The sequence below is a fragment of the Cariama cristata genome, unplaced genomic scaffold (genome assembly GCF_000690535.1).
Source record: "Cariama cristata isolate BGI_N322 unplaced genomic scaffold, ASM69053v1 scaffold7310, whole genome shotgun sequence".
In the NCBI taxonomy this organism is placed as follows: domain Eukaryota; kingdom Metazoa; phylum Chordata; class Aves; order Cariamiformes; family Cariamidae; genus Cariama; species Cariama cristata.
The window spans coordinates 1-60,744 of NW_009596311.1; the positions used below are offsets into that span (position 1 = coordinate 1).

At 37.0% G+C, this 60,744-nt stretch overlaps 1 protein-coding gene across 1 annotated transcript; it reads left to right on the forward strand.

Moving 5' to 3' along the window:
- Nucleotides 1–1,017: 1,017 nt before the first annotated feature.
- NHLRC2 (NHL repeat containing 2) lies at nt 1,018–28,646 on the forward strand (the record flags this gene model as incomplete). The annotated part of the gene is made up of 10 exons (XM_009705378.1): nt 1,018–1,170; nt 8,469–8,924; nt 11,315–11,436; nt 13,185–13,314; nt 23,247–23,346; nt 23,812–24,043; nt 24,498–24,620; nt 25,372–25,581; nt 26,672–26,897; nt 28,381–28,646. Coding segments are annotated over 10 exons (2,018 nt in total), but the record flags the coding sequence as incomplete, so codon positions are not given.
- Between the last annotated feature and the right edge of the window lie 32,098 nt (nt 28,647–60,744).

The following is a 60,744-nucleotide window of genomic DNA, read 5'->3' on the forward strand; positions in this document are numbered from 1 at the left end:
GACATATAAAAATATATATACACATCTATAGTTATGTATATAAATATATGGAGATAGAGATCGATCCTCCTCTTAGTGAAACAGCAAACAAACTTCCTGGTGACTTCAGCAGCAATAACTTCTCCTGAGGCAGTAAGAACTTAGTTTGCTGAAACTGTCCGAGTGGAAGTTTTGAGGATTTTTAGATTAGTCAACATACATTTTTAAAAAATAGGCCTTCAGAAATTTTTTTCAGCTTTGCATTGTATCACATCTAGCTTTTTCCCACCATTATTTTCAGAAATGTTAAGTGACGGCAGACCATATTCTAGGATATTTATTTCTTATCTTGATACCAGTTCCTAATGGGATCAGAGGAATATCAGTTACCAGTGAGAAAAGAATGCTTTCATGTCTCATATCATAGTGGTTAAAATAAATGACTAGGCGTACTACCAGGTCTATCTGAAAAGGTTGTATTTCTTCCCATGTAACAGGATTAATTTATACCTATCGTTTCAAATTTTGAAAATCAAGATCAAAGCTATAAACACAAAAATATTTCAGTCGTCTCTGAAATCAGTTCTTTACAAAACTGTTAGAAAAATCATTATGAGTTTAATAGTTTTTTTTAGTTTACTAGCATTTATGTGAGTTTTAAATAATTGTTACCTGTATGATATTGTTAGGAGTTCAATAATGTAGATCAAGTTTTAAAATGTATGAATATTGTTCTGATGCTTGCATGTTCTTTCAATTAAAAGGTGTCTATTTAAATATATGAACCACACTTTCAGTATTACATTAAATCTTGTTAATAATGTTTCTTTACTAATTATGGACAATTGTGGAATATAAGGATGAGTTGGATAAATTCAAGATTTTTGGTTTGCTTTTCTGCCTGTATACAAAGGGACATTGAACTTTTTTTTTTTTTTAAGTGAAATGTATGTTGTGTGGTGGTGTGCAAATTAGGTGTCGGTGTCTGCCTTTCCCCACCCTTCTCCTAACTGGCTATCACTGTTCTCTGAATTCCAGATCTACAATGGTTAAACACTGAAGGTCCTATTTCTCTTTACAAAGACCTTTGTGGAAAAGTTGTGGTGTTGGATTTCTTTACCTACTGCTGCATCAATTGCTTGCACCTGCTGCCTGATCTCCACGCGTTAGAGCACCAGTACTCTGATAAAGGTAAAAGTCCTTTGGCTTGCTTGGAATAGAATTTCCTGGCAGTGTTGCAGGCGGAGTAGCTGAGTCATTTTGTTGCTGGTTACTAAACAGCTGGCAAAATTTCAGGGGTGCCTAAAAATGTCTTCTAATCTTCTAAGTAGCCTAAAAAAGGTGACTGTGTATACTCCAATCGCATTTTTAAGTGGGGTTAAATAAGGTATCTGTTGTGTCTGTATAATTAAAGAAACAGGATATGTGCTTAAAGCCCAAATCTGGTATCCTCATAAATAAGGCTATTGGCAAAAAGCTACGCAAGGATGTAAGATATGGGCTTAAAGTTAATATAAGTATGTAATCCTCTATACTTGACTTGGGAAACAACTCTGAGAATAATATAGTAAAAGTGGTACAGTGGATATAGTTAAGATTACTTATTTTTTCCATTCTAACTGAAATAACAAAATATGTAAGCTTGATTTAGAATTTTTTTGGTATTGACATCACATCATTACATACCATTAGTAGTCCTGTATTCTGAAGAGGGACTTAAGCTCTTTAAAGTCACATCTGAGATGAAATATCTCTGTCTGTCCGAGTGAATAAAAACGCAGGGTAATTACTCTTTAGAATGCAGTCTCTTGTCATCATCATGACTTGTCAGAGAGAAGCTGTGGTCTTACACAGAATGGATCAGCTTCTCACTTATCTTGGATATTTTAATAGACTGAATAGTGAGATGAAGAACAGTGTTACTTTCAGCCCTAAAAATACTGTATTAAATATAATATATATGTAGTAAATAACATTATCTTATAATGTTTAGGTCTCTGATTCTCCATTGGCATTTCTGATTATTTTTAATTTTGGCAGCATTTATTTTCATGTGTTACCTTCTTTCACTAGAAAAATAAATTACAATGTCTTTGAAATTTCAACTTCTTTAAGTAGTTCATTTATTTATGATCTTCTACCTTGGAAAGCTTAGCTGTTTGCTTTGGAGAATTTTGAGATCTGGTATACTGTTTCAGATATGAGGAACTTTAATAATGAAAAATAGTCATGGCATTTTTTGGGAGGGAGGCAGTTTTAAGTGGAAAGTGATTAGCAAATGATAAATGGACTGCTGTTGTTATCAGATGTGCTGGGAAGAAGGTCTAGATTGAGAATCCAGAAGATTACATTGATCATATAATGAATAATATCTTTAAATGATAAATATTTTGTAGTGTAGTATTATTATGTTAATATAGCTGTCTTATCCTTAATCTGTTTTTTGAGACCAAGCTGTTAAATCAGTTGATAACAAAATACTTATTTTAACAACCTCTCCCCACAAGCTTTCTCTTTAAAGTATTTGAACATCTCTATACTGGTGCAGAAGAGGCTGCAGCACTCTGAACTGAACTGGAGGTCCACTTGGAGACATACTTTTTTGTTTGGCTTGTATTAAACTTCCTGTCATAGAAGTTATTACTTGAGAAGAGTAGTTTGCTGATAGGTGATAAATTCTTTCTGTAATTGAGCTATCCTAATAAGTTCTTTTTGGATTTGAGCTATCCTCTTCCTATCGGAACCAGAGTGAGAAAAAAAATACTTGGGATGAAAGTGGAGGTAAAAGGAAAGAAGAGCAGGTGTGTGTAACATTAATCTTAAATTTAATCCATTAGGAAACAGAGGATAGCAGTTGGATTCAGGAAGAGATTAAGGTGCTTGATGGTTCAAACAAAAAGAAAAATACATTGTTTCTTTTTTCACTATAGATCTCCCTTTTGGTTGTTTTCTGCTGTTTTCACATTTTGATTGTCAGCCTTTTCAGGATTATTTAATCTTTCTTTGCTGTGCTAAGTGTGTAAATTTTAGCATTACCGTAATATGTATATATACCAAGGCAGTAAGGATTGTGGTTTTTTAAGCCATAGAAAAATACTTCAGTAGATGGTCTTATATCAATGTGCATCTTCTTCACAAAAAGCAAACATGGTTTACTAATCACTAGGAGAAAGAGGAGGGGAGAGTTGTTGACTTGAGAAACTTGAGAAGGATTAAAGTTGGAAGAATAAAACTAAAGTAGAAAGGATGTTGGCCATACCAGTGTTTTAGAATGTCTAGATATATTAATGCAGGTATATTGGTATTCAGCCTTATTCTGGAGTTTCATTCTATTTTAGTCTGCTCTTTTCTTTAGTTAATGGAAGTCCCTTCACTTTCGATTGGGTTAGTTCTGAAATCTTGTGATTGCAAAAAAACTGATTTTGGTGCAAAAGATGAGCAACACGTTTTCTTTTGACAGCAGCGAGTCAGATTAAATATATAATGAAACTGCAGCCTTACTAAACTTTAGATTTGCAAACAGAGCATTTATTTACACACTTTATGTATGCATTTACTATGCTATAGAAGTCACAGAGGGTGCTGACCTAGCAGACAATATTAGTCAGAATGAAAACAAGCATCTTACTCTGACAAAGCATCTATCTCGTAATATATTTGGATCTTTAATCTGTTGTTTGAATATTTGAAGGAATGTTGCGTATATTTTTCTACATAACTAAGAACAAACCTCAATATTGATAGAATGTCTTTTTTTGATTGTACATTGTGTACGTACATTTTTGATACTCATTACTTTTTTTTTAAGTGGTTCAAATACCCTCTTTCGTGGACTGTGTTGAAACTTTAGCAGTGTGATCATCAGACATGAGAAATCTGAACACAAGAAACTGTAGCTTTAGGGTGATCCTAAACCATTATATATATCATTGTACATATGCACATATTTCCGTTGTATGGAACTTCAGGAGATCTGTTTCAAAATGAAGACTACTTTCCATAGGATTAAATGTTGCCTAGCATCTTTATCTGATATGTTCTCGCTGATATCTTCAGTGGTGCTATTTCTGTGTTTCAAGTGGCAATCAGAAAGTTATTTTAAACTCCAGTGCATATTCAGTTCATGTTATCAGCAGTCCAGAAATGACTTCTATAAGAGGGAGTACTTTTTAATACTTCGAAATAGCTTGGCATAAGTCCAGTGTTGTGCTTTATTATAATCCTTCAAATAAAGTGTTTTAAATGGTGTGCATATTCTTTTATCTCAGCATAGCATCCATCAGTTTCCACAAGAGTTTTATTCATGACAGGATGTTATAACTTACTTGTGCTGTTCAGAAGTTCAGTATAGAATTGTCTTTCTAGCTTTAGTGATATTTTTGAAGGACAAATAGAAGTGCTGCTGCTGATCCTATTACAGTTAAAATATTTGATCTGCTCTTTGAAGTTCAGCAGTTGATAATACTACAGTTTCAGCTGTCTGATATTGCAACATGCTGTGCCTATAGGATTGATAAAGACTGTGTTAGTTGTATCAGTTGTAGTAATTTTTTTAATTCTGTATCTGTGAAATTGTTATATTCAACTAAGTCTTTTATTGTGCAGCACTTTACCCTTTCCTGTTGTCACATTGAAGACGATGTTCTTCTCCATTCACTGTTCTATGGTTGAGGAGAGGGCTGAAAAATAGTTTTCCATTTCTCTGTAACTGAATAAAAAGCCAACTTGAGATTAAATTTGGTTTTTTAGAAGGAAGCAAACTTGGGTAAGCTCAAATAATACAACTATTTAAGACCTGAAATGATTGCCTTTCTTACATTTCTACCTCAAAACCAGAGGTGACAGTAGAATGAAGATGTCCAGCTAGCCAGATTGTACCTCTGGCATAAAGATCGGAGGAAAACATAAAAGTAAATACTACATTCCATTCCAAACCATGTCTTTGGATGCAGTTGTTTACAGTTGTTTCTTTTTGGGACCTCGTTCAGGCCCTTTCTGATTAGAGAGCTGGTTTTACTGTTGTTGCAACGGCAAACTCCACTGACTGTAACTCCAGGACTTTTGGAGGACTGTTTTACTAAAGCATTTGATTTTCACATATTTACTTGAAGATTTACAAATAATGAAGCCCTTTAATGGATTAGGTGCCAAATACCAGTAATCATCCAATATATAAATTTCCAGTTTAAAATTAATTGTTATGTGACACATAATGGTTGATGCTAAATGAAATAAAATGTCTAAGATAGGTGAGTTATTGTGGAAAAAAGTACACTTCTTGTGGATTAAAAATTAAAATGCTAGAATGCTAAATAAATGAAATTATTTTCTTTGTTAAGGAGAAAGGTGCATTATGCAAGCTGCAACAAGTTGTTTTGTCTGTGGCTTGCTTTCTCAGAGCTAATTCTGGATTTTGATAACTGCAATTGCAACGGGAGGAGTGAAGAGAAAAACTGGGAGAAAGGGCTACTGTTCTAGCAACTATGAGAATCTAGAAAATAAGAAATAAATTTGTTAGCAGGATGATTGAAAATATTTAGGTTATGTTCTGATTAGATTTGTGATAATCAAGTCTTTTCCTGTTGTAACAAATTGTTATATTTGAAGGAGAAAAAAATTGCCTTCTAGAAATTCAGTATAGAATCATAGAATCATTATGGTTGGAAGAGACCTCAAAGATCATCATGTCCAACTGTATACCTGATGCCACCATGCCCGCTAAACCATGTCTTGAAGCGCCACATCTAAATGTTTTTTGAACACCTCCAGGGATGGTGACTCCACCACCTCCCTGGGGAGCCCATTCCAATGCTTAACAACTCTAACAGTGAAGAAGTTCTTTCTAATGTCGAACCTGAACCTCCCCTGGCGCAACTTGAGACCGTTTCCTCTTGTCCTATCGCTAGTTACCAGGGAGAAGAGACCAACCCCTGCCTCGCTACAACCTCCTTTCAGGTAGTTGTAGAGGGCGATCAGGTCTCCCCTCAGCCTTCTCTTCTCCAGACTAAACAACCCCAGCTCCCTCAGCCACTCCTTGTAAGACTTTTTCTCCAGGCCCTTTACCAGCTTTGTCACTCTTCTCTGGACACACTCCATCAGTTCTGTGTCCTTGTCCAATGTTCCTGCTAAACAGCTCATACTCTCAAATCTTCTTAAAACTTTGCTGAGAAAACATTTATTTAAAAAATTGTCTTTTCCAGATGAGCACTTTACCCAGAGGAGCTTTTCCTCCTTTTTCAGGAGGGCCATTTCCATTGGCTGTTTAAGATAAAGCATAACAATATTAGAGTAAGCACCAAATAACAGAACTTGCTTACTTAGAGATTCACATTGCACATCTGCCTTTAGCCTTTATAACTAAATTGTATCCTGCTTATCTAAATTTAGTAACTGTTCAACCAAACCTATTTTGTCTATAGTAGCACAATACAACATTTTTGATTGCAGTATTTGTACAAGCACAAATTACTCTGATTTAAGAACCTTATTAAGTTCTTCAAGGATCTACACTCATCGTATTTCACAGTATAAGCATCATCAGAATTGGATTAGATTGGATAATGGCTGTTCTTCCTCTATGCCACTGTGTACAGACCCCAAGTCTTCTTTGCTTTTTTGTGTTACTTCTATTACCGAAAAAATACAGTACTATAAGGAATCCACCTATAGACATTGGTGACTGTGGGAAGGAAGGAAACATCACAGATATTTGAATGCTACTGATGAAAGGGTTTATAAATGCTAAATGTTTTTGTAGACCTGACTGGGAAAAAAAAAAGTAAGTACTTTTTTTGTTGTCAAAATAATTTCTAATACTGCGCTAGAATTAACTCAGGTTGGGTCACCTCTAAGGATATTTTTCTTTCCCATTTAATTTCACTCCTCTCCTCAAAATAACCCAAAAGATCACATGAAAATTTAAAACTTTTACTTGGACAAAGAAGTAGAGAGATCCCAATTGTTATTTGTGGTTACAAAATGCTTGCACTGTCCAGAAACAGGAGTGATTTTTTTAATAAGTAGTAAGGTTAATGTCTAAGGATTTCCATTAGATTAACAGTTCTGGTTTAAAATTATAGTATTGCAGCTTTCTACAACTGCATGGTAAATGTTGTTTTCTTCCTTACTTATGTTAGAATCGTCAAGTTACTTTGACTAGAACAAGATTATGCTTATGGCTAATAGTATTCTTTAAGTACAAAGCAAGACGAGGTATGGTATTGATGTCATGCACAGTTTACTTCATTTGATGGAGATGATGCTAGTAAAACATGATTTAAAACCCTGAAAAAGGATGTAGTGCTTCTTTTTGTTTCCTCCACACTTTGTTTTTTTTGCTCCTAGAAAAGCAGCTTGACTGAAGGAAGGCTCTTCATTCTTTTTCTGTTGGGCAGGAAAGGGGAGTGGAAAATTTGGGGTTGCTTACATAATTGTCTACCTGGGGTGGAAGTAGATTTATTTCTTATCACAAGGGAAAAGCAACTGAAGTCTGAGCCATAGATTTTTATTTCTGTGTTTGAATTTTGTAAAACTAAGAAAAAAGGCAAAAAATTGAAGGAAGCTCATAATTGTGTGCTTTTGATCAATTTTAGGATTGTTACTGTGTATGCAGTGTATATAAGCACAATTATGTTACTTTATGCTTATGCAACACCTTCATACTAGGATTTCAAGTGCAGTTATCCCTACTATGGGAAAATGTAAACTCTTCGTTGTCATTATTAACCAAATAAAGAAACTAAGGTAAACATTCTAAGGGGAGGGGCAAAAATCAATGATTTAATCCTCTTATCCACCTTTTTTTTTTCCTTTTTTTTCCCACCTTTTTTTTTTTTAAGGAAAAGGGTTCAAGCTTGCCTGGTTTGTAACAAGTGCTATTTGTCATTTTGTCATAGTTGTCAGTGCTGCCATTTTTATTTGAAATATAGAATACTGTATTGATTTCAGAAGCCTACACATTTATTTTTTTACTGTTTATCTAGGGTTAGATATGCCAAGGTAAGTCTGGACTTCCAGAGTTCAGTGTTACATTTGTGATTCCTAGTTAACTGTGGAAAATAATTCCTTTTCTAAAACACATAGTTATGCTTAGGGATCGAAAGACAAGGGGTATCATAAACATCTGGAAAAAAACAAAGTATCAGTTGAACTGCTGCAACTTACCCATAATTATTTTGAAAGTACTTTCTGTCTTAGTATGTAAAGGTTCAGGAGCGGGGAACAATTTATGACGTATTAAATGTCAACCAGCTGGGGAAGTAATGGTCCTAAAGTTCAGTAATTTTACCGAAATGTTATTTCTGAGTTTCAGTATTTTGTATACATAGCTATCTGTATTCCGACTGAGATGTAATTGCTTTTTGTTTGTTCAAATCCTCTTATTCTGAAAAGCAGTCAGTCACGTAGTGAGATAACTGTGCTTCATTTTTACTTTTTTTTTAATTCAGATACAAATATGTTTCAGTGCATGACTTTATTTTTCCTTTCAGATGGTCTTGTTATTGTTGGTGTCCACTCAGCGAAATTCCCAAATGAAAAAGTTCTGGATAGCATTAAAAGTGCTGTTCTGAGGTACAATATTGTCCACCCCGTAGTAAATGATGCAGATGCAACGCTGTGGCATGAACTGGAAGTGTCCTGCTGGCCAACTCTGGTCATTCTCGGGCCTCGTGGAAATATGCTGTTTTCACTTGTTGGAGAGGGACACAGAGAGAAGTTGTTTTTATTTACTTCTATAACACTGAAATTCTACAAGGAGAGAGGGCAAATCAAAGATAACAACATTGGCATAAAGCTATACAGAGACTCCCTCCCACCTTCTCCGCTGCTGTTTCCTGGCAAAGTGACCGTAGATAATTCAGGAGAAAGGCTGGTAATAGCAGACACTGGACATCATAGGATTTTGGTTACTCGAAAAAATGGACAAATTCTACACACTATTGGAGGTAAGGGTATATAAGTTTGTTATAGTCATTTTAGTTTAGGAATAGAGTATGTTTGCTAAGCCTACTAGGCTGATTCTTTTCTTAGAGGACCTAGCAGTTTATAAACATTGATAGAATTTTTTTTTCTAGTAAAATCACTTTTACTGGATATGGAGGGATATAGTACCGTCAGTGGGAGACTGTTAATGCAATTGGTTGAGACGTCTAATTTTTTTTCTTTGTTCAGTTGACTGAAGTTTGTATTTTCATGTGATGTCAAATATGAATTATAAAAAATACATTTTGTATTCTTCTGAAAGAGTTGCAAACGGGTTTAGATTTAAGTGACATACATCCACATCCAGCAGCAACGTAGGGAGGCAGTAATGCCTCCCTTTCCAATAGAAGAAATGGATGTTGAATTGTGGTGGTGGTGGTGTGTGGGGAGGTTTTTTGGGTTTGGGGGTTTTTTTTGTTTGGGTTTTGGTTTTGTTTTTTTTTTAATGAAGAACATTGCTGTATTGGATCCCCTTCTGGTTTTTAGAGGAGGGGAGAATTATTAAGAACAGTGGCATTGCACTAGTGCATAGGCACCTGAAAGTGAAGTTGCCTTAGTATATATGAAAAGGCCTGTGTTCTCACCAAAACTGGGGTGTAACATATAAACAAGTTCTGAAAACAGTGAAAGTTAAGTATTTTAAATTTATTTACATTTGTTAGAAAGTTTATGTTTAGTAACATTTCAGCTTAAAAAAACTAATCTCTTTGGCTATTTTTTTTATTTTAATTACTGGCTGCTTTACAGTGGAAATCCAAAAAATTTGCACACTCTTTGTATGCCTTACTCTTTCATAAATTAAACATTCAGACTTGTTAGTTTTTTTAGTCTATTACAGTGGTCAAAGTTAGATCTCAGTGCACCAGGTACATAGCTGTTAGGACAGTCCGTCTATGAGCAACCATAAGAGGCAGGTTTAGGAAGAGGTAGAATCCTTAAATCATTGAAAACAATGATTCATTTATGTCTTGGAATCAGGACCTGTGTGCTGATGTGTCCTGTATTATTTAGTCTGGTATTGACTAATGCCTGTCCCATGGCAGGATCCTACAAACCACCTAAAATTGCTAGTGGCACTGCTGTTTAAAGACAGGTAGAAAATCTCTTGCTATTTGAAGTAACAGTGCGTTGGATAGACAGACTAATTATCCAAGTTACCCTGATAAAGGTGTTAGTCTTAATACCCTTCTCCTATGGGAAGTAAAAACAGGTTTTCTTATGACAAAAGTGAGAGAATTTGGTTTCTGTTTGAGATGTGAGGTAAAGCCTCTGCCAACAAGCTACCCTTTACTGTTCTGGGATAGTCATTAAAGAGCAATTCAGAGGGAAGTGTCCTAACCTCTGAACGGGTACCCCTCCTTCCTCTGGCACTCTGTGCTATTCCCTTCCTTGGGTATGTGCGCCCTGACGCTTACAGGTGGAACTACTGGAATCTGACACACCAGCACCTCCGTCCTTTGTATCTTTTAAGGTCTAAATTGTCTTCTGACAGTAGGTTGTAAAAGTTTGTGTGTTTCAGTGACTCAGTTAAATGATTCAGTGGGCAGAAAATAATGTCATGAAGTTGATAATACAGTAATAAATGTGGGCATGCACAGAGGTTGAAATTACTATGTCTACATGATAAATCATGATGCACACATAACTCATATCTAAATGTCTTCTGCTGACACATACTGCTAATGCACTTTAAATGTTACTCCCTTTGAAATACGATGCTTACCTTCATACTGTTATATTCAGGTCATGTTCCTTTCTATTTCTTGATTGTTCTGTGCAGAAAACTGTCGCTCTATCATTCTCACTGTTCTTTTGTGTAATTAGTTCCATGTCATCTTTTCCCTGATTATTATTATTAATGAGAAAATGCTGCTAATCAAATACTAATTTCATTTGTGATTACACCAAAATCTAAACCACTCAAATGGAGTTGAGTTTTGGAAATGAAAGTTTTTCCTACTGGCTTACTTTGATGTAATCGGGAATAAAAAAAGATGCAGTTTTTTATTTCTATCTTCCATTGTTGCTATTGTGCTTTAGTGCAAGGGAATGGGAACAATTTAGACCCCTATTTAGTATTCTCTTTGGAAGATGAGCTTATAGAAGCAGAGAACTTGTGGAGAATGAGTTCAAAACTTAATAGCCCCAGGCTATTGTAATTACATGGCACAGTGACTAAAATGAGACTACACAAAATATGAATAATATAAACTATACAAGGTGCTGTGAAAGCATCTCTTAGAAGATGTAATTCTCTTACAGGTTTAAATGTATGCACTTTATTTTTAAGTTTGTGGGGTTTGTTTTTTTTTTTTCTAAAATTACTTTTGAATTTGCTTTGTTTCATTTATAGGTCCAAACAGTGGAAGGAGAGATGGAAGCTTTTCAGAGGCAGCTTTCAACTCACCACAAGGGATCGCTATAAAAAATAATGTTATTTACGTAGCTGATACAGAAAATCACCTAATTAGAAAGGTACATTTTCCGTAAGGAAATTCAAAATTTAATCTCTTTTACCTTATTCTACTTACACAGGTGAAAAATTACATCAAATTAATTACTCTCCGAATACCCTCAACATCAGGAAGGAAATTTGGCCCAATATCTTATAAATAAATGCTGTGTGCAATTTGTTTTTTAAAGGGCTACATATACTTTTGTCCTTCCTTTCAAATGAAGATGAAATGTGCTACTCATTCTAGCATAACTGATTTTTTAATTTTTTTTTCCTACTGACTCTTACTTTCCTGTTATGAGAAACATCTATTCTTAGTACTGGAAGTGAAAATTGTTTTTGTTTCACTTCCAGTAGTATCAGATTCTAATCAAAAGTTATTGTACTACTGTGGTTCAGTGAATATCTAAATTTCTGTTAGCTATCTGGGTCTCTGAAGTACAGGTAACTGCTTTAGTATCAGAATTGTCTACATGTGGATTTTTTTTGATTAAACGCCTGCAGGGTTTTAGCATGTCGGAATGTTATTCTTTATATATATTGTCATTGGATCTTGTATTTAGTTAGGTCAAATTTAGAATATTCAGAAGTTAAGTTTGTTGAAGCAATATAGTATTACCTTATTATTAAAATTATTTTATGCATCTCAGAAGGTCTTGTACTCAGATCCTCACCGGTGTATCTCATTTGTGATCAGAGGAGGTACATCCTCAATCAATTTGGGGTGCCTTTGTACTGTTAAGTAGATTCATTCTGTGTTTCACTTCAAAGCACTAGTCCACAAACTCCCTGCACTGTATTCATTGTAGTTGACTACCAGGTTTTATTCTGGAAAGGACCAAGGGTCCCTGTTAGTAAAGAAGCATTGTTACTAAAAATGAGTAGTTTGCTCCAGGGTTCTTATCTTACCACTGTAGCCTGGTGGCCACAGGAAATGAGGTGTTGCAGGTAGCAAAGACAGCACAGAAACATCTGAAGATCTGGATCATACTGCTTCAGCATTTTTCATTATAATTAGCTGTTCCCATTCACCTAAATATGCCATGAGAGTATCCAAGAATTAAAGTAATACAACAGCTACAGGACATGCTTTCAAATGTTTGTGGACAACATGGCCCTTCCAAAAAGAGTGCATTTCCTGCTACAAAAGTTAGAAGATTATATGTGTGAAAGACTCCCCTTTTACATGATCATCACGATAAATTCATGAGATATATTGGAAGTCACTTAGAAAATAAACAAAAGGGGAAGGAAAAAATAAAGGGATTTAGGTTGCAGAAATGAGATTAAAACATTTTTCACTCTAGGGCAGGAAATAAACTGCAAAAATAATTTGCTTTGTACAGATTATTTTATATAGAGATGGGAGATACTGTACAATATCTGAATTTTTATGTCATATTCCTATAGAAGTTTAAAATAAAACATCCACATGCATTGTCTATCTGAATAATTCTCTAGAAAATTTTGATGCTTGCTTCTACAACTGCAGAGCAAACCTTGTCAGAGCAATGTTAATTTTTGTTGCATGTGGAAGAGAATTCCTGGCACGTGGTTTTCCTGCACTGCTTCCCCTTTCACGCCCCCATCAGCAAGCATTGTGGTAAAATTAATTATTTTCCTACTTAAACAAATACCTGAAATTTGTTAGGATTTGGTTTTTATTTGTCAGCAAAAATGCTCTGGTTTTGACACCTAGCTCATATTATCTGTAACTTCAGTCAAGTTAATTTTGTACATTCAGTGGCTATACTTTTGCTTCTTGCAGGTTGACCTGGAATTAGAGATGGTGACCACTGTGGCAGGCATTGGGATACAAGGTGTTGATAAGGAAGGTGGAGCAAATGGAGAAGAACAGCCTATCAGCTCTCCATGGGATGTGGTCTTCGGAAATTCAAGTATTGTATCAGTTGAGCTTTTAACATCTCATATTTACACATGCATGACTGTTTGCTAAATGTTTTGCTGTTTTGGTAATAATCTGAGATACGAAAAAGTGAAGATTTACTTTACAACTGAGTCTAAAAAACAGTGGTTTTATTTGCAAGTGATAACTGCAGTTCTGCTTTGAATCCTGAGAAAGTGTGAACTGTTACTTGATGGAAGAAAAATTCTTTTGTAGCAAGTTATATAGTTACTGGGTCCAAATACGGAAGGAGATTGTGATTGCTTTTGTTAGGCCAGTGCTTTATGCCAGGATCACTTAAGAAGCAGCTACATTTTACAGGAAGTTAGCATTGTCTAGAAGTTCCTTTCCTTGACTATATAGACATGTCTGACCATTTGTAAATATTTGAGTTTAGGAAATAAAAATAATTTTAGTTGGAGACCTCTGTTTATTCCTGTTTAAGTGACATAAAATCATTAGACTCAAGATCATGATAGAGTCAATCAGGTAGGAGAGGAATACCTCAGAAAAAACCTTGCAAGCATCAGGAGGTAAAAATTAAATCTTTGCATAATAGGATGCAAGAATCAGATTCTGAGGATTTAAGTAGGTTTCTTTCCTGATTCACTTAACACACACCTGAGCCTGACATCGTGTAACTGCCATGTTTTCAACTGTTATTAACTGTGAGTTGATACTTTATTTTCTCATGTTTCCATTTCAATATAATTTTGAAGTTGCAGATGCCAGTTTCTTAACAATGAGAGAACAATGCTTTAATGTGGCATAAACCCCTTAGGTCTGTATTTCAGGCTTAAAGATTGACTTCCAATATTAGGATTTCTTGAATCTGCAGAGGAATGGGGTGGGGAAGTAGCATACTTTAAGTCTAATATCTTTAAATTAGAGGTGCTTTGCAAGATTAGTAAATTAGAACATTTACTGACCTGGAAGCATTTGTTATAATATTGGGTCGGTTATGGAGGAGGAGAACATGCTCAAATTAAGTTTAAGGGAACATGACAACCTTATCTAGTTGGAGATCATAGAATCATTATGGTTGGAAGAGACCTCAAAGATCATCAAGTCCAACCGTATACCTGATGCTCACTGCAGGGGGGTTGGACTGGATGACCTCTGAAGGTCCCTTTCAGCCCAAATGATTCTATGATTCTGTGATTCTGTGAAGCTAGTTCAGAAATTCTGATTTTGTAGAGGTGTTCTGGTACAGAATCACAGAATGGTCGGGTTTGGAAGGGACCTCTGGAGATCACCTAGTCCAGCCCCCCTACCAAAGCAGGTTCACCTACAGCAAGTTGCACAGGAACACGTCCAGGCGGGTTTTGAATATCTCCAGAGAAGGAGACTCCACAGCCAATCTGGGCAGCCTGTCCCAGTGCTCTGCCACTCTCAAAGTATGAAAGTTCTCATAATCAGATGGAACTTCCTGTGTTTCAGTTTGTGCCCGTTGCCCTTTAACCTGTACAAATACATTGTCAGTATAGACAGTATACCACCAGCAACCTTGGCTACTTAAATAAGCAACTGGCATTAGTTTTTAGATTTAATACTTGCATCTTCTACACGCACATACAAAAAAAAAAAAAAAAGAAGACTTTGTCAATGACCCTTACAATCTGTGTTAAGCATGTGGAATCCTACTTGCAAGAGAAAAGAGGAGTCCCTGAAAGAGAATCTCATCGGATGTGGGTTGCTATTAATGAAGGCATGAGATTTGCTGAATTTTATCCAATCCGATTTTCCTTTTGTGAACCAGTAGTCTGTTGTGTGACTAGATGGTATAGTTTTCAAGGTATCTTGAACTAGCAAGCTGATCTCTGTGGGATGTTACTACAGAGCTGTTTCGCAGATCTGCAAAAGAGTAGACTTGTAATTCATCAGCACTTCAGAAACTTAAGCTGTTTAACAGAACTGTTCAAAATATCCTATAATTTTACTTTTCATTTTTGTGATGCTTTCTTCTACTTCTGCTAGTAGTTGAATATCTATTGATATTTTTTATTTTTGAGAGTTCTGCTTGTTAAATGTTAATTGATATGACTGTTTATCAACATGAACATAGTAATAACTGAATTAGTCACCTGTAGAGGATTAGTCATCTGCACAGTTCAACACTGACTGCTGAATTTTTATAAGCATTTACATAAAAATCAGATCTTCTGGATGAACTCTGTTCATACCAGTATACATTTTTTCATATTCAGTTAGAACCTACCAGTCAGTTGTCTATTTAGATCTCTAAAGTGTAATATAACCTGTCAGTTAAGAAGAGATTAAATCAATTTAAATTCCTTCTTTGAGAGGGTAATAGGCCAAATAGATTAAACGAGAGGAGGGAGGGAGGAGGAAGATGTGTTTTAGTTTCTTTTTAAGATTTTTTTAATATGATTTTGTGTGAGTAAAGTGAGCTAGGAAAAATGTAAATTGCTGTAATAGCTATGTAAAAATCTTTAGAAAGCTATAACCAGAGAGAGTTGTCAAAACAGAGGGTTACATTGAGTAGAATGCTAACAGGAGTCTGTCCCAGAGCATGAGGAAGCAGGACTGTGTCTTGTAGTCTGCAGTGCATTTGTCTTACAGTGTAGATACTGTCATGAGCTGCAGTGACTTCTTTGTTTGTTGCCAGACATCATCATAGTTTGTCAACACTGCAGCAGAGTTTGTCAAAGTTGTATTGTTACTGCAGTAGCAGTTGCAATAGCTTGAGCCTTCTGTTGCTATCCAATATATCATAGAATGCATTTGTTATTCAGTAAATGCATGGGAAGCACAGTTTTGTAGGAAATCTTCACTGTCGTGAGCAGAGACCCAGCCTTCTGTTGTTGATTCTCGGTGTGCTCTCCTACACGTAGATACTCTGTTGTCAGTATATTAAAACTGGTATGCTAGTGTCTATTTGTGCATTTGGATAGATGAAGTAATTGATGAGAGTTTCAAAAAATTACTTTTCTTTGTATCCACATAGTAGTGCCCATTTTTTATGTATGCTTATATGTATCTCTCTGCAAGTTGCGGGAGGTAATGTACACTTCAACAACTTAGGTTCATTATTACAAAATTCATAAGTTTTACTTTTGTGATAACTGGCATGACGTATGGGAAATAACATCATACTTTCCCATTTTCCTTAGATCTGTGTAGCTTAAACTGCGTACGAGGCATTTTTTCTTTTCAGAAGGTAGATTTATGGATTTTATAGTTTTTAAACAAGTGATGCTTGTGTGAGTTTCTTTTCAGTGTCCAAAGCCACGCTATCTAGAACATGAAAGGAAAGAAAAAAAGAAGTTTAAATCTTTAAACTGTTTATGTACTACACTAGATAGTATTGACGAGCTCATACTGACCTTTTGCAAAGTCTCAAAAGGGAAGGGTTACCTCTTAAGGGAAATTTTTTTTTCTGTACAATTTATGTTTCTTGAGATTATTGCTACATAGTGTATGTTGAATATATAGGATATATGGATATATATAGTATAGGTTGGATATTAGGAAGAACTTCTTCACTGTAAGAGTCGTTAGGCATTGGAACGGGCTCCCCAGAGAGATGGTGGACTCACCATCCGTGGAGGTGTTCAAAAAAAGTTTAGATGTGGCGCTTCGAGACATGGTATAATGGGTTTAGCAGGCATGGTGGCATTGGGTATATGGTTGGACTTGGTGATCTTTGAGGTCTCTTCCAACCTCTATGATTCTATGTATTGATCAATTAAAAGACTTCATTGTTTGCATTTTAAAATTTTAACAGTTTGTTGTGAAATTAAAAATACTGATAAAAAAGTCTATGACGGCATAGATAATTTAATGTTCAGAACAGATACTACTAAGTAGCTTGCTTTTAGGCATCCTCATAGAATTTCCATGAGATAATAGGCTTTTGTCTCTGCATTCTATATAGATGCAGAAGTCTGAGGCAAAGAGATTAAGTGACTGAAATACCACTTAAAAGAAAGTTGGCACAGATGTCTCTAAGGTAGGGAAGTTAATGGAGACAAAACACATTCAGGCAGACAGTATTCTTCCTTATCATTTTTTTATTTCTTTAGTTGTGGCCACTGAGCTTGTGTTTTACCCTCCCCCTTTAAAATTCTTGAATGAATTTTAGGGATTAAATTCTGGCTTCATTGAAGTTGGTGCTGAAATTTGCATTGACATGGATTGTGCAGGAAGTACAGGGGGAGGGCCAGCAGCTTAAAAATATGTTATAAAATTACTGTGTGCTTTTTAAGCTTTCTCTGTTGTCCCCTTCTATTTTTATTCAGTGGGTGTTGAAAGCAAGTGATACTTAAATGCACAGTTGATCTGAGTGTGAAATGTTTTTGATAGCTGCATTCTTGCTGGAAGGAACAGGACAATGACCTGTGCTTGGTGACATAACTATGTGTTTCGCATTCCAAAATCTGGTCTTAAATTGCATGATTGTAATTTATTTATAGAAACTCCCAAGTACAGTATTGACCATACTTTCAGTAAACTAGTTGGAAATATTTATGTCAATTTAGGGTTTACATAGATATTATTTAAATGAAAGTACAGTACCTTATCATACTGGTACAATTTTATAGCCCTTAAAAGGCAAAAGTATGTAAGATTTTTTTTCTCTTGGTGTTTCTGCTAGAGGGTTATTTAGTACCGCTGCATTCCAGAGGAAACACTTTTTTCTGAATTACTCATGGTGATTCTTCCCTAATTTTACATAAAAATAAAGCAATAATGAGCAATAAGCAATTAGCATTCCTGGGTGAGCTCAGACCATATATGAACTGTTTATGTCTGAACTGCCTTTATCTTGAAAGTATGCTTTCTACGTGTTGCTCTCCTTTGTCCTTCTAGTCTGGTCGCATTCTGGCATTGGGGCTCTAGCCTTCACTGTCCTGTGAAAAGAATTTTCCTTGGTAATAGCTGAAAATAAAAGAGCTGCTTTTGTGATCATCAGGGATTAAGTAGGAATCGTTTTTCTGGACAACTCAAAATTTGAATTACTCTGAACGTATGTTGCATATGTAATATGACTGCATGTTGTAGCAATGTAGATTTACTTGGAATGCAAAAGGCTGCCTCATCTCTGTAGCAGTTTCCTATGCAAAGTACAAACTCAAAGATACTTCATTCAGCTTTGGGCGGCATCTGCCCTCGTATAAGTTCAGTTCCACAGAAAAGCACGTTAGAGACATTGTTGACGCAAAACAGCATTGTCTGTCTTCTCTTCTTGAACTAGATCCTAAATTTACTTGTAGATGGTAATTATTTTTTATTTAGAATATTTGAAATTTCAAAGAAAAAGTAACTCCTTCATTAAAGACAGGGCTGAAGTAAAGTGGAAGACTTGTTATAGGGTTTTATTCCTGTGTAAAAACTGTTTAAGAAGGAAGAGTCCTTTGAGAAACATGACGTTAAGAAGTTACAGTGAAGGACTGCAGTGAAGCAGGACGTTAACCAGTCATGCTTTGGGAAGACTTCTGAAGTACACTATTTTCTTCTGTCTGTTGTCTGAGTGAGTCAACCAGCTTCATACTGTTGGCACAATTAGAGAGACGGACAAATAGATTTAGCTGAAGTTTTCACATGTTCTAACATAATTTATATACAGGTTCTATCACCCCTAAGCAGCTTTCATTCCACTCTTCCGTAACTGGGTTTTTTTTTTTTTTTTTTTTTCTTTAAGCATTTGAGAGAAAATTGAGGAGGGATAAAGTTTCAGAACTAGTAGCTTTTTGTGAGATCAGAGCAACTGACTTTTATCTCTACAGGAACACAGTTAAAGTGTTGACTGAATGCTCTTACTGTGTATTCTAAGCCAAAACTAAGAGATTAAGGAGTTTGTGGTATTGCTGCATATTAATAGCAACAAAAGTTATTAATATTTCACTTTCACTGTAGAAATAGGTCAAGAAATTAGATATTTATGTTATTTAGTATAAACATGCCTTTGATAGAAACATACAAAGAGACTAAAGTCTAAACATAAGGATGTAATGGGAGTTGTGACTGAATATCCAAGAGTAATCCCACACAATTTAGTCTGACAGACTACTTTTCTAGTAAGTTGGACTTCTTTACATCTTGACAAAATGGATGATGATGATGAGTGCATTCTGCAGTAAAAAGAAGCATTTGGAGTAGCAGTTACCTTCTTAACAGATATCATACTTAGTAGCATTTTGAAGTCCATGACTTGAAACTGCCCTGTATAAAAAATTATAGTATTTGTACCTGGAATGATGATTTCTCATTCTCTTTGGTCCACAGTCTGTAGTCTTGTTCTATGAATTAAATGTATGCGCATGATAAAGAAGTTAAAACTACAAATCAAATTTCTAAACACTAGTTCAGGTATCAGGTACTGATTTTAATGCAAAATTCCAGATGCAAAGCTGCTGAAAATAAACATCCTTGACAAGTCTTACAGCAACTTTGTCAGGCCTGCTGGGGTCAGAACGAGACACAGTTTTTAAATGTTCTCATTTGATGCTGAAAGTGCTTTTGAATATGGAATGTGCATGTTGGGGGTCAGGGGAAGTGCTGGGAAGTGTTGTGGTGCTGAAGTGCTCTCAAGTGTATGCGTTTGCTGTGCTTAAATAGGAGTGAATAAAATGCATAACCAGATTTAGCTTTTTTTGTAGTTACAGTGAAGTATCCCAACACTACATAGTCTAAATTAGTTCTTTCATGTTAACAAATGCTATCACTTCTACTTTGGATTTTTTTTGAAGTATTTACTGCCATTACAGTCAAGAAGGCCTGAGTTAGAAAACTTGGGAAAGAAACAGAAAATTCTTAATTATAGTCACCATTTTAGCTACCTATTATCTGCTATTGTATGACATCCTCTTAGTATCTGTGTCCAAGGATTTCCCTTGATGAGAGGGCAGGTATATTAACTAAGGAGGAAAATTCCAGAAGCATTTTGTTTCATAAAGGGTTATGCTGTTTGCATGATGCAATACTATCTGAAAGAGTGCCAGGTAGCACAGGAAAAAAAGAAGAAAATTAATTTTTACTCCTCTGAAAAGGATGATGTGTGCTTGTAACAGTCTTATGGTGCTTAAGCATTCCTTTGAGGTTTTGTGATCTCTGTCTCACTGAAGAGCAGCAATGGTTCTCTAGTTGTTCTGTCAGTCAGATTTTGATTTAATTTGCTAAACTTCCGCTGACTTAAGTGAAGATAAGACTTGCATTCACGTGTGCCCATAGGCAGGGTGCCTGTCTTTAAACCAGAGGGCATATTGTATAGCCCTTTCTGCCTCTTGTGTTTTTGCAAAGGATGAGTGTACCAACAGACATCTTCTTTGTTATTTTTTTTTTAAAGAAAAAATTAGTGGGCAAGAATAATATTTTCAAACTTCAGTCTATTTAGAAAATGTCAGTGGTGCCAGCCACAAAATGTAGCTTTGATTCCCAGGCTTTTATTTCCCAGACTGGAAGTAACCATGTGGTCCCCAGACAGGGAACCTGGAAGTGTGGGTAGCCCTGGGAGTGAAATCTCTTCAAACAGATACTGATGTTGACTGGTACGAAATAAAGTCTTTTCTGTGCATTCAGATTGACTCACAGTTAATGGTCAGCAGTATTACTGAACTGTTTAAAGTTGAGCACGTGTACAAACAGGAGTCTGAATTGTTAAGACACGAATATATAGCAGAGGCAGATTCAGGAACTGAATCATCATGTAATAACTGAAGCATCGTATAATATGAAATGCCAGTGCATTCAGAGCTCTAGTTCATTATTAGTGCATCTTTATAACGTAAGTATATCACATTTGCAAGCCATGCTTTGCTTTGCTACAGGCAGCACTATAGATAAGAAAGCACATACCCTAATAAGGAGAAACTACACTGGTTTTTTAAAGCCACTCAAGATAGGTTGGAATGTGGTGCTTAATTGAATAAATGTAAAAGAATTGCTTTGTTCTTTTATGTTGTTTTATAATAAATTCTTTAAAAATAAATTCTTTCCATTCAAGGATGATAAGGAGTTATGATAATGATGACGTTACCATAATTTTAGCATGCTAGTTCTCTCTGGTCGCCTTCTCGTGCAAGAATAGTACAAGGATGACAATGGTGACATGTCCTCAAACTGTTCCATCCTGAAAGAAAAGGTTTTTCTGTCTTTTGTTTCAGAATGTAAAACATTAAACTCCGTAGTGTCAGAACCACTGTGTGATAAAATACCTTAGCGGTGCAACTATAAGTATTGTTTTTACTTTACCGGTTTTGTATAAGTTTTTTAATTAAAGTTTTGACATATTTTCCACAATTCAGTATGCTTATGCTATTTCCATGCTTGCATCCATCCTTTTTGTTCTAATTACCATCCAGTAGAAAATATTTAAGTTGCGTTAAAATTTATGATGGTTATGGAGCTCTTACTTATTTTTCCTGTCGTCTTCTGTAGTTGAAGAAAGGATCTTCTCTCTATTGATCTTACATATTCAGTAAAATTTGAAATTAATATTGATACTTTTTTCCTGTGTCTCATATTTGATAAACCTTTCAGTGTGCAGTATTAGAGTAAGAAATCTTTTCAAATTTTCAATATATAGCTGTCACAAGGGAGTTCTCCATGGGTGGAATTAGCGAACTGGATAGATGAATGGAACAGATTTTTCTAAAGTGCTCAGTTCAAGTGTTACTCCTTCATTTCTTTGGTGGATGAAATGAATATTCAATAATTAACAAAGCACTTTTTGAGATCCCTCAGAATGAACTGTACAGCATAACAAGATAAAAAGCTCACTTTCTGAATTGACCAGTGATTTCAACATCATTCATTCTGGGGTAGTCAGAACAGTAGCATCTGAAAAGTGCAAGATACGCATCGTGGAAACATAAAATCCTGAAATTAAACATGTACTATACAGGAAGTAGTGACATTATTTCATAGGCCATTTTCTCAACTTATATCTCTTAGAAACAAGCTCTAATCAAAGGTGTTTCATAGAGGGGTTTTGTTTTGTTTTGTTTTTTATTGGGGTGTTTTTGGCATTGTCAGTACTGTGGTAACATATCTGGTGACTCATTAAACGTGTGTTTTCCAACTCCTTTTGAAAATCTTTCTGCTCAGCAAAAAACTTTTCAGGTGCTTTGGAAGTTTGGCTTCTATTCTTGGAGCTCTAGTTTGCGTAAAAATATGGAGCCACGTGGAAGCACAGGAGAGAATCAGCAAGGGTCCTTTGATCACAGTCTTGGAAACTTGTATCTTAATCCAAGAAACACAAAAGGCTGAAGATAAACTGTGTTAAAATCATACCAGGACTACTATGAAGAGGGCTCACAGTATAAGGAAATTGATTCTGGAGATGGATGCTTTTTTTCCCCATCTTGCAGTGTGTAATGTGGGAAAGGTTTGGGATTAGAAGAGAAACAGCAGGATCTCAGTCAGGGGAATGGTGGTAATTTCACTTTAGGGAGACTGATTTGGCCTAACTTCTCAGGTTTAAAATGCTTGCAAGCATTGTACATATAATTGCTTTCATTTTGAAACTCCAAAATAGGGGGTTGGGGAGGAGGTATCCATTAGATTGTTTGCAGGAACAGCCAAGAGATGTGTAAAGTTTTATAAGTTCATTCATGTGAATAAAAAGTTTCTGTGAGCAATTTGAAGGTATTTTTATGTTGAGTGGCTAATAGTAATTGAAGTATTGCCTTTATCAGATAGGGATATTTAAAAGCACAGTTTTTATACCCTTGGGAAGAGAACAGAAGAATAATAGGAGAGTTTTTGGTAAATGAAAGACCTTCTCTTCCTCTCTTTCTCTTGCTCTGTTTTTTGGTCGGGTGTTTTTTTTCTTGCCCTCCATGGCAAAAGGTGAGCTGGAGTAGGGACAACAGCAGGGTTGGTTTATTGATTTCTTTGTTTTATAAAACATTCCCAAAGTGTTTTTTTTCCCATCTGTTTTTATACATCCATTTTTAAAAGTTTCAGGGAACCAGGAAGATGATGTTTTATGGATAGCAATGGCAGGCACTCATCAGGTATGGGCACTGATGTTGGAAGGTGGAAAACTACCAAAGGGAAGGTAAGCAACTGTAATAAGAGACATGTGAAATTGCTGTTTGTCTTGATAAACAGCTTTCAAACCCCAAAGAGAGAGATAATCAAATAAAAGTAAAAAAAATTTTCTCCACTGTATTTAACTTGAAACTTGCTGCTTTTGTTCAGATTTAAAAGGCATATGTTCTTTAAAGTCTGCCTGCTTTTTCCCCAGATCTGTTAGATAAAATGAAAGATGCTATAAAACTATCACTTGGTAAGGTACATTCGTATAATTGAATGTTACTTTTCATTGCATTTGCTGAATTATCTAGTGATGAATGATATACTAAGGTGAAATAAAAGTTAACACAAAGGCACTGAATAATTCCTTGTGCTACTGTACAGTTGGTTTTATAACTCACAAGTGCGTGTCCTGTAACTTCTATTTATGCATAATGTCTGAAGTATTTCAAAGTCATTCTTGAACTTGAGTACTGTTTTCCTTTAGTGATTTAAAGAAAGGAGTCTGCCTTCGATTTGCTGGGAGTGGAAACGAAGAGAACAGAAACAATGCATACCCGCATAAGGCAGGCTTTGCACAGCCTTCGGGTCTATCTCTGGCTTCTGAGGAACCATGGAACTGCCTTTTTGTAGTGGATAGCGAGAGCAGCACTGTGCGAACCATCTCTCTGAAAGACGGAGCAGTGAAGCACCTTGTAGGAGGAGAGAGAGATCCATTGGTAATCACTTCAAACTTCCCCACACTGCCCTACTAATATTCCTCAAGCCTGACCTGGAGGAACCGCTTTTGGGGTGAGAGGGTAAATCTGTTTCCATGGCCATCAATTTCTTAACTTCACTGCTTGGAATGTAAATGTGTGCCAGTTGTGATGCTCAGGTTGTAGTGCAGATTGTTGCTTCTCAGATAACAAATTACTTCACTTATTTTTAAAATAGACAACGTGATTCAGCATTGCGTGGTCGTTGGAGCCACCTGGATTCATATTGATAACTTAAATGTGAGAGTTTCCATTTCCGTGGTTAACATCCACACTTCCCAGTTTTCAGTATCCTTGTTTTGAAGTTGTCTTGACTTTTTTTTCTTTTAAATCAGTGAATTTCCATTTAATTACAATCATTTAAATTCATGTCAACATTGACTAATCAAATATATTTAATAAAATACTTTTTCAGAATTTGTTTGCCTTTGGTGATGTGGATGGAGCAGGCATAAATGCAAAGCTGCAGCATCCCTTAGGAGTAACATGGGACAAGAAAAGAAAACTTCTCTATGTGGCAGATTCCTATAATCATAAGGTAAACATGGAGTAGCTTGTTATATACAGGCTTTGCAAGCCTTACTATTACGAAGGATTGTTTTAGGAACATACAAAGATTGTGCTTGGTTCTGTTAAGCTGAGGAAACAAATGATACGAGTTCCTTTGTGGGTTCTTTTTCTTTTCTTCCTTCCCTTATGGGTCCTTCTCTTTACCATTGTTTTGCTGTCACATGCTGCTGTGTTGATATGATGGTCCTTTGGGGAAGGTGGATTTAAAGTGCCAAATTACAGTTCAGACTAAAGACCTTTTCCTTGTGTCTTCCCAAAGATGCTGAAATAGAGCAAAAGAGCTAGGAGTGCTTGGTCAGGAGTACTGCAGGTTCAATAAAACTGGGAGAAAAAGAGGACTTGCTTTTCCCTTAAAAAAGCCACTCAAGTTTTGAGAAGTATTGTGGATTGCCTCCGTGGAACTCTGAGATAAGAGAGATTGTTTTGCTGATTGTTCTTATGTGATGTTGTATAAGCTTTCATGTCTAGAAGGTGGTTAACTACATTGATTAAAGGCATTGAAAGAAAAGTAATTTGTTTTAATTTGAAGACTAAAGTATGTAACACTAAATGCTTATTGAAATTTATATGGCAAATGAAATCTTGTTTCAGATATTGTGTAAAACATTATAAACTTTTTTGCTGTTACTTTAAGGAAAAAAAACTCATCTAGATATTAGATAGATGATTAGATAGAGATTAGATAGATTATCTAGATATTGTGTCTTTTTTTGTCTTAGATTAAAGTTGTAGATCCCAAGATGAAGAACTGTGCTACCCTGGCAGGCACAGGAGAAGCAAGCAATGTTATTGGTTCCAGCTTTACACAGTCAACTTTTAATGAACCAGGAGGTTTGTGTGTTGAAGAAAGTGGCCGCTTGATGTATGTTGCTGACACAAATAATCATCAAATTAAAGTGCTGGATTTGGAAACAAAAATTCTTTCCATGGCAAGTAATACTTATTAAACAGGCTGATAGTGGTGTTTCTTGATATAAATTACTATTACAGACTTTGGCAAGTGGTACAAAAATCATAAGTTTTTGGGTACAGTAGCTATATTCACAGAATGTGTTGTGATGATCTGGCAAATAAACATTGCCTGTTAGTACAGTTGTTGAAAGCCTTAGTGTTTGGAAGGCAACTTTTGCATGAAAACGGAAAGTGATGATCCTCTAGAAAAGAATACAGAAACATGAGTTATTAAAAAATCTAGCCCAGTTTTTCAGTATGAAGAGCATTTCATAAGCACTTTCTAACAAGTGGAAGTTGAAATCGATTACCAAGTCCTGTAATTAAGCTGTAAGAGGTGACTTAAAGTGTGGATACGTAGTGGGTTTCCAAGTTGTCAAATCAAAACCACTGTCATAATTGAGCACTGCTGTATTTGCATATAAACATGAAGGCAAAACAAATTCATGCTCCTGTCTGTCTTACAATGGCAGTATGTCTTAATGTTTTCATATATATGTACACACATATATGTATGACATAATGGTCCAATTGTCTTCTTGTATGTTTCTTGCATTTAATAGCACACGGTCTTAATGTGTGTTTAAATTTTCATACCATATAAGATGTTGGTGGCTTTTCTGGGAAGTTACCCTTTACTGTGCAGTCTGCATGGTTAAAATCTTGGATGTTTTTATCAAAGCATGTGGTTTACCACCAGATTAGAAGAAAATACCTACAAATTTTATTTAAAGTAAAAATACAGTGCTACTGTTAAAAATTTAAATTAAAGGATACTCTAAGTAGTGAATACTCCAAAGTAGTCGTGGATTTTATGATTTTAATAGTAAATATTATTTGGATTAATCAGTTTTATCTTTTTCATTTTAAAAAATAATTTTGTCTCTCCCTTTTTATTTGTCATTGTAGTATTGTTGCATTCTGTCAGAAAGTTTTAGTCCAATAGCTGTAGTATCATGTGTTAGTTTTCCTAGTCCACGTCAGCTTTGAAACTGTAATTGTATTGTGAAAGGCTATTTGCTTTCAGTACAAATAAACATAAACATTTTGTTTGATTTCTACTGGTAGTTGCCTATCCTGAATCCAGAAGCATGCGATGTTCCAGATAACCTGCCTGCGCAAAGAGAGAAAATAATGAGCCTTCCAAAACTGCCTAAATCTGCACCAAACATTCAGCTTCCTTCACTAACTGTAGCTCCTGGGCAGACGATTCAGTTTTTATTAAAGTTGACTCTTCCTCCGGATTCAAAACTGAATGAAGAAGCACCCAATTCCTGGTTTATCACAGCAGAAGGTAAAGTGCCTCTGTTTTATCAGTTAAACAGGAGTAGGTAAGAAACAAAGTGGGTTATATCATGACTTGCCTGCAATACAAGGGATCTCAGTCTGATGAATCAAAATGTTTCTCGCAGTGCTGTGTTCCCGTTTGACCTTGTGGTGCAATACATGTTATTTAGGGTTAATGCATTTAACAGCTGGAGTGCAAAGATTAAAAAAAAAAAAACAACCAAACAAAAACACCTAATAGGCTGCTTTTTACTTGAATTAATACATGCTGGATTTTTTTTTTTTTCCCCACACTTTCTCAGAACAAGCTGCCAGTGAGGGCTTGCAAAGATACTACTGATCCCCCCCTTAGGTGCTTGCCCTCTCCATTCTGTCTCTATGAACAGCTTATCCCAGCCCTACCATCTGTTTCTGGGAGAAAGCTCACCATGAAGCTGAAGCATATTCCTGAAAGAGATTCCTTTTTTTTTTATTATTTTGTCTCTTCCAGAAAGCATTCGAGGTACATTTATACCTCAGCGCTTTGAACCTACTTTGTTATAATTCATATTTGCATATTTCTGCTTTTAAAAAATACTGTACAGGTACTGCAATTTGTTTATATGGCTCCTGATTTTAAGTAGTTTCTCATCCCAGTTTGTGCTTTTGGAGTACAGATAGATTATTTTCAGGAGAGTCGGCCCACTTTTTGGCCTACAGAATCTCCAAATATTGTTGAAGTAAAGATACATGTGGTAGCTTCAGGGTTTAGTATAATTGGAGAATGTAAGCAACCTAAGCTCAATAACTCATTTCAAGCTCCTAAGTTCTAGAGCCAACTTTTAGGTATTTTCTGAAAAATGCCAAAAAGAGCACTTCATTCATCTCGCTTACAGTAAAATACAGAATACAATGCAGTGAGCTAGGTACGTATTATTGTCCAGTTCATTTTTCAGTTCACATACTCTTAAATATTTAAATAAATGTGAAACTCAAGTTCTGTTGTAACAGTCAGCCTGAACATTGTTAAATAGCAGCAACCCACTTGTAAAACCAACACTTCTGTTCGGAAATGCCATAATTTACCTGCAGTTTTATGCATTTATTAGTATTAGATTTCTGATAAAAATGTATAGCAGCCCATTAATTTAAGGAGTTTTGCTTGCGTATCTCAGAATAAATTTTAATATCCTCCTAAGTGTGTATAGGACAAATTGCAGATCCATTGCATTTGAATAAGATGTACTGTATATATACGTATGGTTCTGAAGCAAAGCTATGGATCTCTCCATCTTTAAATGACTCCTAAAGAAGCGTTTGTAAATTACTTTTCCTTTTTTTTTGTTTTTTTTTTTTTTTGTCGACAACTGGAAAAATCAGGAAGGAAATTTCCCCTAATGTGATGTATGGAAAGAAAGTTCATGTTGTCCTATAGGTAAAATTAGTGTTTTCTGTAGGTTTCAGACATGGTGTTAAATATCCTAATGATAAAATTTGTTCTTCTTTTACAGATAATACCTGGTTGCTTCAAGGACAGTGTCTGTCTGGAGAAATAAGGGATGTTTCCTGTCAAACTATCATTCCCTTTCAGTTACCCAGGAGCTGCCTGTCAGCTGAAGCTATTCTGGCTATCAAAGTGTGCCTCTACTATTGCAGCAAAGGTAGCAGTGCCTGTATGATGAAAGGAATCTCATTCAGTCAACCTTTACAGATAGCTAGTACAAACCAAGGCAGCTTGACTCAAGTTGAACTGATACACACATTTTTGACCAACTAACCCGAAGCCAGCTAATTTCATACTATATTTTACTATGCACCATTTCTGTAGGAGAAAATATGAATAAATAACTTTTCTCTGTTTTTTGTTTTCCTAGAGCTTATGACAAAGCTAAGAAATAATATACTTGGTAGAATGAAGTAGTGTTCCCTACAGCTTAACATGAAAATTTATCATCGCAACCTCATTTCTTTTCATTACAGTAGCAGCAATGATATTGTAATACTCTAGACTCTGTTGCCAATTGTGAATATATTGGATGTATGCCATTCTAAGCAATGAGCAACAATTTTTAGAGTGCTTTTGAAAGAGCTGGTGTTACTTTGCGATGTTACTGTAAGAAGTTCTTTGCACTGTACATACTGTTAGAACAGCTAGATCATTGTGGGCTAACAGTTACAAATTCCTTTTGTACCCTTATTAAATTTTAATAGAATGTCAAAACGAATAGTTTCTTTCTCTAGGCTGTAAAAGAATTATCTTGCTTATTTTTCTGTAACAGGATTTATGACACATGTATTTTGAAAATACATCTTAAGCGAGGTGCAGCTCTAAGTTTATGCAAATTGATTGTTTTGCTCAACTACATATGACCGCCTTATATGAAGAGCATAGTTTCATGGAAAAATTTCTCTGAAAGGAAGTGTTCAAGTTACTACAGAAGAATTTCATGCTGATTTCTAACAGAGAATGTGCCTCTCTCTAATGTGTGTATATATATAAAGAAAAAAACCACAAAACCATGATGGAGTTTTTTCTGATACATACCAATTTACATTTTATAGTAAGTGGTAGATAATGGTTGAATATCTAAACTGCAAAAATTAAATGTGAACCATTTCAAGCAGAGAGAATCACTTTCCTATTTTTATGATTTCTCTGTAAAGACTTGTCTGAAGACTTATGGCTTGCAAATATATAATATTAAGAAGAATATTATACTCTTGAAGTCTGATTCAGAGTATTTTGAAGTCACTGTTAGTCCCCTGATTTGTAATAGTGGCCGCTAAACCAGAAATGTGTATTTAATAATGGATTATTTGCATTCATGTTTAGAGATTCTGAGCTTTTGCTGCAAAACTGGTAACCTAATCTTTAAGTAATGTGCTTTAAAACTGTATTACAAAACTCTGTCTTTGGTGGTGTTATGCAAGTAAAATTCCTTCAAATTACCATAGTAAGTAGCAGGAATACAGGAGGGATGCAAATTTTTTTACTTGAACTGGAAGAGTTTTCCCAGTGCTTAAGTGGTAATCAGATTAGGCTCTGTGCTCTGGTCATAAGGATCAGTTCTGAGAAGATGATTTTGTTTTAAGTTTGAAGATAGTATTTTTACATATATTATAAAGTACAGTAGTGAAAGAATTTTTATATAGTCTTTTCTAAAACAATCACCATTGTTCCTGACACTTGTCAGTAAATCCCCAGTATGATTTGTTGTTGCTCTTTCTTACTTAAAGGCTGACTGAAATGTTGGTCATGACCCCAACAGGCTTTTGTTTTTAGGGAACCATATGGAATGGTGTGGTTTTTCCTTCCATTGAATTGCCAGTCTATCTGCAATTTCTCTGTAGAACCAGAAATGGTTATTATCTCACCTGTCAGCAAGGCAAGGGCTGAACTATTATTTTTCTTGTGTTTGTTTTTTAAGCAACTTTTCTAATTCAGTGTTTCGGTTCCTTTGAGTAAGCCTCTCAATTCTCACATGCCATTTTGAAGAAGGAGAAAGCTTTGCTACTGTGTTCACAGAATGCAAATGCTAATGGAATGATGAAGTTAAAGAAACAATTTGGGCTTTTATAATTTTTTTACACTTTAGTACAACTCTTTCAGAATTTTTTGTTTGTTTGTTTAACTTTGGATGGTAGCCAGGATAAGCTTCCAGATAGCCCACGAATTTTCTTTTGCTTGCTGAAAATAACAAGTTTCAGAAGTTCAGAATAAGGAACCAAACTGTTAGGGTTATCTTGAAGATATAATTCAGCAGATGGATTTTTTTTCTCTCATTTTCAACAAGAATGACATTATATTTCTCTATTTGGATGAAATCGTTGAATTCTGCCTGTATTCCAACATTTAAAAAAAAAAAAAGTCAAGAAATCTGTTTTCTTGTTGACACTTTTTAATTAAAGTATTGCTGTAGGGGCAAGACTCTGTATTCCTAACTTTATTGAACTATAGTGTGTAATGTTTAAATATAGTGTTGTAGATATGTTTTCTATCTAAGTGTACCTATATAAGTGCGTGTTTAAGTGTCACATCCTTTTTGTTTTCAAGTTTCAACTTTTAGTCACTCTATGTAGACACATTCAGAACCACTGTAAGCTTAATGAGAAAGGGTGATGGTAGGTAGTAGGAAAAGTGTTGTATAAGCATGAAGCAGAAATCCAGGATCAAGCTGTAAAGGACCTTTAAATATTTAGTTGTAGCCAAATTTTAAGCAATTGTATTTCAGGGAAAACACTTTAGCTTTAGTAATGGAGAGCAGGAATATATCTGTTTAAACCAGATTTTTCTTCATCTTAAGTGCATGTCTTGCGACAGATGACTGAATCTTCTATAAACTAGGGGAGAAGGAGGTGGTATACTATATCTGTGCTACTACTACTCTTTCTACAAAGCCTCAGAGCATTCCTTGCTACTGCACTGTAATGGCTTTATGCTAAAGGAGAGGCAGAAGATGTGATGCCTTCTCAAAAAGACGCACAACCCGCTATTTAGAAAGCAAGCTGTATATCCCAAAGTGCTTTCCCCTTGCATCCGTTAAGTCCTAAACTCTTTTAGGTAATAACCCGTTTGGTTTGCAAGGCAGAGCTGCTTTTCCTGACTCATCTCCTTCACCGTCGTAGGAGCAGCTGATTCTGTGTTCTCCAGTTCTTGCTGATGAGGTTACTGGGCGGGGCGGGGGGGGCAGCAGCGGGGTGCGCTGTCTGCTTCTCACTCAGTCTGTGTGTTCACTGTGATTAGCCTTTAGTCATATAGCCTAGTGCTATGTTTTGGTTATCCAAGGAATAGCATACACAGTCCTGGAGTCACTCCTTCTGTTTCACTTGTGGTGTACAGACATTTGAATGTTCTATAATCACTAAAACATGTTTTTTAAAAGCTTATGATGTTTAGGGAATCTATTTCCATTGCTTCCTCCAGGGTTTACAAGATGCTCTTACAGTAAAGCAACAAGTGCCATAAATGTAACCAGACAGGCAAACAGAATAGCATGTACAAGCTACAGAAATTTATTTCAGTTAAGTACCAGAAAGCATCTTCAAAATATGATTCAGAAAAACAGAAAATGTTACTACTCTGTCTAAATACTGAAAAAACAGATCTATTGATGACTGCTGTCTCTTTGTATGGTAATTTAGTGTTTATTAGTGTTTCCTGATATAAAAATTCTATGCATATTGGTACAGCTTAGCACTCCCAGATTTGTATCTTACAGTACAAGTAAGTAATTTAAGGTCTTTTCAAAACATGTCTTTCCACTAACTTTAATAGGTTTTGGATCAGACCTTAATAAAGTACTGTAGCAACTCAAAATAATATTGGTCATGGTTGTATTGTATAATGCAAGCAAGCTCAGTGGCATTTGCAGTTTCAGTTTTAGTGTTTGCTTTTCTGGAACAGCTTTTGGTTTTGAATGAATATATTAATACTTTCATGAAATGTTTTTAGAAATTTTATTTAATTACTGTACAATATTCTTCATTAGACTAGGAAAAAGATAATGTCGTTTAGAAGAGGGAGCATAGTGTGTTTTAATAGCTTTTTTATGTTGTTTGAATTCAGTAGTATCTTTCTTTAGTTTGTTCCCTTCTGTTGAAGGAGGGGTAGGGATGCTGACTGTGTAAACCTATTGATGGGCACATATTTTATGCATACATTTTTAGTTCATTCCTTTTTGGTTTAGATTCTCACATGTCATTTGGGTCTTTCTACTGGACACACTTCTTCATAGTCATGTTTTGCCTTTCATGTCTTCCACTTGCAGAGCATTATGTTTGTATAATGCTGTGGTAATCTGATACAAAGCAAGTACAGACCACATGAGTAATACATGAGAAAGCAGTTTTATAGCATCGTGTAAATGCCTTATCTGCTTAGACTGAGAAAAGGTGCATATGGCTTCCAGTACATTGTATATATTCTTAATGCACATTTCTTATTCCAATGGGCAAATCTTGTAGCTCAAACCATGGGTGAAACTATTTTTTGTGAGAACATCAAGAAAAATATGTTTCTTGTCTCTTGCTCAGAGGAGGTGAATGCACAATGAAGTGACTTTCTTCCTCGTGTGGGGGCATGTCTTTCTATTCCTTTAATTATTGACTATTTATTTTAGCAAAGAACGTTTGGTTATTGACCACAAATTCTCTGAATTTTTGGTTCCTAACAAGGTTTTCTACATACATGGAAGCTTTAAATGTCTGACTTTGTAGAGTTATGAGTGATATATCTAGTTTAAAATGGCTTATATTTATCAGACAATAGCAGAGATTCATGCACATTCTTGAGATCTGTAATTTTTAAAAATCACTGTTAATCATTAAGACTTACCTCAAAGACACATTGCAGCTAAACTCCCACAGAAGTGTGTTCATAAATGTTGTATTGCAACTCAAAAGTAAGTTTTCTTCCTTGTTTAAGGTGTGAGAGATGCTGTGACACATTGTATATATGTGTCCTCCAGGCTGCAATTGTGCTGAGGAGAATTTACCATGCACAGTGGCCTATCAACCACCCCCCAGTAACTCTCCATTCAAATCTGCCAGCTCAGTTGTTCATATGATCAACTAAAATTACCAATGTATGTTAGTGATGATTTAGTGTTTAGAATTAATCATTATAATTTCCATTGAAATCGGTTTGTGAGGTATTAAGAGGAGCTTCTCTGTCCCAAGCAGAGGAAGTATAAGAACGGTAACAGTTAGTGGGAGACACTTGTTGAAAATGTGAGACCTGGTTGTTTTTTAATTAAACCACCACATCTGTCTTTGTATTCTGCAATAGTTCATGAATTTAGAAATTATATTTCTAATATTTTACATTGCATTATGTTCCTATAACCAAATTTCAATACTGTCTTCCATCCGAAGCAGCTGTTCTATATTTATAGTTTTTGTACTATCATATGTAAAATCACTACTCTTGTTAAGGATTAGGATTCATTCCTGTTCAGGATTCAGCACACCTATGATTGAATTTCCAAGTTTATCTTAGTTTCTTTACCATAATATTATGGGGGATTTTGGTTACGTTTTTGGGTCTATCTTTTCCTCCTGTAGTTTTCCCAAGAATGAAATGCAGCCAGTGTCTTGTTACCATGGAGGGGGTCCAAGTGGGATAATTCCCTCCACCAGCTCCTTGCCCCTCCCCTGCTTTAGGGATGGGGATGTAAACAGCAAATGCAATAGGGCTGTCCCATATAAAGATAACCTGGCAGCTCACTCCAAAAGAGTGCAAAAGAAGTGAGGGTTTCAGGATGAGTTACACCGTGACACTGATTCTCAAAATGGATCGACCTAGTGCATACTGGCTTTCTGGGGTTACCTGCTTTCTAGATCTACTTCTATGTACGGCTTATAAACTCTTGCTCCAGAAAGAAGGCAAGAATTTTGCCCTTATTATTCCTGCAGAAATCTTCAGTTAATTCATTAGTACTCTTAAGATAACTTGGTAATAATTACTGGATTCTAGGGCCTATCTGGACCTTCCTCCCTGCTTCTAGTTAGCATTAGAATAAGATTATGTCCTCTGGTCAACTTCATCAAGCTTTATGCTAATGTAGCTACCATCAGAATTTTTACATTTACCTCTGGCCCTGTCCAGTGAGGTCCTGAAGTTGTTTCGAGATCTCCCAGAGCATTCCATCAAACTTGAGTAGCCTATGCAGGGATTTTGATGCCTTTTAGTTTCAGGAAACTTTGATACTATAAATTGAATACTTGGGCTATTAGGTGATTGGAAAGATACCCTAGTTTGCTATATTGTTGCAGATTGTGCTTAATTATTTTCAGAGGGTAACATATTTTTGTCGCAGCTGCAAAACTAGAAACCTTGGATGTAAGTTGAGGAGTCTTTGTGCAGCTATAATTACTTATGGCTTAGTGTACCTCTTTGTTGGTCCATTGCTTTCAAGTATACCAGACAACTGTTTGTCCAGTTGCAAGCCCTAGGGCTAAGCAAAAGAATTACAAGTATTTTTCAAGTCTTGCCTAGTTCCTTTGAATTATCAACAATTTTCAGCTAAAGAAATCCCACTTGTAAAGATCTGTTTGTAAGTCTACCTTAATTTAATGCTCTGTACTTAACATGCCTCAGAAGAGCAATATTCCACACTGTGTATTTCCCTTTATGACTAAGTATTTAGAAACTCAACCCATCTGTCCATTGGCAGACTTCATAGAGAGTAAGATAATGATTCCCAATTTGATTTTACACTCATGTCTTTTAAAAATAAGAGCTTGTTTTTCAAACTTTTGATTAAATGTAAAGACTTGATTTTGAACCACACATTCAAGGAGTCTTTCCTGAGAGTTGCCTATGTCAGATAACTGGCTTCCAGTTTAGAATATTTAGAATTGGTAGTAGAGGAACAGAATTGCTAAATGTTTTATATTTTGAATATTTAATTTCAGAAATTTCCAGTTTTACTTTTAAAAGAGAATTAGTGGAATGAAAACTTTCTCTTCTGTAAATCATTAACATTAATGTGCTATTAATCATTGTAGCATTAAAACATATGATGGATCTATGTGATTTTATAAAGAAATTAATAAAGAAAAATAAGGTAGTTGTAAAACTGCTACTGGGTGAAATCCAGGTGCTCCTGGATTAGCGGCAAATATCTTTAGAGCCAGTAGTTCAGCCTAGTGTAACAGAAATTCTGTGTTTTCATTACATCATGATGGCTGAAGGAAAGAAACAGTGCCTTGCATAAAAATACTTGAAGGTGTATCTTTACAGAAATGCTGAAGTACTGATTGAAATAAGGTATTTGACCTTCATAGTTTGAAAATTTCAGGGGGTTTTAATTCTACTAATTCTGAAACTGTGAAGAGTTTTCCTTCTCCTTCATGTTTTTGAATTAAGTTGAAATTGAGGTGCTTTTTGTTCAAGCTACTCTTCTTATGAAGTACTTTAAAACGGGGTGTTTTTCTCAATCTTGTGAACTTCTGAAACCTCTTTTGTACACTTCAGAACAAACTTAGCAGGGAGATTTCAAACAGCTTGCTGAAATTGTGATAGGAGTGAGATGGAAGGCAAAACATTCATTGATCTAAAAGGACGAGGGTGATGCTTCTTGGTATTTGAGGGGTGGAGTGTTGGTCTTTGTTTATTTTGTTTTTCCCTGTTGTGTAGATCAGCAAAGATTCTTTAAATGGCAAAAGGCTGCATGTAGAGGCAGCTAGGAAGAGTCACGTTCTCTCACTGTGAAACCATATAACTTCATTTAGGTTATGATCCTGGGATGCCTAAAAATCCCAGCAATATAATACTAATGAAGAAAGTTGCATTTGAGCACTTCACACCTTCATAAATGCCTCCATATGGTTTAAGGGTAAAGATGGGAATTTTTTTTCTTCCTTGAGAACTTCACTGTTGCTTTGTGGATATTGGAATATTTTTGTCTGCTCTTTGAGATACTAAACCTCTGTTTTTCCATTACATGTGATGCGAAGCCTTTCAAATATCTGAACATTTAAAAGATGTGGTTTATATTTGTTGCTGCAAAATATGTGAAGAATTAAAACTGTAGGCACTTAGTCTACAGCTGATGTTGTAGATTGTGTGAATTCTTCACATACAGCATTGCCTAGTAACGTTCTTAACAGTATTCATGGATTATGATCCTTTTTAAATAAAAGGTAAATGTCCTGTAATATTATGAGAACAAATAAATACACTGTAGAAGAAATGTCAGCCTTGGATATCATTTCAACAAATAAACAGTGATTAAAGAATGTATTCTTTCTCCTGTGAAACCTCTTTCTCCTTGTAAAGCTTTTTCATGGAAAAATAAACATTGAAAAATTTGTCTTTTCTTTCAAGGCTGGATTTGTCTGTCAGTCTTTACATCAACATAGATGTGGAAGTTATGAAATGCATCTGATGTAAGGGGTTGCAGCTTGATTAAAATCCTGTAATTAACAAGTACTATTCATTTCACAGGGCTCTGCAGTCATGGGTGTCAGTCAGCCATGCAGTGACCTGAGAGTTGGTAAAACACTCTGCAGTCGTGAGGACTCCCCAGTTTCAGTGTTACGCAGTGGTCTGGAAACGAGATCTGGTTTTTATTCCATTTCTGCACATAAGAGAGATGAGAAATGGTGTACTGCATGAGTCACAGACTGACTGTTTTGTAGCCTTCAGTTTATTGCAGAGATGCCAGAGCAAGCTTAGCTACTGGAACAGATCTTGCTGCATTGAGCTCCACTTTGAAGCACTGTTAGCTGTATAACTGTGGCTAAACTGTGTCACTGTTTGCAGTATGTGGGTGCCTGTTTAATAGTTATGGTTGAATCATAATGTAACAGCAACTTCTAGAAAAAATATAATTGTTTTGTTATAATTGTTTTACTTGGATAACAGTTTTGCAGCTTTGACTAAGAACATATAGATACAGAGTACTAATACAGGTTTCTCATGTGCACTAGAACAACTGAGGACCAAAACCAACATACCTACAAAGATAATCCCTTGTTTATGATGCTCATCATGTTTTTATTGATACAATGATTTATCGTTAATGAAAGCATTGTATGCCAAAAATTCTAGCATATCTACTAAAGGTGAGCCCCAGCAATAGTAGTGTAGCGATGTTGATTTCTGCCCCCTCCCCTTGCTAAAGATTATTCCTCATGTCTATTCATCTATTCAAATATTTAAAACATTTATACATACTACTTACAAAACTCAGCTAACTTTCTTTGATTTCCATCCAGATTAAATATATTCAGTTCAGCCTGATGCAGTAAGACTGAATTTGACAAACATTCAAGCAAATTTATTTGCAATTTTATGTTTTGCTATAAAGTGCATCTAAAGCTTCTGCCAAGCCTAAGTCAGCTAGCTTAGGCAGGGTTGCATCATCTCTCAGCATCTTGGCATTTGCTTCAAATCATGAAGCTGAAAGTTTATTTGCTTTCAGTTGTCATCTCTGAAATGATGCCTTCACCCCCAACTTTTATCTAAGTATTCTTAACACAATAAGCCTGTACGTACACAGACTGGTACATTCTATATGCAAACAAATCATATGATGCTTATGTGTACAATGGCATTTGTGTGACTGAGCTGGATTTGTGCATTTTGCCTGAACCCAGGGAGTCACTGCCCGGTAGAGATTTCTGTGGTCACAAAGTCAATGTTCTAGGAAACAATTAATTAGGTTGTTCCTAAAGGCAAGGGAAAGGAGCCTTTCATGTGAAATTTGCTAACGGGGCCAAGATACTTTCTTGTTATTGCAAGGGATTCTGCAATCCTCTGCCAAGAGGAACTTACTGAGAGATTGGGTAGATGAGGCTTTAAAAGGCTTCTCTCCCTGCCCTGTCCTTCCCATCTGAAGTAGTTTCCTGTGGCTGTTCAAAAGGGTGACCCTGCTGCCTCATGTGAATTTTATCTTTTCTGCTTGTCACCCTGGTATTTCAGTTTCTGGTATGTCCCACCAGAAACTGAAAATGTTACCTGATGGCTATTATATGCGTGGCTGTGTATAGCAAAATTCTACTCTCGCTGTAAGGGCTGTTTGTTTTTTCTTTTGCCCTCTTAAAAACAGAAATCAAAGCAGAGGAGAGGATTTCAGCCTTCAAGTGTAAAAAAAAAAAAAAAAAAAAAAAAAAAAAGTAGTTTTCTAAAGTATTGCTACAGCAGAACATGTTTCTCTTTTTTTGGAAAAGCATAAGCGAGTTGTAACCCTTAGTTAAATCTCTCCATAGTTTTCCTGTCTCAGGCATTCCCTTAAGCAGAGTATGTGGGCTTACCAGTGCTCAGAGCTCCTAACAACAGGCTGTAAATACTGGGTATGTTTTCCAAACACTGAACAAAGCTGCAATATTAAGGAGTAGTTAGATATTAATGAAGAGGTTGCTTCAGTAAAACCAAGTATTTAGTCAAATTTACCCTTGTGCTGTATATTCAGTTGTGAACTCCATCTACTATGGAACTGCAATGTTATTTTTGATCTTTGAAGCTATCATTGCAGTCATTGTCCTTGAGAACTGAAAAGTTGTTCTAACACCATCTTTATTTACTAACAAGAAGGCAGAGCATCAGGTTTAATGTCCTCTTTTTACAGCAGGGCTTGGGAAAGCACGTCACTTCCCTAGCGAAGGTCTGAACCCTGCATCTGAGATGACGGCACATAAGCATAATGGGTTTTATGCAAAGCAAAGCAGAATCAGCAGTTTAATGGTCAGCAGCAAGCATAAGCAGTTGTTAACATCAAGGCCTCTGCACCTTCCCTCCCTCTTCTTATGCACACTGACATACTCATGACTTGACTAAAGCTGTGATATTTTCCAAGTTGTTATATGGAGTTGATACTAAAATACAGTGATCACTGAGCATGAGAAATGTAACTGTTTTTCAGAATCTTAATACATTCAGCAAATGGAATCACAGGAGAGAATATAAAATTGAAATGCGCCAAGCAGTGCGTAGGAGCATCAATGCCTAAATGGCAGTTAAATCCAAGGGAAATTTGCTGGGGGCCATTGAGAAACCCATCATTTAAATTTTTCTTTCCTTTATGCAGTTGAGTGAAGAAGATGGATTTAATTAGCATTTTTGCTCTGCTCTTAGCAGTGGAAGTGCTATGAAGTGCTGTTGTTATCACAGACTCGAAGGAGGTGCATGTGGCAGAACTTCTTAGTATGAGGAAGGTGTAGAGGATGTACTGGGACACTCAAATGGAATCTCTAGTAAAGAGTGACAAAATTTGCCTCAAAAATTCATTGGTAAGTGTAAAACAGCATTTACTGAATCATAACAGGATTGGTTATGAATTTAAACTAGCAGGGGATTAAATTTGTTATTTACTTGAGAATGCTGAACAGAACAATTCTTTTTACAGTAGGCTTAAATTACATGGAAATGCATGAAATACAGGTAAAATACAGACCTTTAACAAAAGAAATTAAGTAGGATGGATGGTATATTTTATATAGAAGTGTAAGTGTCTTTTTTCTAATATACAGCAAGCTTGCTGATTTTAAAAAATATATAACATGTTAGTGGATGGAGAGTCTCAGCAACTTTGTGACCTGCTTCTGGTCTATGGAAGTACATCCCCTATAGTCACGAGATTATCTGTTTTTCTCACACGCTTGGTACAGGGTCTCTCCTGCTTTCACATACTGTGGTAGCCTCATCACTGCGATGCCCTCTGGACTCTGCATATCACAATTTTGGTCTTGACAGTAGGAGAGACTACCTTATTATAGGCATCTGACAGTAGGTGTGCATCTGTTTTCCAAGAACAGTCTAGCTCTGATGGACCTGTCATAGTAATTGTTTTCCACCTTCTCCTAACATGCAGAAAGCTTGTGGAGTACCTCATACAGCAGCAAGCAAAAAATGATCAGGATTCTTTTGGATTTAATCCATGCTGAAGCTTCTCACAGTCTTGAAGGAAAGTTGTATTTATGGTTAAAGTGGTCCCAGGAAAGAGCTGATTTGCTGTTTTCAAAAATCCCAACAAGTTTCTGTTGTTAGCCTAGAAAAATTGTATATTTTAAACTCAAGTGTATACAGTCAAGTAAAGAAATTTTCAGAAAAAGGGATCAAGTAATTCCAAAGCAATTCTGACCTGCCAGCTTAACAGTATGAGGACTATTGTAAGCAATGGTATATCCTGTCCATTTTTTTTTGTGAGCCAAGGAAATTAGTGAGGAAAATCCACTAGGATTATGTTCCAGCATGGCACTTCAATGGTACATATCAGCATTAAGGACTGCTGAATTCTCCATTTGGGAAGAGACTCAGATTCAGTAATAAGTTTGACTGTATGATATAAACCATGTGAAGGCTGAACCTTTAGGTGGAATAAATTTTCCTGCTTCTAACTGGACAATGGAATTCACACATTTTTCTTAGGCAGCAAATAGATGCATTTATCCCTACATTGCTGCACTCCTCTCGTTCATCTCTGCTGAGTTCCTTAATGACTATCACATGATCCTTTTCACTCTGCCTTCATCTCTGTAATTTGTTCTCCCAAAGCTTGCAGCCCATTGACTATCTGCTTGTAGCTCTTTTCAATCACGAAAGAAAAGCAATTGTTTCATTCATATTGAAAAAAAAATACTCCGAACCTGTACACCCCTTTCCCTTTTCTTTTTACACTCATGAAATGTGCTATTAGCAAAAGCTCCTGCTTCCTCTATTTCACTTCTATATTACATCCCACTAATTTGGCTGTCCCCATGCTGACCACTGAAATTGCTCTGAGCAAGGTTTCTAATGATCTATTGCTAGCCAAATATCTTCAGTCTTCTTGGCTTGCCAGTTGCCTACAACATACACAACCAGTCTTTCAGTTTTGACATTTTCACTTTGGTTGCTTCTGTACTTCCCTTTATTCCAGCTCTCTGCATATTTTGGAAACTGGTCTTTCATCACGTCCTTGGCTGAATAGTCCTTGTCTTCCCCTTCTCCAGCTTTTGGTGGGAATTCACCTGGACTGCCACGCTTCCTTCCCTCTTCCCTTTGCACACTTTGTCTCTGCATGGTACAAAGTTCAGCAACCACCTGTGCTGAGGAGTCAGAGTCCTACCTCTCTCCTCCAGAACGGTCTCTATCAAACTGAAGTCTCATCCTTTATCTTCCTTTGACTTTATAAAACTTAATATAGCTGAAAATTCTTCATCCTCTCTTCACTATTCCTTCATGTTACTCCTTTCCTTTATCAAACAATCCTGTTGATTACAGAGAAACCTTAGAACTTCAGCATTCATGCAGATTTCAGCATCTCACTAGGTCCTTGCATTTGGACAGTATCTGAATTTTTGCAGATTTTTTCCCATCTTTTATCTTGTCTCTTTCTAGTCTGAACATTAGTTTGAGGTTTTCTACCTCATGTCTCAATCACTACAACGTGCCATGTTAGTTAACAGAATCTTTTCCTGCTCTTACCTATCCAAAATGCAGCTTTGTCAAGTGTTGGTTTTGTAGCCTGAAGGGTGATGACTGAAACATTACTTCCTTGAATCTAACTGCCAGCTCTCCCTACTTGCTAGTATCAAGCATATGCTGCACCTTCACATATTTCAATTGATATTCTGCCATTCACAGCAGAGTCATATCCTATCTGTGAGGTTTTATTAATTTTCAAGATACAAACTCCTGCCTCTGATTTTTTCATCTTTCTACACCATTATCTTGCAAACATTACAAGTACCTCTGAGGCTTCCCTTAATTTTCAAAAGGATTTCCTCATCAACATTAGCAAAGCCTTTTTTACAACACTGAAATATTGTCAACATTTAGGCTCTCCTGGACTAAGATCACTCACTCTTAAACCGACAATATCTCATTATTCGCTGTCAGGCTCTGTCTGTTGGCTGCGCTGTATCATTTATTGCCTGGTGGTGTACATCGGTTGTAAGCTCTCAGTGGATACGGGACTTTCTTCTCCCTGTGTGTTTACATGACACCTAATGCCATGGAGTTTTTCCTGAGAAAAACTCCTAGATGCTATGGTAATATAAATGATAATAACAATTGGTATGACAGATTTATTTCCGTAGCAGTGCTTAATCTTAGCAAAACAGCTTTTAAAATAGATTCAGAAGCCAGAAAAATAAAATAAATTACTTCTGCAAAATTTGAAGCTCTGCTTCCATAATTCCAATGTCTTGCTCTTGCCTGTCTGTTTGTAGACACATCTCCCATTGCTTGTCCCACTGAAGCTTCAGCAATGTACAAGCAAATAAGTTAAAAATCCTTCCTGAACTGGAGGGATTATGTCCTTAGTCCAGGAATTCTGGAAGGGCGCATGGAGTTCAGCTGAGCTGGACGTCTCTCCAGATTCAAGTCCTAAAGTGTCCAAAGATTTTATTACGCTTTTTATAGGGATGTTTGATCACATGCTGAAAAAAATGTTGAAGTTGGCTAGAGATGCATCTGTCTTCACAATATTTATTGGCTTTTTTAGTTTGTTCTAGTGGTTAAAGAGATAATTGATTGGAACAGATAAAAAGTAAAAGAGCATCGGACATAGAGTTTGGTCCTGCACTGTGGTACCTCTGTCTTCCACCAAAATACAACAGATCCTACACACATGTGAGCGAAGGGATGCACCTTCCCTTTGTGGGCTGTTGCAAAGGGCACGTTTGGAGTGTCTGTAGGAGGTGAGATTTGTGGCTATGTTTAATTCTCATAGAGGTTCATTCCATGGCTTTGGACAAGCCACAGGACGAGTTCTGAACTACTGACTGTTACCCTTATATGGAGATCTGAGTGACTGATCAATGTTCTTTCTTAACACCTACCTGACTTTTTTATGTTTGCCACTGAGCATCTGGAAGATCATGAACCATTTCATGGATTTTACTTGATATTTTGAGCAGAAGAATTCAATCTCCTCAGCCACAGGTCTGCTCTTCTCTATAAGCTGTTGTCTCCATACTTCTCTGTATCAGAAGCCACTTCCCATCGTTCCTGTATCCTTTGGGGGACACATGCTATCCCTGCTCCTGCAGAGTGGCACAGGATGGAGCAGATCCTCCTAAAAAGCTGTCAGCTCCCTCTGCGACAGGGAGTCTTTGGCTGTTTGGACCATAAGTCATTTCTTCTAAGAAGGGGCAGTGGTCTACGTCCTGTTAATGCTGGTTAGATGGCACTCTTCCATGGGAAGCCTGTCTCAGTAGAGAAGGAAGATGTGAAATGACCTCTTATTTGCTGATAGGACATACTGCTGTGCCATGACTTTGCTGTAGTTCATGACACAGTGATGATTTAATCTTCAGTATTGCACGGCTACAGTCCAGGGAAGAGGTAATGAAAGGCATTACTAACTGAGGCCAGCAGTCTGCCAGGATCAATGTCTGCTGGTCAACGAGAGAAGGTGGAAAGCCTTGCCCTGAGATGGAGCTGCGTGAGACCTCCGTATCAGTGAGGAATCCGAGTACTCCAGGTGTAGTGTAAATACCTAGACAGATAGATGGTCAGGAAGCCTTTTCTTGGGGAACTTCTGCAATCGTACATAAATCTTCTGGCCTGGTCTGGTTTATTTTTACCTTTAATCCTGAAGAATTCCTGTCTGATATTCTAACCTCATTTTCTCATGTTTTATTAGAACTAACTTGCAAAGCCTCATTCCAGTATGCGTGGGATCCTGAGCTTACTTTTTCACTAAAAGTTGCCTTTTTAACTCTTTCACACCTTCCCCTAGTTGATTTTCCTATTAAGATAATACAGTATCTAAGGAAAATACTGGAAGGAACAGTGTGCTCTTTTCCTTTTTCCATAAAATGGAGTGACTTGAAGTGTGAAGCACCTAGTACCTGACATTAACATTGGGGAATAAGCATTTAAGACCCATAAAATTCAGCAAAAGTTTTAAGATACTATCTTAGAACTTAAATTTTTTTTTCCAGATTCCCTAACTTTGGTTTGTTTATTTTACAGTCCTAAGAGAGTCGCACATACATCTTTTAAGATTCAAAAAACCATATCTCTAATGCAGTTAATATTTTAGTCAAGAATTTAAGGCTGCATAACCATAACGGTCATAAAACACAACAGACTCCAAGTTGGGTCTTGTCTGTTATGGCAGTGGGAGTTGAGAGTACTCCGTTCTCTGTGATGATATATCAGTTTCCTAATCCCCTAGACCATAATTAAGCACTGTTCTTGTTGGTACTGGCTTACTAATATTTTTTGCAAGCTTTTCTACTTATTGTTTCATTAAATTACAGATTTCTGTGCAAAACTGACAATTTTAATGGTATTTCAATTTTTTTTCAGTTAGAAAAATTTAAACAAGGTATTTGAGCCAGCCTTCTAGAATACTTTCTCTTTCCTCTGTCCCCAAATATAAATCTGTTTAACTTCAGTTTAAAATATCTTTTGGGTTTTGGGGGATTCTCAGTTTTGACTTATGAAATCACTTCTAAATCAGAGGAAAATAGTTTTCATATTATTTTTCCTACTGAGAAAGAAAACTCATTTTTAATTGTCATAATTTCCCCAGAGACAAAATCGCATGTCCTGATGAATGGTAAATGTGGGGGTGCTGCACCAGAGCCCAGATGCCTAGCCCAGCCTTGACAAGAGAAGAGCTGTGCATAGTAGGAGCTGCCTGCCCAGTAGAACCAACAATCTGAGAATAAACTAAGAAGCAGGAGCTGGACATTACATGCAAAGAGAGTGCAATAAAATAAAAGTGAGATGTTTCAGATCAGCACAGTAAGCAAGAGCAAGTTGTTAGGGTAGTCCTTGGCCTGCCTGATGCCTACAAGTACCACTGCTCTCAAAATTTCCACGGTAGGGTTGAGTTGTTGGCAGGACCAGGCAACTTACAAGCAGAGTCTGATAGCATCTGTGCTCTTCTATGCCAGGTCCTCTCAATGCCAAGGAAAGGCCCTACACAGCTTTTATTTGCTAGTATAGACATAGTCTTTGTGACCAAATACCCTAGAAGACAAATTCTACAAAAGAGTTGTTTTGGAAGACTATGATCTTTGTAGAGTCTACTTGCTGGCCCTCCAGTTTTTCAAAACTATATACATGCTTCATTGCCCAGACGCATTGCTGCTGGTGGCAAAGAGCTTAATCACTGTAGTAGAGGTCTGCCCATAAATAAACACATAGCTGCATATGCACACACTAATTTTTTCATGTGCCTACAACAATGGGGCTCTAGCCTTAACCTGGGATTGCTGAGTGTTGCTTTAATAGAAATAAATGATGAAAATTACAATTTTTTTCTTAGATGCCCATTATAGACTTTTATAAAATCTTACACTCTTACTCATTTAAAACCTTTGACTGCAGATCACCCCCTCTCCAGGAGAACTGTCAACCTGTTATAAGCAGGCCTGTATGATGACAGATATGTGATTATATTTAAATAGCCCTGTCATAAAAAGCATTTCCTAGATTGTTTTTTCCTTAGCTTGATATTTGAAAGGTTGCATTGCATTTTCTGCATTCTTAATAAAAACTTTCTGCAGTATGAAAAAGGAGTTAAAAGCCCTGAGTTAATCCTCTAGGTACCATTTACCATACAAAACAAATACGAAAAAATGCCAAAAAAAAAAATTTATAATGTGTCTATAACAGTTTCTCATGGTGGCAAAAAACGTTCCAGTCAGTTCAAAGTACAGATGAATTTGAATCTTACTTCCAAAGAAAGGCTCATGTTGCTAATCTCTCATGTCTTGGTGTTTGAACTCAGCAGCTTCAGAGATGATAAGAACGTGCTATTATGCAAACTATCAAAGTTTATTTACACAACTTCATAAAACAGATTCTTTCAGTGGCATGGCCAGGTGGTTAATATCTATTGTCAAATTTTTTATGCATGCCAGTTTGGTAGTACACATTCTCCATCCTGTAAGCAAGATACTGTCCACTGTACAATCCTCTGTCATCCTAAATCTGAGGAGTTAACGCATCCTCATCTTTAACCTCCTGGAATCCTTCTTTTCCTTTGATTTTGAAATCTATGAATGCTTTCACAGAGCACATCCTTCAATAAACACAATAAAAAATCAAATAACCTAAGCAGCTTTAAGTTCAAAATTAAATTATATATCAAGCAGGAATCTGGCAATGCACTGCTAGTCTACCATGAAGTCTTTCATCTTTGCAAATCCTGGGAACATTCTAGTGTTCCCAGATTGTCAGGTGAGCTCTCTGTTCTAAATATTTTTAAGTGGCTTAACCACTTAAACACTCAATTCTGGGACTCTCAACTTAATGTTCCCCCGAATGGATCTAATTTTCAAAGGACAGCTGTTCAACACTTTCTGAGCAGCAGGATGTTTTTGTTCTGGTATCTGTAAACTGAAGCAACAAAGATCACTCATCTCTTTTTAAAGCGTAGAGCACATTTTTAATATGTTTAACTACAAACCTTTTATAACTGCTGTGCATCGTTAGGTCTTCTATATTTAAAAAGATTTGCTTCTGCATGGGATACAAATCACAGAATAAAATGTATCAGGAAAAATGGGAAATGGAGATACCAATTTATTTGCAAAGGAAATACTGGAAGATTTCTTATCAGTGATTTTCTTAAATCTGCTTAGACAGCCAGGACAACATTTTCCAGAATAGATATGGCTGAAGTTTTCCACATCCATAGGTCAGCAGTTTGTGGGGGATCCTTGGAGAGCTCAGACTCGAACTAAAGGGCACTGACAGTAATGAAATGTCTTCCAGTGAGCACCGAACTGCCAGGGGCTGCTGGAAATCACCACCCCAAATGAGGGTCTTGGCACTGCATCTAAACCTCACTGAAGTGGAGCTGACAGTCGGAGCTTTCGTGCATGTTGAGAGTGTCGCTGGCTCAGTGTCACAGGGATCAAGCTTTAACTGGGAGCCCTTGGTGCATCAGGGCATTTTGAAAAAAAATTCAATATTCTTATGTCTTAAGTCAAGTCACAGCAACTTAGGAAGATCACTTGGACATTTGTGGCCTATGTCATCAGCAGGGTTATTTGAGTGAGCCCACACTGTGAAGGCCACGTTAACTTAGATTACTTTGCAATTGCTGTGGACTAGAAGACCACAGCTTCAGCATGGCAGCAATAGCAGAAGCAAAGTCACATGAATGGTATTGCAAATTCTAGACAAACTCACTGAGAAATTTTAAGCAGCTTGACAGTTTTTCACAGGAAAAAAACCCACAGTGCTAGAAGAATGCTACTTTTAAGAACCTTGCACAAAGCAAATACTTAACAAACACTTCCACAACCTTGGAATCCAAAAATTATTTTCACTTCCCTGTCTCTTTTGACATTACTTCCCCTGACAACGACAAGTGCCTCAAAACTGCGTATTGCTTTCCAGCTAAAGCTTGACCTTTGCTGCTTTTCTTCTTCAACAAGTAACACTGCTAAAATTATACATCAGACAAAAAAGTGAATGAATCATCCAGCTATGAAAGACTTATTTTGAAACTGTAGGAAAATATATAGCTGGACATGTGATTCTGGAGTTGATTAAATCATCACATTCGCAAATCCTTAGACCTTAGCTCCCTGTAAAGTTGATTTAAAATTCTGAGAGAAAGACCACAAGCAATTTTGTAGAAGAGCATGCAGCAGATACACAACAACATCCATGAACAGTAAAACCAAGATTTCTGATAGTTTGTGTGGTGTTAAGAAGGAGTGAAGTTCTCATAGAATATTAGAATAATAGACTCACAGAATACCTCAAATTGGAAGGGACCCATAATATTGTGGGTTTCATTCATATAGATAACATGTTCAGTCAGATTATATCTACCAAAATTCTGCTCATTCGTATGAGAAACGAAAACTTTTGTTAGCCAGAAGACTTCCAAGTAGGAAGCGAGCAAGCATTGCCCACCTCATACCTATTTAATACCTATTATTGGTAGTGTCGATCTACTCTCAGTGGTCATGCAGCCACCCTCCAACAACATATCATCATAGTTAACTGGCATTAGGCTGACTTTGCAGAAAGGCGAAATACTGAGAAAAGTGGGAAAGAGAAGACCTTTAAGCAGGTCCTTCCAGAACTGAGCTAAAGCACAGTGCTGATGAAAGAATAATAGTCATTTTTATGCAGTACATTTCATCCCCAGATGTGGTTAATGTTAAATAGCTGCTGCCAGGACTGGGCCTGTTCTGTTGATGAGAGGACTGTACCTCTCTATCCCAAACCAAAAAGAATGTGCAGAAAGCAAATTAAATCCAGCCAACATGTTCATGACTTTATTTATGTTGGGAAGGTGAAAGACAGAGCAGACTTTCTAGACTATTTTAGTAATTAGAGTGATTTAAAAATGTGGCTAGGCAACGGAGTGTACAGACCTTAGGCTGTTCTGCCAGCTCATCTAAGTCATGATCTGCAGCATCACTTGCTATTTGGTTACTGGGCATCCTTGGGGTTGAGTGCTTCAGTCATGCAGCAGCATCCCGAAATGTTTCATCTGTTTTTTTGTTTGTCATTTAAAAAAAAAGACATATGCCCATGGAGACTATGGTTGGATGAGCAACTTCATTTGCCTTTGTGATCTGCTCTTAAAGTTGGACCTAGGATGCAATGACAAACCAGTGCTAGATGCACATCAGTTGCAAAGATAAATCATTGGGCACTGCAAGGTTCTGCAGCTCATTATGTCTCAGGCAAACCATCTGAAGCTGAAAATCTTGAGTTCTGTGACAGGGAATGAGCAGCAGAGAGGTAACAACTTGGGCTTCTGATTTTCATTTGGGACACACTGTACAATGGGGGAAATTTTTCTTATCTACTGCAAAGTGGAACAGGAAATTTTTGTATGTCAAGTGTCTCTCCTATTGTTAGGGTCTGGAAAGTGAGGTATGACACTAATAATTGCAATTGTGAGCTAAACTTTCAAGCTAAACTTGTGACAGAGTTGACTGAGGCAAGGTTTTGTGGAAGTGAGTTTGCTTTTTTAACATGCACTGAAGTTTATATAGCACCCTTCGTCTGAGAGGTCATTTAAGGGCTATACAACTATGGACCAGCATATTAATATACCACTTTATCATATGGAAACACAATCCGATGGCACATCATACAAGAATATGACATATATGGCAACTTAAAATATATTGCTCCCTGCCATAGTATCCCATGGAAAATATAGGTGAAGAGAAAGTAGCTGCCTTAGCTGGAATCTGGAGAAAATACCCCTATTGTTAGGGCTTTTTAATTACTACAGAAGAGCAGAGCTTTGTATTGAGGTATCACCTCAGAATGGAATAATTAATGTAACGGTGTTAGGTTAGATGCTAGGCAGGTGCTTAAAATTGACCTCTAAGAACACCTAATTGCATGAGTTGTTCTGTCATGCACCCCACTTTAGGGACCAATAATCCATAAACTCTATAAATTCCTCATTCCACAACTGCTAACGGATACCTATGCCTGCAAGTGATTGAGAATACCTAAACAAAATGCCAGGACTTCTCTATACAGTTGTAGGAAAGGCTGATGGTACCTAAGTGGGACCCGCTTCCCTCCTCACAGACTGTACAGGAAGATTAGGTGCTTACAAATGCCTTGCGTGGGAGGTCTGTCTAAAATCCCTTTCTTCTCTTGTCCATGAGTACCAGTGAGGACCGGTCATCATCCATTTGTCCACTTGAGATTCAGAGCATGAATGGGTTTCACTCCAATGACAGCCACCTAACTGAGCAAGGACTCAGCCAGGGCTCCCTTGCCAGAGCAGGGGTAGGCTGTTGGGCCACTGCTGCTGTCCCAAGGGGAAGGAAAGCACTAGCACTGCAATACCGTGGCCCTCCCAAACACTTGTGGGTGCCTAAACTTACGTGCAAAGATTTCAACAGTCAAATATGGAGATGGTGGTTAGGTTCTTCTGGGGTTGGGCACTGGTGGAGTGCAAGCAATCTGATTGCTCTCCAAGACTAGACTTACACAACACCTGAGTAAGCAGTCTGAATTTCACCCTTAAGCACAAGTCTTTATTTCAGTGTTGTCTGAAGCACTTCTTGAGCTCTTAAATCCTTGCCCTGAAAACATATTCTCTTGATAAGATACATGATTTAATAACCTTTTTAAAAAATAATAAGAAAGAAAGAAAGAAAATTGAGAACCCAACTTCTGCATAGTAAGGTCAAATGCTCAGTTCCTTCTCCAAGCTGAGCTCATCATGCTTGGAAAACTCAGAGCATAGCTGTGTTGGTCCAGCTTTTCTTTAAAGAGTTTTAACCTGATGTCCAAAACAAAGCAGTAAATTAGATGAACCTGTCAACTGAAATTCAATGTCCTTAGCTGAAACTTGGCATGTAGCTTTGCCAGCTCAGTTATAGATTTTTTTTAATGACTATTTGGCTTGTTATTTCTCTCTGTGCCTTTTTTTTTCATCTCCTCCTTTTCTGCCTTAAAATATACTTTCCATTACAATAGTTGAGCAGAGGAAAACACCACCTTACTAACTTCTCTAATGTAGCCATTTTACTTAAATATTCTAGACACTGGAGATTTTTTCTATTAAACTTACAGGTTTCTTTCTTTCTGTCATTGGAACATGCTTTTAAATGTAAATTATTTTATTTCTGAGGTGTATGGAAAGGAATGTAATGTGGAAATTCACTTTGCTCGAAGGAGGCTAAACAAAGCATTAAAAAAGGTACAAAAGCATATGATCCTGATCAATGCAGGGACATCTACTTCATTTCCATTGCTGAGTTCTGTCATTCTAGCACCGGTGAAATTAGTTTTTCTCCTGCTAGATCTTCGTTCAAACACTGAATAACACAGTGTATTTTGACTATTTTAGTTTTATCAGTGCACGTTTTAGGAGTCACTTCACATCAAAGTTAACAGTGCATTGTTTAGAATTATCAAGGAAATTTTTATAAAGTCAATTTGTTCCCTTTCCTTTCTCATCTAGACCTCACAGTGATGATATCAGCAGTTAAAAAAGCCCTATTTGCTGCTTACTCATAACATCCTTACTTTACTTGCAGGTCATTACTATCTTGAGAGGTACCTGAAATGGCATGGGGAAAGGTAGCTTGAATTGTCACTCTGTTCTCCATCCTCAGCTGATTGGGAGCAATACTGATTACCAGGGATACTCAGAGCTGCTTAGAAATTTTAAAATTGCTGCCCTTTCTCTGGCTTCTCGATTTGCTGGCTTGTTGCCAGCAATTCTAAAGAAGCCATGGTTCTCCAGCCCAGAGAACAATATTTACCCTCTTTTCTTGAACTTGCCATGATTCCTTCTCAAATTTCCTTCAGTATCAGTAAGGGAAGCAGGAACAAACAAAAAAAAAATCTAAACTAAAACTTTTCTTGGGAGGAAAAATAAGCTAAGGTAGCTTTCTAAAGAAGTAGAAACTCAATTGAAGAAAGTTTGGCTTTCTTAAATTCAGCTTTAAGGCTTGACCTTAAGTTCTGCAGGTCACATGAACACCAGCAACATTTCTGTAGACATTTTATGTATGTGTCCTGTTGCTGACCTATGTCCCTAACAAACCCCCAAAAGAATGACATCATACACTTTTATATGGCTACAAAGGGAAGTTTGAATCTCCCAGCATCAAGCATTTGAAAAGTTTCCTGCAAGTGATATTAATCTATAGGCATAGCTTTACCTCTACATTAAATGAACAAGAATGAGACTGCCCAACGCTTTCATACTTACAGTCATTTTTAAACAAGATGAAATCTCAATCTTATTTATGACAGTGAGAATCCAGAATAGCCCCACTAAAAACAATGGCATTATTAGAAGTTTGTATACAAAGAACACTAATCAATGCAGTAATGATGTGTATGTATTTTAGTTTAACTGCAGATCTCTCTTTCACATCTATTTAAACATCTCTTCAAAAATGAATGCATCAAACTTCAGCTGTGTCATGGGTATAGCTGTCTCAGAAGGATCTACCTCAGATACTGAGGTATGGAGAAAGAAAATAACTGGCTCACAAAAAGAAAGAATTTAACAGACTTCAGAATGGAATCCCCATCTCCTTTCCAGCCCATGCTTTCATCATAGCACCTTCTTTTTTCCTGAATCATAGAACAAAAGAAATATAGCCTAATACAGATTTTATCTCTGTAGAGTAACTGTGAAATAGCAGCTCCACAAAATCACTGTTCATTACACAGTGGGAGTGACTCATTAGCAGTGTCAAGGATTGTTTGCTCTTCTGATCTGCTCATTTACAGAGCTGCATCCAAAAGCCTGTTTACACAGGACTCCTTCCCTATGTTTATTATTTTCTGTTAATAAAAATACTTTCTCCCCCTAGGTCTTCATTGCTGGGAGCTGGTACCCTGCACAGCCGGCTGTGAGGTTGTACCCAGCCACTGGTGGTGGTCCAGCACTCACTGAGGCTCCAACAAGAACAGGCAGATGATCCATGTAGGCGGGATGTTAGAGTGGCATTTGAGAATATCAGCAGTTGTAAGAGCTAACACTGACATTCATTCTGGCAGTGGGATAGACCCACTCCATGGGTTTTCAATTTAAGATTGAAACTTAAGCCATCTGTAACTTTCAAGAATTAACTTACATTTTCCTGGAAGAGCATCCAGCACATGCCCACTCCAGGGCTCCTTGGCCCTTCATCTGTGTGTTTAAGTGGATGGCAACTTCATCTAAAGGAGCAATCTCTCTGTTGCCGTCATTGAACAACATGGAGTAAATAGAAGAGTTAAGGATAATGTAATTAGGAACAACCTGACTCCATGTTTTGCTGTATCAGTCTTCCTAACAGAAATGTATGAATCCACGTGAGGAAAACACTACCCTTTGTGGCATTCATAGAGGGTGATAGCTCAAAATCAGATAACTAAGATGCATCCCTAAAACCAACAGCAAAATGGACTAACTAGCAAGCAAGTAGAGTGTGATTGGAGGAGGGGGAGCATCACATCTCTCCATCACACTTGAACTAAAGTTGGTTAAATTGCATGTTACTCGTTATCACAATTCAGGATAAGGCTTTAGAAAAGTGCAAATACTCATATGACCTTTCTCCCTTCTTTCCACTAAAAAGACTGGACTAGTTATTACAAGCTATTTTTATTCTTGCTACATCTCTATAGAGTTTTCAGTGGCAAACCTTCAGCAGTACTAAATGGTTCTATTTCTCCTTTTACAGCTTTTTTGCTGTGTATGTGTTTGGTTACTCCAAAGTTTGAAAATGAGAAAGCAACCTCCCATTATACATCAGCATTCCCAGAAGGCAGACTGTTAAGAGATGAAATAACAAATCACAAGTACCGTACAGAGATTTAAAAGAGGAAAATTAAAAGCTACATCATTTGATTAGCCTCTGTGTCTCACATTTGAAAATTAATGATAATGAAGTTTACTTTCACATAAGCCTAACGATACTTCTCAGAGCATTTGGGAGCCCAGAGTGCTGTCATTTACTTAATGTTGAGATTCTCCCATGCAATTTTTAATAGTTTATACAAAACCCATGTCTTAACTATTTTTTAACATCTTTACAAAACAGTATCTGCAATATAGATCCAAATTCTCACCATAACTGGTAGCTACCACTGTTCTGCAGCTTTAATGTTGAACAAGCCTGAAATGGAAAGCTGATGGTTTAGTTCAACACTATAATTAGGGGATGGCTAAAGTCAAGTGTCTTGATTTTCCAGAGACTCTGTCCTTTTTCTTTTGCTTTGTTTTCTATTCTTTCCATTTAATGGAAAGAACAGAAATTTCCAGGTGAACAGAATTATCTAAAGCAAATGAGTTTAATGCTGATGCCTTTTCCGTGAATCAATGATGGACATTAAAGATTCAGAATGCACTTTAGAGCAATCCAAAATGTGGAAAATAGCAAGGTACCGGAGCGATCCCCTTCTAAATTATAGATTGAGAATTAGATTCTGCTCCCAACCACGCAGGTGCAAATCCATTAATTTCAGAGTAGTCACTTCAGGTTGACATTGAAGTGACTGTGATCAGAACCAGGCTAGAGAGCTGGTTCTTTCCCATTGCTCATGGCAAGTAGTAAGTACCCAATGCCTTGAGTTATTCTACCAAGCACCCTCTTCTCTACCATGCTGAATTATAGCATGCATACTGTGTAACTTATGGGATATTATAGGTCCATTTCTTTATGTTGTAGCAGGATATGTGGGGAATTGATGAATGTATCTGTGAGCAGCATAATGAAATATTTGGAAATCTAGTTTAATTATTTCCACCTAATGGCTCATGGGTCCCTGTGGTTTGGTGGAACATCATGTGGGGCTCTTTGAAATTGTTAAGCCTAATGTAGGTCTGCCTCAATTTGCAATAAATGGATCCGTGCATCCATTGGAAAACATTTTACAAATAGACAAATAGAAAAATTATGTGAAGCAATGATTTTTTCTCTACTGCATTTTTTATTTTATTTAGCTGTAGATTGGAAAGCCTTCTACTTAAAGTATTTGTATAAGCTTTGACACAGTTTTTGACCTTTCTGATAGACTCCAAAGAAACTCTAGTTAATTTTTAAATGCACGCTAAGAAGTCAAATCTGTTCTTAAAATCCTCTTTCCTGCATCCTTCTGAATCAATGAAGCATAGGATTTTTGACCTTTTTAAGGGACAACGGAAGGACGCACTTAAATTATGCATTGCTGGTGAAGGAAGAGCTATTATGAAAAACTTTGACACTTATCTGGACAGATCCTCAGCTGTGGTAAACAGAAAATCAGCCAGAAGTCAATACTCACATCAAAGGGAGATCTAAGTCATAGACTTTACTGTCACATCTGAGGAGGTCAATATGCATGGTAAAGATGTATGTTGATCTATCATTTTAGATATAATAAAATCAAGATAGAAATAATTTGCAGGGTTTCCCCCCCAGAATTAAGAAGTGACAGTTGGGAAGAGAGACCAGGGGTCTCTTTTTATAAGTTTAGAGCCCTTCCTATCATGAGAGTTAGACTGGGGTGGGGTTTGTAAGCCTCATTTTGCCAGCCTTTGCCTCTGTGAGTGCAGCAAAGGGGAGTTTTCAAATGGCCTGATGAGCTTCCTGGCTTGCAACTTCTAAGCAATGAAAACCATGATGTTTGTATTCCCTTATGCAGCTAGTCCCAGACTCCTTCATCCTTAGACAGCACAGTCTGTATTTGCAAAAATTTGCAGATGGATTTAGATAAATTTGTCTGAGTAACAAAATAACATAAGGATTAAGAATTGCCTATAAAATGGGAGCTTTGGTAATAAACCAGAATGTGCAGGAGTTCTGCTCTAAGGCAGCAGCATGTCTTGAAGCAAGGAGATTCAGTGAATAAAACCTTCTCAGCATGGTATTAAAGTGAAGTTCTTACTAATTTTGGCTTCACCTCACATGTATGTGATTGATGAGAATACGTTCATTTTCCCTAAGCAGGAAAGTCCTGCGTGTTTTCATTTCAGTGGAAGTGAGAATACATCAGAGGGTTTTCAGAAGGCAGAGGGAGAGAGTGGCAATCTGTCAGTACTTTTGCATTTGAGCTGCTCTTTGTGCATCCATTGGAGATGCTGCTGCTCCTTCTTACTCCAGGTTGCTGCTTCAGCCGTGGTACATAATGCACATGCTCTGAAAGCTGCCTGATTGTCTTGTGGCAGTCTGTCCAAGAAAAAGGATGAAGTTCATGGAAATTAATGGAAAAGACCAATACAGCTGCGTTGTCTTGCACAAAGTATTTTATGTCTCTGAGCTTCATCCTTCTACTATCAATGAGGGCATTCCAGATACTGTGATTTTAAAGGGAGAAAGATGTAAACAATTTGCTTTGGTATGCCAGAAACAGCCCTAATTATCTGGAGATTTGCTGGATATGTCTGCAAACCATTACAGGCTGAATTAAATCCTTTTGAAAAAACAGGTCTTATTCTTCTTTACTGTTCCTTACATCTAAACACCCTGATAAGCCATACATATTTGTGTTAATTAGGCAAATGTTCGGCAATCTCTTTGTTCCTTTTTCGTTTTGAGGAAAAAAGCCCAGTCAAGAAGGAGTGTCCCAGGAGACCAACCTGTTCACACCTCCTTCACGATGAACATCACCATGGCCAATTGCAGGACCCCTAGGCCTGAACAAAAGAAATTACAGCAAAGAAGCAATGGGCTCTAAAAATATCTTATGTCTTTAATCAAGGGGAAGAGTGATGGGTGCGGGGAATAGGAAGCACACAGTACCTGGGCTGTGGGCAATGAAGGGCATTAGCAAGAACTTTGTTACATGATGGTTCAGTTCAGCCTGAAGGTTTGTTCAAGGTGCTGTGCAAGTTAACATCTCTCATGTTCCCTCTGAACTTTCTTTTAAAATGGAGCTTAAACTTCTGTTTGGCAATTTGTATTCATGGTGTGTGCATGTTGGATGGAAGTGATATTTCCCTACCAACGGTTCTGCAGTGACTCACTTGGCTTCCAAAGAGTCTAACTGAAGTAATTATTCATGTCCTTTTGTGATGCTAAGAAAACCTGAATATAATGGAGGGGATTTCTTCTCCCCAAGCACTAGCTAGGTAGAAACACTGAAAAGAGGGAGTACTTGGTATGACGTTTCTCCAGCTCGGCCAGGAAGAAAAGAAGCTTGAGAAGCATCAGCTGCCCCACTCCATCTCAGTCAGACATGGATTCCAAAGCCTAGCTAAAACTCATCTTTGTGCGTGGGTACTGTGCTGGCCACAGATATATAGGGCCTTCTGCTCCTTCGTGGTCTCTTCAGGGTGGGGGGTCTGTGTATCAAAGCTGAAGAGCTCATCTGATCATCAACCTTGTTTTCTTCACCATTTTTATCTGTAAAAAAAAAAAAAGTATAACCAGTAATAACATCTCTCCAGCATGAGGTTGAAAGCAAGTAATACTCAAGCTCAACCTCACGTAAGAAATTAACTTGATTTCTGAAGAGCTATTTGTGTGCTGCCTCTATCACTGCCTTTCTCCTGCCCTTCGCTCTCTTCTGCCGGAATTTGTGGTGCTCCTTGCCAGTCCCACCGGCCTCCCGCTGCTCCTCCCGTGCCAGGGAACTGCCGAGAGCTGCCGAGCAAGCTGCAGGCTCAGCGAAGCTGCTGGCCTGACTGCCTGCGCTGGAAAATGTTTTCTGTGGGTTCAGCTCTGTATCTGTGATTTAATGCCGTGCTAATATTAAACCTCTAACGTAATATAATGTTGTTCTAAACCAAGCAATAGCCTAGGAATATGTATGTGAAAAAAAAGCTGGGTTTTTTTTGATTTTTCAATCTGGACGCAGGTTATAAAGTAAGTCTGGGAACAACTTGTCTCCAGCAGTGACTTAGGAACCAGAGACAGAAGTTTCCTTTTTACAACCTTTTGATAGACTATTTCATGAAACAGCTGGAGATCTGCAGGGATAACAGCTATGCTCAGCCTGCTTGCTGTTTGCCACATATTCAGAGAGAGCTGGAAAGGACTGTCTATACCACCCAATGACCACGAGATACCACTGTAGATTTAATACAATGCCTTGCACTTCTACTGCTAAATAGAAATTTGGGGTGTAAAGAAGACATTGTATTCCAGAAGACTTAGCATATTGATGAGCATCTGCAGAACAGACTATTTATGTCAGAAACCAAGCTAGGATGGACCTGTGCCCATCTCCCCGTTTATATCCCCATTTATGTTCCAAAGAGGTTCTCAGATCAGAAAAGGCAGATTTCCTCTCTTTATCTCCTCCACTACAAAAAGCAAGTTGCAAAGAAGGTCAATATAAGGATTGAGAAATCAGGATCAATCTGAGATATCTTCTGATATCTAAGTTTGCTTCTGCATTAGTCTGTATACATGGAGCAGTGTTTAAATTCCAGATTCCCGTTAAGCCTTTTAGAGAAAATCATCGCATTTCACAAGCTTTGGAGCTTGCACATTCCCAAATTGCTAGAATTTGACAAATGACAGAGATGGGACCTATTCCTGGATTTATAGATCTGGATTTGAGTCTGCTTTTACATCAGTCACCAGCCAAAGTTCGTGCTGCTTGGTGGTCTGGTTCAGACCTGCTTGTGATCCAAGCGTTAGGAGTGAGTACACTCTTCTCTGGAAAGAAGATGTCAATTAAAAGAGACTTCTTTGGTTTCTGCTGGAGAAAGCCATATTGTCAAGTAACCACAAACTGTTCAACTCACTGTGATTTAATTCCTTTGCTTAGAAAAACAGTTTTGAACCATCTGTATTCCTACAATAATGGACACTGGCCATGCTTAGTTTTTCATTTTAAGCACGAGCTATTAATTGTGGTACCATCCCAGATTTCCTGGTCTATCACTTACTGTTCTTGTTAAAATGTGACCTGCATGGCGAGCCAACCGTTACGGCACAGCCAGGCTGTCTGACTCCTGAGGATTTCCCTGGCCGAGCTCAGGTCCACTCCACTGCCTTGAAACTGGTTTGCGCTCCAGCCCAAAGCTGCCCTGCAGAGCACACCCGAGACTCGGACATCAGATTGATCTAGGGTCAAATGACAAAGCTGGCCCTACATGATCTCCGCTGGACCCAGAAAACAGAGCTAAACATCCTCCAGATTTTATGCTAAGCTGGTTAGATCAGGTGTTCATAATGACTCAACAACACTGTCAGTAATCTAAATCCTAATCACTTTGAAACTTAATCAAAGTACTTGAGGGATGTGCACTGAAAGAAAATTGATTTGGTCAAAATCAACCTGCCAGGTCAATGGTGATGCTAAAAATTAAAGCCACTGATTTCCGGAATCTTACTACACTGCTTGTCTACTAGGGATATGGGGAAGAGGTAAGAGTTCACATACACACACACGCACGCACGATATATGCCGTCTCCTCAGTTTTAAACCTATAAAATACTATATGAGGTTGCTGTTAAAACCACCAGTCTCCTGGCATTTTTCAGTACTCCTTTAGGCATCTAACAGACATACTTTCTTATTGGTTTAGAATTGTTTTCACATTGCTGAATAAAAATGAAATGCAATGCATTCCATACACAGGATGATTCCTTTATATTTATATTTATAGTTATAGTTACAGTTATTTATATTTAATAGCACCATACTGACTGATTTGCTGAGTAAGCTGTTGTGACTTCTTCATGCATTGTGTTTCTCAGCTGCATAAAAAGTTACCAAGCCAAACTATTGATATCCAGTACAAATAGGGAGGACTGATAGAACTGAGCACCTTTTTTGCTTTGTAACAAGTAGAAAGAAAGATACTGATTTTATAGATAGTGTCATGTTGTGGTCTTTTAGCTGTTGGGTGACTGAGATGTGAAGAAACCACTCTCTATTATACAATAGAAGCCAAGACAAAAGCTTTTCCAAAATTATGTCAAAACCATAAAGGAGGAAAAGGACTTTCTGATCTCCATTTAACATTGATAAATAGCTCTCCAAATCCCTGCATAAGGTAGGTAAGTTTACTGACTTGATCACTTTGTCCATAAAGGTCTCGGGACAGTCATACTCCATAACATGGCACAGCCAGAGGTGTAGGTACTTCAGCTGATGTCACAAGAGAGCTCTGTGAGATTGGGACAGCCTGCTAAGAGGTGTAAGAGCTTGTCTAGCGTAGAGATGGAGACTGACATGTTTTGTCGCTGAGTTACATGTGAGGGACAGATTCTGTGACACCTTAAACTCCTCAAAAAGCAGAAAGCATCAGTGCAGGAGCCCAGAACTGCCCTTTTCCTTTCTTCAATGATCTCAAGGAAGACAGCATGCCCCATTCTTGCTTTCTTTTTCTGCAGAGTGGGAATTCACATGAAAGGTAGTAAGTTAGTGTGTACTATAACTTATTAGCAACTCCAGTTTTCTGTTCATATTATTTATTGCCACTGAGGGTTAATTAAAAGACAAAGTTTACTTAGGTCCAACTATCTGAATACATAGTTAAATCTGGTAGAAAGCTTCCATTTAGTTAGTAAGTCTAAAAACAACATGCAGCTTTTTGCATCCCCCTCCTCCCCAAGTGCTATATGTCAAGAATGCATGCAGTAAAATTCAGCTTCACACCTACAATAAATTTTTCAACTATGTGAAACCTCAAAAAGTCAACCCTGTACCACTGACTGCATTGATTAACACTTGGCTTGTGAAGAGAAAAGAGCCCTAGCAGATACAGCATCTTCTGTGGGAACATTTTCCATTGCTGGTCTCCTCCTGTATGCTCCTACTGCCAATGACACACAGCGTATCGTCTTTCCAAGCCATTTAACTTTGGTTTCCTCAAACAAAATGATCTAAGGGTGGCAAAGTCGTGTTTTTGCAGTAGTCACTAGAAAGGCTTATTGCTGCCATCTGTCTCTGCTCAGCCTTTACAGAGATTAACCTCCACTCATGTTCTGTAACATTATCAATGTCCTTTACTCTGTAGGAAAATAGAGGTTTTTTTCACCCAGTGTATCCCAAGTCTAAAAAACGTCAGAGGAAAGTAGTTTAGTTCTGGACAAAA